General features: G+C 42.5%; 1 protein-coding gene and 1 long non-coding RNA gene across 3 annotated transcripts; one reads left to right on the top strand and one right to left on the bottom strand.

Annotated features, from left to right (window-relative positions):
- Nucleotides 1-17,373: 17,373 nt before the first annotated feature.
- Nucleotides 17,374-52,254, bottom strand: LOC146765348 (uncharacterized). Its single transcript, XR_014950040.1, has 2 exons — nt 22,711-52,254; nt 17,374-21,406 (listed from the first exon to the last, which is right to left on the bottom strand). It is a non-coding gene; the product is annotated as an uncharacterized LOC146765348 (long non-coding RNA).
- A 102-nt stretch (nt 52,255-52,356) lies between these two features.
- On the top strand, nt 52,357-56,221 carry LOC144247761 (endogenous retrovirus group K member 6 Gag polyprotein-like). Of its 2 annotated transcripts, none has more exons than XM_085560443.1 (2): nt 52,357-52,884; nt 54,555-56,221. In XM_085560443.1, exons 1-2 carry the CDS (start codon nt 52,790-52,792, stop codon nt 56,194-56,196), a joined length of 1,737 nt encoding a protein of 578 aa, XP_085416569.1. In that variant the 5' UTR covers nt 52,357-52,789; the 3' UTR covers nt 56,197-56,221. The 2 variants fall into 2 exon arrangements, with proteins under 2 accessions (XP_085416569.1, XP_085416570.1); XM_085560444.1 differs by having other exon boundaries at nt 52,358-52,884; nt 54,576-56,221.
- Nucleotides 56,222-72,089: the final 15,868 nt, after the last annotated feature.

Below are 72,089 nucleotides of genomic sequence, written 5' to 3'. Positions count from 1 at the left end.
CTGATTGACCGATAGGGGTTAGCTCCGGGGTTTTTTGTACCAGCAGAGCCCAATTTTGTCACTCCATTCACAGTTCTCCTTTTTATCCTGGCTCCAGTACCCAGTAGGGCTTTCGGGCTGCCAGACCTTGATGTGGCTGGTGGAATTTATAGATAGGGTGAAAACACATGGAGTGTATCCTACAATTTCTGAATATAACCCTCCCTCTCTGCTAAGGCAGAATTTTCCAATTACTCGTTGGTCTAGTATCCACCCCTCCGGTCTCTGAATTATTTTGGGGGTCCCACCCGTTTCCCATTTTAGTAGTTGCTCAGGAGTCAAACCCTCACCCCTCCAAGGCCATTTTTCTGCGGATTTTAGCCCCCCACAGATCCAGCAATTAGACAACCTCAGCTCTGTGGAAATTTCTTGCATCAGTTCCACAAAGAGATTCTGATCTGAGGCAGGCAATCCCCATTTTGCATATTGTTTTTCTAATTGATCATACAATTGCTTAGGGATTTTAGCCTTTCTTGTTCTATTCTCTTTTTCCTCATCTCAGCTTCTTGTCTTTTTACCTCTTGCATTACCTGTTTTATTTTATTTTCTGGGTCTACCCCTTCTTTATCCTTGGTGAAACAAAACGTTTTGTCATACTGCAGACAGACTCTGTCATCCTGGTCCCCTAAGAGGTCCAGAATGATTGGCTCAGTTTCTAGAGGTATCTTATTTTCATATTTCAGGTTACTCCCCACCCAGTAGGTTTTTCCCCCCCATTACACACATACTAATTTTATTCAGATTGTAATACACTGGGTTAGCTGGGAAATAAGCAACAAAGATAGACTCTTGCCTTCCCCCAACCCATACAGTACGGTTACATTCGTTACAAACCGGAATTGAGATTTCCCCTGTGCTCCTTCATTGCAGTTGATGAGCTGACTGTCCGTTTTCACGGTATGTTTTTGATTTCCCCTTTAATTTGTATATCCCCTGTTGAGTGTTTGTTTTAAGACATGGCTTATTAGGCTTACCCCTGCTGCAGTTCCATGAGGTGAGGGGTAACTTCTCTGGGTATCTGCCCCCAAGTTCCCCCTTGAGGCATGTGGCTAGGCTCAGGCTCACCAGGATTACTCCCACTGCTAGGATCCCTCTGCCATTCCCAGTGCCCATGGGGTGCCTCCAGTGGTGGGGCAAACCATCTTCTTGGCAGCAGGAATCTTCGTCTGTGGTTTCATGCTCAGGCTGAGCTGCATACCTGTTTAAAAATGCCTCCCTGGTGTAGTTCAGCAGAGCCTGCACGTTGTTCAACCTATGACACTCAACAATAATAATTTTAGTTTTGCAAGTAATTTCTCCCTTAATCCATTCTAATATTGGAGAACACCAGATTATTGAATCTAATTGAAACAATCTCAGCCTTGTGGCTATTACCAGAAAACGGTTAGTCAGGTCTAACTCCTGCTCAAAGCACTCCCAGACAACCCACTTAGTTTAAGCAGTCTAAACTTTACAACAGTATTCATAAGGGAAACATACAAAAGGATAATAGTTACACTCTGGCACAGAAAGTTTGATTGAGATGTTTTCAGTCATTTACTTTGCCGGTGCAGGGTTATCTTCATATCTCTGGGGCGGGAGGTGATTTTCCACTCTGGTGCCTGATCCTGGAGTTCGACTTTCTTTATCCTTGATGCATGTGTCCACCCCTTTTCTGCAGTTCGTATAGCAGTATCTGTGGTCAAAAGAACAATGAAGGGTCCCTCCCAATGAGGCATTAATGGGGATTCCCTCCATGCTTTTACAAGCACTTTGTCACCAGGTTGTATTTTATGTATCCAGAAGCCAAGAGGATTGTGCTGCATGATCAGCCCCTGCTTTCGCAATTCTTCAAGATTCTTATTTAATGCTATTAGGTATGGTTGTATTTGTCTATCATCTAATCTCGGATGCCCTACAGGAACACCATGGGTATAAGGCATCCCATATAACATTTCAAAAGGTGAAAGTCCCATTTTGGAGTGAGGCATAGTCCTTATATTTAATAAGGCCAATTGGAGGCATTTTGTCCATGACATTCTTGTTTCTAACATCAATTTGGCTAATTGGGCTTTTAATGTTTGATTCATCCTCTCAACTTGCCCTGAGCTCTGGGGGTGACACGGGCTGTGGTATTCCCACCGAATGCCTAAAGCATCTGCCAATTGCTTAATAAATTTTGATGTTTCCTGGTCCGAATCAATACAGCTTACTGATCCATATTGTGGTATAATTTCTTCCAATAAAATTCTTGACACTGTTTGGGCTGTAGCCTGAGAGCTTGGGAAAGCCTCTACCCAGTGGGTAAGCTTGTCCACTATGACTAATAGGAATTTGTATCTCCTGACCTTAGGTAGATCGGTGAAATCTACCTGGACCCTTTCAAAAGGCCAGTAAGCTACTGGGCGACTCCCTATTGTTAACCTTTTGGAGTTCGCTCAATTTATTTTTTTACAAATTATACACCCCTGTACCTCCTGTTTAGTTAATTCTTATATAACTCTGCAGCAAAAGAATCTCAGGAATTGTTCTGCCAGAGCTCGGGCCCCCCAGTGTGTTTGTTGATGTAATCTTTTTAAAATTTTCCTGGTGTATTCCTTTGATAACAATTCCCTCCCATCTGGTAACTTACCTTCTTCCAACCCTCCCCCGATCTCTTGATAAGCCTTTATCTCTTTTTCAGAGGGGTGGTGGGGGAATTTCTGAGCTTCTCCTTTCTCAATCTCTGGGGTATTTACCTTTAACAAAGCAGAGCTTTTTGCCTCTTTGTCAGCTAAATTGTTTCCTCGAGTCCTGAATTGCATTCCAGTTTGGTGTCCTTTTACATGGACCACAGCAATAGCTTCTGGTCCTCTAATGGGTTTTAGGATTTGTCTAATTATTTCTTAATGAATTAGCCCTTTTCCCCCTGTGTTTAGCAGACCCCTTTCTTCCCAGATTTTTCCAAAGGTGTGCACTACTTCAAATGCATATATAGAGTCAGTGAAAATTGTCCCCTTTTGCCCTTCAAGTCCCAGCAGAGCCCTGTATACTGCATACAGCTCACAGGCCTGAGCTGACCACCCTGCACTCAGGGGCCCAGATTCTACCACCCCTCCCATCTTCCCGTCTATGACTGCATATCCCGACTTTCTTTTACCTTCCACTACTTTTGCAGAACCATTCACAAACCATTTTTCCCCTTCCTCGAGTTCTTCCTCTTCCAAATCTGGTCGTGTTTTGGTCTGTAATTCTACTATCTCAGCACAGTTATGGCGGGGGTCCCCTGGGACTGCCCCATACAGGAATTGGGCAGGATTTTGTGCCGGGGTAGTCTTTAACTCCAGGTCCTGGGAATGGATTGGAATGGCTTCATATTTCAAGAAGCCTGGCGTCTGTCAGCCACTTGTCAGCTTTTTGCTGCAAGATGCTTCTTACATTATGGGGGGAGTAGATGGTTAATGAAGCCTCGAACGTTACCTTTTTGGCTTCTTCTACTAATATTGCCACTGCCACAATTGCTTGTAAGAAGGTGGGCCACCCCCTGCTGACAGGGTCCAGAAGCTTGGATAGATAACCAACTGATTTCTTGGCCCCTGCCCAGTCCTGGGTCAGAACCCCGTGGGCAGTGTGGTTACTAACATCTACAAAGAGCTGAAAGGGCCTTTTTATGTCAGGGAGACTTAGTACTGGAGCTGCTATGAGGGTTTCTTTTAATCCTCTGTAACACTCTTAATCTTTTTCAGTCCACTTAAGTCTGTCTGTGGTAAGTTGGTCATATAAAAAGCTTACCTTTTCACTGTATCCTTCGATCCATTGTCTGCAAAAGCCCAAAAGTCCCAGCAATTGCCTGATTTATCTTTTTTTCTTAGGAGATGGTAATGCAGTTATTCCTGCCACCCAGTCTGGATCTAGTTTCTTTTTCCCTTTTGTCAGCCAGTGCCCCAAATATTTTACTTCAGGTTCAGTGAATTGTAATTTAGACTTTGAAACTTTCAACCCTTGTCCTTCCAGGAAGTTTAATAAAGCTATGGTTCCAGTCCTGACTTCTTCCTCCTTAGAGCCAGCTACCAATAAGTCATCTACATATTGTAATAGTTTGGTCCCAGGGACTGGCACAAATTCGCTGAGCACCCTTTCAAGGGCCTGACTGGAAAGATTTAATGAGTCTACAAACCCTTGAGGGAGGGAAGTCCATCTTAGTTGTTGTTTTCTGTGGGTGTCAAGATCCTCCCACTGGAAGGCAAAATAATCTCGGCTTTCCTCAGCTAGAGGGCAAGTCCAGAAGGCATCTTTTAGGTCGATCACACTATACCATTTATCATCCGGGGACACATCATTCAGCAAAGTATATGGATTAGAGACCATGGGAAATAGGGTTTTTGTTCTTTGATTTACTTCTCTTAAGTCTTGTACTAGCTGATAATTACCATCTGATTTTTGAACTGCCAAGATAGGTGTATTATGTCTTGACATGCAAGGCTCTAAGGTGCCCCCTTTTATTAAATCTTCAATTATTGGTTTTAATCCTTTCTTCCCTCTAGAGGGATGGGATATTGCTTTACCCTTATGGGGTCTTCTGGTCTCTCAATTTCAATGTGGATTGGTTCCATGTCTAATTTTCCAGCTTCCCTGGGAGTGTGCCAGACCCTGGGATCAATTTTGTTTTCATCCTCAGTAGTTAGGTTGTATAAACTTACCATGAGTTGTGAGTCCTTTGCAATTATACTCATTCCTAATGTTACCATTAAATCCCTCCCCAGTAAATTGTATTCTGTTTCTTCCACTAATAAAATATCCCCAACACAGATTTTATCGTCAGATTCTATTTCTACATTTTTTAGGACACAGACCTGAAAAGGTTCTCCCTTAGCCCCAATCACAGTCATAAAATCTTTACCTTTGATACACCCAAGAGATAGTTGTTTGACTGTGTTTTTTTCTGCTCCAGAATCAACTAAAAAGACTAGTTCCTGTTTTTGGGGTCCAACCTTTAATTTTATCATGGGCTCTCTAGATGTCCTTGACCCCAGATTGTAAAGCCCCTGACACCTCTGTTCTTCTTGAAAGACCATTTCATCCTTTATTTGTTTCTTACAATCTCTCTTGAGGTGTCCTTTCTTTTTACAGTAAAAACATTCAGGGGCACTTACCCATTTCTTTGTCTTTTGTGTGTGCACCAGCTTTCCCTGGGGCTTCCGGGCTGGAGCTGATGTCCCAGCCGTTCGTGCTTATGCTTCCCTTACTGCTGCCACCAACACCCTGGCTTGTGTCTTTTGTTTTTCCTCATCCCTCCTCATATATACCTTTTGTGCTTCACTCAATAGTTCCTGTAAACTTCTTTCATGCCAATTATCTATTTTCTCTAACTTCCTTTGAATGTCCTCCCATGATTTAGCCACGAATTGTGTTTTCAAAAGGACCGCCCCCACGGGGGATTCAGGGTCCGTACCAGATTACATTTGAAGGCTTTTCCTGAGTCTCTCCAACCACTCAGTGGGAGTTTCATCCTTCCCCTGGAATTCCCCCAGTGCCTTGCTAATGTTTTGTCCCTTGGGGACCGCTCTCCGAATACCTTGTATTACCATGTTCCTTAATCCGATCATTTTTGCTCGGTCTGCCTCTGCCTGAGCGTTCCATGATGGTCTTTGTTCTGGCCACTTTTCCACCCCACTCCCACCCTGGGGGTTTCTGGATTCCCAATTCTTTATGGCAACCTGCCTTATCATATCTCATTCTTCAGCATTAAACAAAGATCTTAATATAGCCAAGATATCATCATATGAATATATACTATTTCCCAAAAATTCATCCAACCTCTCCGCCACACCCAAAGGGTCATCCATTAATTTCCCCATTTCCTTTTTGAAAGCCCTTACATCCCCAGTGTTGATGGGAACATTTACAAACCCGATTATTCCAGGAGCTGTGGGGACTTTCCTTAAAGAGTATAGATTAGGTCTGTCCCTTTCATCATCGCTATCTCCCGTGTTTTCTCTCCTCGTTTTCCGCCGGGTTCTACTGACAGGAGGAGATGTGTTTTCCCCGGTGTGGTGTGCGTGTGTGTGTGTGTGTCCCCATGCTGTGTGGAAGGGAGGCTTGGGGGCTGAGAAGGTCCCGGAGCGCCTGCATCGGGGACTTGTACATTAGGTGGCAGTGCAGGCTGAGCCGGGGGCACTGATGGGGGGGCTGCCAGGACGTGTGCTTGAGCTGGGGGAACCTAGTATGGGGGGGCAGGTTTTCTAGGGGTTCCCAGGTTTTTCCGAGCTTACCCTGTTGCCAGAGGTCTTAATAGGGAACAGCCGTGCACTGGCATATTCCCATAGCCTGGCATAGTCCAATTCCTCATCGTCCCACTCCTCTTCCTCGTACAAGTGATCCGAAAGTGCTTGGCAGAGCTTATTTTCGAAGGTACCAAAAACGGGCCAGTATTGGTATTTTCCAATTTCCATATTTCCCCATACTTCTACACAATAGTGTATTATTTTTTCTTTGGACCTTTTCTGTCTCACAGAACAGTCCTCCCAGTGTTCTAACATCCAACCCAGGGGACTTTCCCTCAGAATCTCAGGGAATTCCTCTGTTTCCCCCCTTCTTGTTTTTGAATGCTTACCTTTTCTTGCTGTCAGGTGTTCACCCTTTCCTGGCTTAGGATTTTTCCCTTTTGGTCCCCCCCACACCTTACTGGTTTTTTGTCCCATATTAAAGGTTTTCCTTACTGTATTCTAAGTCAGTGTCTGCCAGCCATTCCAAGAAGTCAGCAACCTGTGTGCTAAAATGTGTATTTCGGTCCCATCCCGGACCAAGCCTTACCAAGTGTTTAAACCAGTCTGTTCCCGACTGAACCTTGCCAACCTAGTTACCTCACGGTGAACCGGTCCGTGGGTTTTCAGATGGAAGAACAGTGAGCTCTCTTGTACCTGTTTGTCAGGTTCCCCGAGCCCAGAGCCAGTGAGGTTTACCAGTTTCTCGAATCCATGAGAACGTACCTTCCCTCCCCCGACCCGTCCGTGGGTGGATCCCCGTTAACTCCCTGAGTTTCAGGTCATATGCGTGTTGTGAGTATACTAGAATCCTTTCGCTTTCCCCGTAGCCAACCACCTCCCTCTCGGGCTAGTGGAATTGCGGTTCGTAGGGGTCCACTCTCACGCCGTGACTATGTCACGTCTCACACACACACCCACTCACGCCCCACTCAACCACGTGATAATTAGGGCTCCTTTTCCTGCATGGGTTCTTCATGCACATTGATTTTATGAGTGAAAGTGTGCTGCTGCAGCCTCGGAGATTTAGCTCCGAGTTCCGAGAGCTCTGGGCCCGTTTATATCTTTTCCTTAACGTGGCTTTTCAGCTATTTTTGGAATCTGGTTGGTTCCGTGGAGTTCCTCAGTCCTGTCCAGCTGCTGAAATCAGCAGGGCATCACCTGGATCGAGGATAGGGAACTCCCCGGATACCCCCAAACCAGATCACGTAAGGGGTCACCAAGATTGTTATAAATGAGAATTTATTCAGCCAGATTAAAAATAAGGAAAAAAAAAGTTTATTAGCGGTCAAATTCTATCTAGCCAGCCACGGAAAAAGACAGAGCCGAACCCGGGAATCAGCCCTGGGTGTGCAACAAGGAGTCAGCCTCAGGAGAGGTTTCCCCTATGCCCACACACCTCCATCCTGGCACAAGCAGTTTATATAGGGAAAATTCCACCTGAGGCCAAGATTTTAGCAATCTTCTATTCAGATTCCATAGGTTAATAAGAATTTCTTTTTTGGTGATGAGGAGAAATAATTCAATGTCCGGAGTAGGTGAATTCCTGATGAGATTTTACGGGAAGGGTGCATTCACATGTATCTGTTTGGGGATTTCCATGATATCCATCTTGGGCCATTTACACAATGATCAGCACCTGATGATCAACACCTGAAGTCCTGATGGCCAATACCTGGAGTCTGGATATAGCCCATCTCCTGGCTGAGCCACATCCTTTTACTTGCAAATCAGTTTCCAATATACACCCAGTCTCGCCTGCAAGGGGGTGGGGAGGAACTAATACAACGGGCATAATCTAACAAGTTTCCAATATTACATATTTCATACAAGGAATGGCGCGAATTATATTTACTACACATAACAGAAAGAAAGAAAGAAAGAAAGAAAGAAAGAAAGAAAGAAAGAGGAAGGATGGAGGATGGAAGGAAGGAAAGAAGGAGGAAGGAAGGAAGGAAGGAAGGAAGGAAGGAAGGAAGGAAGGAAGGGAGGATATTTTGAAGTCAGCTGCCTGCTAAGGGCAAGGGGACAATGGGCATATAATCTGGCCATTTTTCCTGGGAAAGAAAACTCACCAATGCAGATTCTAGATGTCAGTTTGTAGGGCTCCCATGGGACTGTCAGGGCAGAACAAGTGTGAGGTGGGGACAGGTTCGGTCTGGTATTCATCCTTCGATATTTGGATTTGTTGAAGTCAGCTGCCTGCTCAGGGCCAGGAGACCCTGGGCACATACTCCGTCCCTTTCCCATGGGAAAGAAAACTCACCAGTCCGGGATCCTTATGTCAGTTTCCATGGCTCCATTGGGACTGTCAGGGCAGCACAAGTTTGAGGTTGGGACAGATGGTGTCTGAGCCATATCCTTCAATGTTTGTATTTGTTGCAGTCAGCTGCCTGCCTGGAGCCACAGGATCCTGTGTGCGAATTGCATCCCTTTTACCTGGTAAAGAAAACTCACCTATCCTGGTTCCTGATGTCAGTCTGTAGGGCTCCCTTGGGTCTATCAGGGCACCACAGGTTTGAGGTGGGGGCAGATGGGGTCTGGGACACATCCTTTGATGTTTGGATTTTTAGCAGTCAGCCAAATGCTCAGGGCCAGGAAACCCTGGGCACATACTCTGGCCCTTTCCCCTGGGAAATAAAATATGCCAGTTCAGGTTCCTGATGTCAGATTGTAGGGCTCCCTTGGGACTGTCTGAGCCGCACAAGTTTGAGGTTGGGGCAGCTGGGGTCAGGGACACATCCTTCGATGTTTAGATTTTTTGAAGGTGAGCACCAGCAGAGGGCAAGGGGGCACTGGGAACACACTTTGGCCCTGTTCTCTGGGAAAGAAGAGTCGCCGGTCCAGGTTCCTGATGTCAGTTTGTAGGGCTCCCTTAAGTCTATCAGAGCAGCACAAATTTGAGGTGGGGGCAGCTGGGGTCTGGGACACATCCTTTGATGTTTGGATTTTTAGCAGTCAGCCAAATGCTCAGGGCCAGGAAACCCTGGGCACATACTCTGGCCCTTTCCCCTGGGAAATAAAATATGCCAGTTCAGGTTCCTGATGTCAGATTGTAGGGCTCCCTTGGGACTGTCTGAGCCGCACAAGTTTGAGGTTGGGGCAGCTGGGGTCAGGGACACATCCTTCGATGTTTAGATTTTTTGAAGGTGAGCACCAGCAGAGGGCAAGGGGGCACTGGGAACACACTTTGGCCCTGTTCTCTGGGAAAGAAGAGTCGCCGGTCCAGGTTCCTGATGTCAGTTTGTAGGGCTCCCTTAAGTCTATCAGAGCAGCACAAATTTGAGGTGGGGGCAGCTGGGGTCTGGGATACATCCTTTGATGTTTCGATATCTTGCAGTCAGGGCCCAGCCCAGGGCCAGGGACCCTAGGCACATACTTTGGCAATTTCCCCTGGGAAAGAAATTTCACCAGTCCAGATTCCTGATGTCAATTTTTAGGGCACCCTTGGGTCGATCAAGGCAGCCCACGTTTGAGGTGGGGGAAGATGGGGTCTGGGATCCATCCTTCAATGTTTGGTATTTTTGCAGTCAGGTATGTGCTCAGAGCCTGTGGCTCCATAGCACGTAATTTGGCCCTTTTCCCTGGGAAAGAAAACTCTGCAGTCCAGGTTCCTGATGTCAGTTTGTAGGGCTCCCTTGGGTCTATAAGGTCAGCACAAGTTTGAGGAGGGGACAACTTCAGTCTCAGATACATCCTTCGATGTATGTATTTTTTGAAGTCAGGTGCCAGCCCAGGGTCAGGGGCCCCTAGGAACATACTCTAGCCCTTTTCCCTGGGAAAGAAAACTCACCAGTCCAGGTTCCTGATGTCAATTTGCAGGGCTCCCTTGGGTCTATCGGGGCAACACAAGTTTGAAGTGGAGACAAGTTCAGTCTCGGTTACATCCTTCGATGTGTTGACTTTTTGCAGTGAGGATCCCATCCCAGGGCCAGGGGCACCTGGGCACATACTCTGGCCCTTTTCCCTGGGAAAGAAAACTCACCAGTCCAGGTTCCTGATGTCAGTTTTAGGGCTCCCTTGGGTCTATCAGGGCAGCACAAGTTTGAGGTGGGGACAACTTCTGTCTGGGCTCCATCCTTCGATATAAGGATTTTTTGCAGTCAGGTCCCTGTGCTTAAACCTGAGAGTGTTTGGCACTGGACCAGGCAGGCTCCCCGGGGAAATGGTCATGGCACCAAACCTGACAGAGCGCAAGAAATGTTTAAGCAATGCTCTCAGGCACATAGTGTGACTTTTGGGGTGTCCTGTGCAGGACCAAGGGCTAGACTTTGATGATCCTTGTGGGTCCTTTCCAACTCAGAATATTCTAGGAATCTATTATTCTATTGGAAACAGCAATATGTATTACCATTGGCAACTGGAAAGGTCAGAGCACAGGATACAAATTTTGAACTATTTTAAGTAATATTCTGGAAGGCACAAAGCTATAGCTGAAAAGAGGAGCTCCTAATTCACTTTTTATATCCACATATTCACAGAAGGAGATACAGTGGAGATTTATGTATCGGAATTGCTAAATGAAGTAAAAATCTAATATCTCTGAATGACCTGATGCCATTCATTAAACTGGGAACATTGAAGACCTCTCTGTATGTAATCCTATTATATTTATCTGCCAAGAAGCTTGGCTAATACATTCATCAGTTTTATAATGGAAATTCAGTTTGTGTATAGTAAAGAACTTGCATTTTCTTCTTAGCAAGTTTTTAATATTTACAATGAAAAGGTACACATCTGGTCTAGAAGCTGGGCAGTAAGTATTCTTGAGGAGGTAGAGGAGTATAAGAAAAAAATTGGAAAGAAGAGAGACTTCTGTTCCACTGGCATCTCTTCTTGGGATCTGTCCAGCAAACACATATTTAAGCACTTCTATAAATCGACCGTCTCAGAAGAAATATCAACACCAATTGCATTTCAGCCTCTTTTACAACCTGATAATTGTATGTGCTTTTTTAGGAACTTGTGAAGCTCTATTTCAAAGAGTAGTCACTTTTTGAAAGCCTAATGCCTTTTCCAATTTGCTCTGGCTAAATGTGATAGTAGTGTTGCATGTGAGCAGCAAATGGGCATACACAGATTTCATATTGTGTGTGCAGCTTGTTCAAGAACATCAGCCTGCAATTCTTCCTGCAATGTTGCAAAAGTCCTGTCTTACACCAAAGAATATGGAAGGTACTTTTGCTATGAAGTTTCTGAACTCTCTAGGTTTAGTTGCACAGTGAGGCCACACATTTAAGAGAAAACTGACCATGAGAATCTTCCTTTGTCCTTTGCAAACATACCTCCTTCCTGTAAGGTGTTTGCCCCAAGCCAGGTAAGGGAGTTCCTGTGATTTGATGTACAAGTTTACCATATTGCTGAAGAGCTCCACTGGCTGTCTGAGGAGTCAGCCTACTAAATTTACTGATCTGCAGTACACACACAGGTCAGAGAGATGCTCTAAGACAGCAGAGGCCACACCTTGTGGCCCCCAGTGATGTCCACTAAGCACATGTTCTGTTCACCGAATAGACTGCAAAAATACACAGCACTCATCATCAGAACTCTGTTCTCTTCTTCAAGCAAAACAAAATTGGCATCCTAGCCTAGGTTTGGTCAGGTTGTATGGATGATTTCAGGCTTCTTTCAGCTTCTTTCTCTTGATTTCTTGTTGTCCTGGGGTGACAGAGCAGGTTCAGTAATGGAGTGAAGCATTAAAAAAAAAAAAATCACAGTCCAGAGCTTTCCTTTGTTTACACTAGCTAATTTAAGAATTTTTTAAATTTGAGTCTGCACCAGCTGTTCTCAGAACAGTACAGAGATCTATACTAGAGTGAGAATCACTGGTAACTGCTCTCTTGTTAATGTCTTCTGTATATATAATCTGAGGAACTGTGCTATCAATGGCATAACTTTCATATAGAGTCTCTTTACACCAGCTGTGCAGAACACACCTAAATGTTTGTTTGGTTTGTTTGTTTGTTTGTTTGTTATTACATGCAATTTCAAAGACACAGAAGTCGAGGTGGATTTTAAAATGGCTCGGGATATTCCTTACAAATATATATTTATATTAAAAAAAATCATCTAATTAAGGCCATCCAGATTAATCAGACTGTCCTATATGGTAGAATAAGAGAATAATTTTGAAATAGCATTTTAATGTTGTTTTAACTCTAAGTTTCAACTTATCTGGAAATTTAACTTAATTATTCAAAAATTTAAATCTTGCAACAAAGCTGGCAAGGATTCAGGTCTTGGGTTTGGGGTTTTTTTCAGATTCTTTGTTATGTGTTTCCTCTAAACCGTAAAAACTATCTACTTCGCATTTGTGTTTCATATTTGCAAATTTTAATATTCTCTCAAAACCCAAGAAAAATGGAAACTTTAAGCAGCATATCCAGGAGAAACATCTTGGTATGTTAGAAATGAGTTAATTTTGCAAAGATACAATATTCTGCAAAACTAAATGCAAATTGCATTTAATCTAGTTCATAGTTTTTAAAACAGTGAAACTAAGAGTATCAATTTTAGGATAATAAGGCATGATTTTATTTTCAAAATAAAATGTTAGTATTCTTATAGCTCAGTAAAAATAAAAACGCTTAATTTTGTGTTGCGTGAAGAGGCTTCTTGCAAAACATCACAGTAAGGGTGGATATTTAGTTTTTGTGATCTGAGACCATTTATTCATTTTGAGCAATTATTTTCAACACTGATTTTTCTTCTCATCTGGAGATTGTGGTAGTTTACACTGTCTGTGTTTCCTTTTCACCTTTCACAGACTCCAGAGAAGCAGCTCAATGGCTCTGTATTTGAAGTCAGAAGATAAACAGATACTAAGAGTAACATTACATTACTCAGTTTAACATGTCCAGTATTGACAGAAAAAGTTATACAATATGCCTGTAGACAATCTTACCTAATGGCAGGGGAAGTATTAGAAGTGACACAATGGTATCGTGACCATGCAATTTAATGTATTCTGGTTTTTTTATCTGTACCTCTGACTGAGAGGTCAGTATATCCTAAACATTAAAGTAACAGAGAAAATAAAGCAAAAAATTTAGTAGCTAGTGTTGAGTAAAAGCCATGGATGTATTAAGATGTTACCTTTACCAGTTACCTTTTATCATCTAGGTTAACTCACTGCTTCCTTAATTTCACCAATACATCCTGACAGTATTCAGAGAAAGGCTCCCAGAGGAATTGACCCAGAGCACTGACACTGAATTGCTCTTGGAAGAGCTTCACTGTCTGTTCTCGTCAGAGGGAGGACCTAGGGAGGTCTTTGGTCTGCTACTTCATGTGCATGGAACCGGGTGACTTTATATCCCCTTTTTCAGGGGGTCTAAGTAACTGAAAAATCACTTAAATTAATATAAAATTTTTGTCTCCATATCAATTTATGCATTTTCAATTGTATGTGTGCTTCCAATATTATATATTTGAATTTAATATGTCTTACATTACATACTTCTGGATGCAACGGCTCTCCTGTCTCTTTGTGTAATTAACGTACAACACACTTCATGATACATCAGCGACCTGGAGTAGAGCTCTCAATCTGTGCAACAATAAGGCTGCCAGTGGACTAGGAACTAAAAAGATATGAGATTCCTTTCCATCACTGTTGCTGGAGGACAGCAGCAGTGTTGCTCGCCTCTCACTGCTCAGATGGCTTTCTGGTCTGTGGAATTAGGATCATGAGTGCCATGACCTCAGTGAAAAGTATCAATGGAAAATTGAGAAAATAAGTTTTTACTACAAGGTTTAACATTGCTGGCTGTTTGTGTAGGTGTTCTCTCATCAGTCAGATCTAGGATAACTTCTCAGCTGTATGCTCTGTGTACCTACTCTGGCTGCATCCTGACTCTCAGAGATACACACTGTCACAACTCCTTGTATAGAATGCAGGTTCAGGGGGATCAGAGCCAGGTCACCAGGCTGAGCAGTCAAGGTGCCAGGACTGTGAAGAGTCCCATGGAACACACCTGATACAGGTAATTGACTGCTGTGAGCATTCATGCCAGCCGCACACACACAAATACACATACTGAGTGTATACACGTATTAACACCCTGCTTTTCTTAGTAGTTGGGTTCACATGTCAAAATACCTGCATTGTCTCTGCTGCCTTTTTTAAGGGATGAGAAGAAGGGATGCAGTTGTAGTTGTCTTTTTCATTGACAGCTGTAGTAGCACTTTGTTACTGTTGAAGTATCCCTGTGGCACAGAGAATGTGTCTGGGGAATATCTGACCTTCTATCTTTAGGATGCCAGTGTCTGAATGCATCTTAAATCCTGCAGACATGAATGGTGTATGGATATGGCACACCACTGTGAGCAGCCCTTTGCCTGCTGGGCTGTGCACACAAAATGCCTGTATGCCCTGTGCACTGTGCTTTTGGTAGAGGTCACAGAGTAGAAGTTCTCATAACTTCTGGGGCCTGATTCATGCAGATTGTGGCTTCTGAAGAGCAGTGCTCTTTAAAGGGCACTAAAATAACAAACACTTTGCATGATGAAAAATAATGTTGATGTACTGAAGGTAAATGTCATTCATATTTTGACTGTCCCTGGTCCTCCCAGTCTCCTACAAGGACCACATCTAACTTCCAAAACCTGAAAAACTTTGCAAATTATCCCCTTATCATAGACCTTTTCTTTCAGTTGTACCAAACGATGATACTTTTCTTGTGTTCTTTTGCTTTAATTGCATTGACCCAAGGTGTAAGGCAGGCAATCACAGAATCACAGAATCACAGAATCACAGAATAATGAGGTTGGAAGAGACGTCTAAAATCATCAAGTCCAACCTGTGCCCTAACACCACAATTAGACTATAGCACCAAGTACCAAATCCAGTCTTTTTCTAAATATATCCAGAGATGGTGATTCCACCACCTCCCTAAGAAGACAATTCCAGTATTTTATTATTCTTTCAGTGAAATTTTTTTCCTAATATCCAACCTAAGTCTTCCCTGATGTAGCTTGAGACTGTGTCCTCTTGTTCTGCCAGTTGCTGCCCAGTGGAAGAGATCAACCCCCACCTGTCTGCAGCCTCCCTTCAGGAAGTTGTAGAGGGCGATGAGGTCACCTCTAAGAAGCCTCCTCTTCTCCAGGCTAAACAACCCACACTCCCTCAAACATTCCTCGTAGGGCTTGTGTTCCAAGCCCCTCACCAGCCTTGTTGTCCTCCTCTGGACGCTCTCAAGTATCTCTATGTCCTTCCTGAACTGAATGGCCCAGAACTGGACACAGCACTCAAGATGTGGTCTCACCAGCACAAAGTATAGGGGAAGAATAACCTCCCTACTCCTGCTGGTCACACAATTCCTAATGCAGGCCAGGATGCCATTGGCCTTCTTGGCCACGAGGGCACACTGATGGCTCATATCCAACCGGCTGTCGACCAACACCCTCAGGTCCCTTTCTGTCTGGACACTGTCCAGCCATACTGTCCCAAACCTGTCACACTGTAGGGGATTTTTGTGTCCAAAATGCAGAACTCGGCACTTGGACTTATTAAACTTCATGCTGTTTGACTCTGCCCATCTGTCCAATCGATCCAAATCCCTTTGCAGAGCCCTTCTTCCCTCCAGCAGATCAACACAAGCTCCCAGCTTAGTGTCACCTGCAAATTTACTCATGAAGGACTCAATGCCCTCATCCATGTCATCTATAAAAATATGAAAGAGAGATGGTCCCAGCACAGAGCCCTGAGGGACACTACTAGTGACTGGCCCCAGCTGGATGCAGTACTGTTCACCACCACTCTCTGGGCCCAGCCATCCAGCCAGTTCCTAGCCCAGCGAAGGGTGCTCCCATCCAAGCCATGGGCTGCCAGCTTTTCCAGGAGTATGCTATGGGGAACAGTATCAAAGGCCTTGCTGAAGTCTAAATAGACAACATCCACAGCCCTTCCTGCATCTACCAGACGAGTCACCTGGTCATAGAAGGAGACCAGGTTGGTCAGACATGACCTACCCTTTGTAAACCCATGCTGACTGGGTCTGATAGCCTGGCCATCTTGTAAGTGCTGTGTGATAGCACTAAGTATGAACTGTTCCATTATCTTACCTGGTACTGAGGTCAGGCTAACTGGCCTGTAATTACTAGGATCCTCCTTCCTACCTTTTTTGCAAATGGGTGTCACATTGGCCAGTTTCCAATTGTCCGGGACCTCACCAGTGAGCCACGACTCCTGATAAATGATGGAGAGCAGCTTCGCAAGCACATCTGCCAGCTCCCTCATCACCCTAGGGTGGATCCCATCTGGTCCCATTGATTTATAAATATCCAAGTGGCACCTGCAATAAACCAGTCTGAACCGATGTCAGGTTTCAGATCCACTGTCTCACCAGAATTAGACATGGGAGCTCCCCAGTGCCCTGTGAAATATTTAATAGGCTCAGAAATCTCTAAGAATTAAAAGAATGCCATTTTAAAAAAATAATTTTCTTTTTTAAAAAAGCAATTTCTCTTTTTTTTTTGAAGTTTCTAAACTTTATTAACTGCAACTTCTATCTGTGTTTGATGTTCACAGTATCTCTAGGTAGGAGAATAAGAAAATTCTAAATCCTCAGCTTACTTGCAGTATATTTTTCATTAAAATGCAAAATAATCTTTGTTCAAGCATACAGAATGCTTGGTATTTGGCCTGGTAAGTTATAGATTTTAGGTCACATAACTGTACCTCAAGATAGCTCACATAATTCATGTATGGTTGACAACTTCTGAAGACAGTAGGAAGAATAAAGGCTTTTTTTCTTGGTGTGTGAGTGGAAAAAGTTGGAGAAATATTATTTAGATTCCATTTGGAGAGGTCAGAATAGAAACAACAAACAGGTATTTTTGGACAACTCCAGATATTTAATTTACTCTGAAACAAAGCATTTTAATCCACCCTTTTGTCATCATTGCTTTTAAAAGAAGCTTTTTGTGCTTCCTTATTTATAAGGTATGCTAATGAAAAAGGACCAGAAGTAAAAATGTCAAAGCAGATGTCATGGTTTGACACTGGCACAATGCCAGTGCCCCCATGAAAATGCAATCTCTCAATTGAATGCTGTGAAACGAAATAGAGAACAGAACAAAGCAGGCACAAGCTTAATAACAAGGAAAAAAAACTTTATTAAGCTACTACTATAAAAGTAAAAAAGAAAGAAAAAAACCCCCACACAAAGATTAAAATGAAAACTCTGCAAAGCATTCCTCCTTCCACTACCTAACTCCAACAAACCACAGCGAGACACAATCTGGACCCCAATCAGGTTTCCACCCTCCAGACAATCGATACTCAGTCCATCGAGGAAGAGAGGAGCCTCTCTTGTGCCACAGACCCCCCAAGAAACACAGATACCACATCATGTGTTTCCATGTCACACATGGCACCGCCTGGAGAAAAAGTTTTCCATGGTGACCCTTTTCCTTTCCCATGCACAGTGCTGTCACTACCAATGCATGGATAGACAGACTGCTTTTAGGATTTTTCCTTTCAAGGATGCCCTGCCAAGAGGGGAAAAAACAGCAGTTCAGTTTTTCATTTTTGGGACTACAGTCCCCCCCATTTTCCCCTGGGCCGAGGGTCTAAGAACAGAGATCTTCTCTTCTTCTTCTCTGAAGACAGGGGGTACCACCACAAACCTCCCTAACTTTTCTCTGTTCGCTCTACTTCTGTCTTTTCTCAGCTGAAGCAGGTCTCTTTGGCCCACCAGCATCCTCTTAAAATACAGTCTCTCTTGGAGGAGAAGATTGGTTTAGTCTGTGACTACCAAGAAAAAGTCTAGCCAAAAGCTACTCCATCATCTCCTCCCACCTACAATTTCTCTTTCTGACATCCTAAGGTTTAAGCTGTCTCTCTTCCTCTCTTTCAAGTCAAGGAGGAGAAAAATTTCACAAAGCTTTCATTTCTCAAGGAAGGGTTAAAAGTCCCAACTCCCAAGGATGGCTCACTGCCCAGGCTCTGGTTTCCACAGGCAGCTGGGCAGCTTGAGGCCCCCCCTGCTCTTCTCCTTCCCTGCAGCGTACTGCTGACAAAACTGCCTCTGTCTCTTTCTCTTGAGAGAGAGACTCTGACAGGGTGCGGGGGGAATGGAGACATCTCAGTTTTCTCCACCCTTCCATCTGCAGGGGGCCAGCCTGGTCCCAGTCCCTGCACCCTTGGGCCTACCTCCCAAGGCCACATGGCTTTTCCCCTCCCCCATCCAGCTCGTCGCCGGGCAGGGGAGTCTGCACTGCATGCTGACTGAAACTAAAGAGATCGAGTTCTCCTGAGAATTTTGCTTTTAACCCCTCTGTGTTCTCAGAGGCGTGTCCACCTTCAATTGGTCAATATCCAAACTGACCTCTTCCTTCTAAGAAAATTTCTTTTTCCGTGTCAAACCACGACAGCAGACTACTCTGGCACATTTGTCTCCGTAGACAAATGTTTCATACAAGGAGAATGAGGAAAATTGCCTTTTAGCCTTCAAAATTCTTTCAGTTGATCTTGGAACAAATTTTTGTCTATTTCATTGCCTCCAGAGCTCCATTTCTTTTACCACATCTACTGCTCACTTTAAAAAAAAAAAAAAAAGGAAAAAGAAGAGGAAAATAAGTGCCTAACTCTATTCAAAATAAATGCTTATACAGGTACTATGTGCTCTGGCCTGCAGCAGTTGATAATTGCTCCCTCTTGGTCTAGACCCCAGTTACCTTTGAGCAAAGCTGCAGCACTCCTGCATACAGGAGCCTGCTCCATGACCCAAAGGATCCAAGCAGCTTCTCTGAAACTTCTCAAGTCTTAGTGCAGGGGCAGGCAGCTCCTGCCTTCCACACAGGCTCCACAGAGGAGCTTAACCAGAGCTCTGCATCACAGCTGAGAGCCTCAGCAGCTCTGATCCAACAACTGCCCATCCACCAAAGTCAATGACCTTGAATTGCATGCAGGGAATGGAAGCACAGGAGGACAATAATGGACTCCACAAGAAGGCAGCCTTGGACTTAAGGCAATAGTGAATGTTTTGCATAAGAAATACAGCAGCACTTATGGGAAAGTCTGTTCCACAGGAAAATTCTATGGTGCCTGGCCGAGCTCTCTGGGACCACTGCCTGTGTGAAGGAGGACAGACCACAGTCTATACAACTGGCTACTCGAGCTGAAACAAGTGAATCTGCAGTTGTCATTGAATGCTGTACCATGAATGTTTCTTCAGTTCTTAACTTTCAGGTGCAGCATGTCAAATTGCATAACGTTCTTCAGCTACCCTTCTGTGGGAAATAGGAGGTGTTTCCTAGACTTGGAATATCCATTCTCTCTCATTTGAAGAGTTTGCTCCATGTGTGTGGGAAGCAGAAAGGGGATAGGAAAGACAGGGTTTTCCAGAATATCTACTACTTTCCTGAGCCCTTATTAAGCATATGCACAAGATGTATCTCCTTCATTTCTTGCCCTAATATATGAGTTTTGTGCTTCATTTACAGACCATTAAAAAAACCCCATAGAGAATCAAAAAAGCAAACATGCAATTTGACTGAAAGAACTGGGAAACAATAATCCTTTTTCTCAACTCTGATGATCTTAATTTTACTCACCTAAAAAAATTAGAAAACATGTTTTCAAGTGGAATTATTTGAAATCAGATTAAATGCAGGATGTGTCATTTGTCTGAGATGTAGAAACTTCTGGATTTATTTAGGAAAACCTTGCTTTAAACGGAGCTCCTCAGAAGAAAGCAATTAAATGTCATTTGGAAAAAAATGCATATTGTGGCATAAGTGATGAAATATGATTCCAAAATGTATAGCTTTCTCTCCTGGTTTTATTTTTTCTGGTTGGACCTTCTCCACAGACCTGAACAGCAACAGCTAATCATACTGAAATGTGGGAGAGTTTTTAGTGGTTTTGGGTGTGGGAAAATACCTAACAAAAGGACAACTTCTTGTTGCTCAGATCAGACTTACAAAGTTCTGATCTGACTGAAATTCCCAAAGGTGAAAAACAAGTGCATTCAAAGCCCATAAAAATCAATAACAGTCTTTCTTTTTACTTCACTGACCTTTATAAATTACTTTGAGGTTGAAATCCTGCCCTCACTAACTTCAGTCATTCTTGGATGAGGTCCACATAAAAGTGTTTACTACCTCCAGAGCATTTCATCCAAAGTGAGGAGCTTCCCTGCGCTTGTGTCTTGGTTCGACAAGACAGGAGTCTGTAAAAGAGGGCAAAGCCTCCTGTGCAATGGAGAACGGCAAACCCCCCTCCCTCTGAATTACCAGGATCTTTAAATTAAAAGGCTCTCAGGCAAAGATATGGGAGTGGGAGTAACAATTCTTTACTAGGAGAAAACTAGACAACAATTTAAAAAAAAAAAGGCAAATGCAATCAGTACAAACAAAACCAGTGAAAGAAAAAGTCCAGAACCTGAGGGATACCAGTATCAGTTCTGCTGGGACAATTGCTTCCCTTGCAATAGTTGATGAGTTGCAGCTGCAGTGGTGATCTTTAGAAGGGTACAGTTTTCCTCTGAAGATCTGGTGGCAGTGGGGCCGGTCTTCCTCTGCGCCGGGGTTGCCTCCGAGCTCCGCCGCCGTCGGCTCAGCGCGCGCCGGCTGCTTCGCTGCGGGTGCCGCCGAAGAGAGAGCGAGAGAGAGAGCTGCTTCTCTCGGAGTCCCGCCCAGAGAGCTGCCTCCTCTCCCCAAAAAACTACCCCTTTAAACAACAATAGAGTGCCTGGCTTCCCCCCTCTGGGTGGGACCCCTCACGGTGTTACATTTACCAGCCCTTCATTGAATCAATCAATGGTGTATAAACAAACCATTGCCTCTACAGGGCAAAACCATTGTCTCTGAGAGAGATAACAAAAACCTGTCCAACCGGTTTTTTCTTCAACAGATGGCAAATGGAATACAAGCTTATCTTACAACCCAGGACAGCTTGCTACATACCGACTCCACTGGCAATGTGGAATCAGAATTCAGACAGCATTAGATCAAATGTATTTACTTCAAGCAGTTCTGCTGAATTCCTGCATCTCTCTTATCAAGATCTTGCAGATACCGAGGGTTTTTTCTCTGTGCTTGATTCTGCCTAAGGAATTTCTACTACCTTCTCCAAGGGCTCTGTGCAGCTACAATGATCCACATCCACAATCTCTGCTCCTCACAGTCAGCGTTTCCAACTGCAGATTGGAAAGATTTCATGACATTTTAAAAGGTTTAAGCTGCCTTGTGACCTGCTTTTTCTCCTTTAGGACTGGGAGTGAAAACCTGGATACTTCTCATAATAGACAATTATTATTTAAAAAACCCGAGACTTAAGGCTACATTTTCTCCCTTAGGTTTAAGTAAAGTTCTGTCCAGAAACAACTGCAGAGGCAACATAAAAAAACCCCTCTATGTACACTTTGGTTAGGTTGTTTCTAATGACATTCTCTACAGAGAATGTCATTAGTCTGGTTTCAATACTGAAGCTTCAGAAAAGTATTAAGGGACTGAATATGAAAGCAGAAATGCGTCAGCCTCAGCCCTGCACTCTCTTGATCCCCACGGGCTGGGACAGCGGTTCATGTGCTTCAAGTGGTTGTGGTTAAAAACACTTTTATGTCTATCTAAAGTTACCACCAATAACACAGAGCCCTTTGCCAGCACAGTCGCAGGGTATGAGTTCTTGGTAGCCATAATAACAGGACTGTTTCTCTTCCTGTGTGTATGATAATTTTAACCTTAATTGTAGCTGTTCCTTTATTAATATAAATAACTCAGGGATATAACAAGTTTTAAATTCCAGCTGTTCAAACAGTCTTTTTATTTTCTTTGTGCACATGGTTTGGTGGGTAATTTATTGTATCCATTTTATTTTATTTTTCCTTTTTTTTTTTTTTTTTTTCCCTATGGAATGTACAATATATTTTCCAGGTATACTTGAGAACTATGCATGGAACCACTGCTGGTTCAACACGGGGCCATAACGAAGAATGAACTTTGCCTTTCTTTAATAGCACATGACTTACAATACTCACTGATTTCTGATTCGGATAATAATTCACAAGGTGATTGAGACTGCCACTGTGCAGCTTAATATTCCACCTTTGCTCTTCCCTTTACCTGCTAGCTCCTTTTCCCTGAACTTTGCTTAAATACTTATTAGTATCCACTGTGCCTTCTCCCAGAGGGATACTACTCTTTGTCCTTGAGATCCAGACTCCTTTTAACAGCCTCCTTTGAGATGGGAAGCTTTGCTTCCTGTCACCCTGATTCTTAAGACTTCCTAAAGCCTTCTGAGTTGACATTCCTTTGGAGAACTTTCCCACACAATTTCTGTAAACAACATATTGTTTACATTCTTTTATGAGGGTGGAGAACACTTGATGTACTGGTGGTTTGTCCAATGTCTTTGGAGAGGTGGCCCATTCACTCTCCAATCCAATGTCACCCTTGGGAAGGTATAAAAGACAAAGTCAGATAATAAACGTCCCTTTTTTACCTTGCAAGCAGCAGGTGGTCCGCGTTGTGCTTTCACGTGTCCCACAGTGACAGCTTCCTACATCAGACATCTTACAGGAGATACACAGGTGTAGATTCAAGGCCAATTCTTCCCCACGCTCCTCCAGTGAAGCCAGAGAAGGGCTTTCCCACCTCCAGCCCCTAAAGGAGGAGGCAAGAGGGCAGGGAGGTTCTGGCCTCAAACTCTCCTCCCACACTCTGTCAGTCCTGAGGAGATGCAGAGAAAGGGAGGCAACTTGCAGCAGCAGAGAGTCAGCACTGCTGGCTGGTATACAGGCATGATTCAGAACACACCTTACAAAAATATTCTCAGGAGCTGCTTATGATCTTAAACTGTTCATATACATTATTAAGTCAGACTGGAAGGGCAGTAGAAACACTGAATCTAAGTAGGGTCTGTACAAAGGTCTTTTGCAGTTTTGTGTTCTTGTTGTCACACCATCTCACACATGAAGCTAAGATGGTGATTTTCCTGCATTCAGTAATTCAAACCACGTAATGAAGCATAGTTTCACTTGTAGAAAGATAAGAGATAAAGGTATTAAAGGAAATAATATTTTATATCTGCTAGAGAAATTGGAGACACAAATGTGAATGCCCTGATTTTCATAAGCATTTAAAGTTGGCAGTGCATTTGTCTGGTCTTAAAGCAGATATAGACCCCTTTTAAACCCTGCTTTGGTAAGGGAATAGTGTAAAATGTCCCTGTAAATCAAACTAAGGACACGGTCTTCTGCCCATTTATCTTCTGACCACAGACACTGTAAAACTCTAATGTGGTCAAGAAAGGCTGCAGCTTTTCTGCATGGTGACATGTTTAAATAAATCTGGAAGAAAGCATGCAAGGTGTGCTTCTGCTTACATGCGTATGCCAGTTGCCTAATTCTGATGTGTAAATGCTTCCTATAGCCTAAAAATGGCAAAGCTTTTATACTTCACCTCACATCACCCTGGAATTCTGAATCCGATTTGTGATAGGAGCCAATGAATTCTGCTTCAGAACTTGTTTTCTTCCAAAAATGAAAAGAAAATCTCTGTGAAAGAGTGGTTGTTCACAGGACTACTGCCTCCTCCTGATTTTCTCTGCATGGTATTCTCCTTCGCACAAACTAATTGTCAGCACTTTGGAACGTGATATACAGCTTCCAGCATATTATAAGATGCTCACTGGGGAAAACATACCATTATTATGAAAGACAGTGTGCTGTCTCACAGGAGACACTTGGCAGGAGGAGTAAGGAAATAAAGTCAGCTTGAAACTATAGCTGAATTTGCAGACTGTTACAAAGCCTGCAAAACAGGAGAAATCCCAGCATGTTTCAGTTATATTGGCTCTCCTATATCATGAATCCCATGACTTAGGAAGGTCTGTTCCACAGTTCACGAGATGTAAAAGTGGGAGAGACTAGATTAAAGTTGAGGAAGAAAAAGCAGCAAAGACAATAGAAGCAGATTTCCTAGATTTTGATGAGGAATATCTAATAAGAATTCTAAAAGCTGGCCTGTCTTCAGAAACGTTTGCTTGAAGTTCCAAATCCCAATAATGCTTCATGAAAAATATTTTAAGCCTTCTATTTAAAGGCAAGTGTGTGTATGTGCGTGTGCATGTGTGAGTGTGTTGTGGGGTCTACATTGTAGCTCTTCAACTTTGAAAATAAGTTCTTTTTTCTGCTTATGAAGATCTATGTATGGTATGGTATGGTATGTATGGTAGTGATGCTGAAGTTATGAGCAATGTAATTGCCTTTAACCTAAAAGAGAACTAAAATGTCCAGATACCAAGATAGGCAGAGGGCTTGTGTGGAAAAAAATTTAGAATGTTGCTCTGAATAGTGACTAAAAAAGGATTCCTTTTCCACTTACACAGTAAATAAACTAGAATGAAAATAACTACTGTCCACAGGTATGACAAAAATAGCTCATTCGTGTGACAACCATGAACAGATGTATGAGGAAATCTTCCCAGGGTTTACAAAGCACTGCTTGGGGGCACCAGAAAGCACTGTAGCCTGGAATGATTGCTGATGTTCTACTGAATACCACACACATTACCAACCACCAGAGAAGTCAGAGATACAGGGACTTTGTCTGAATCCCTTCCTCTCACCGCTTTGTACATATCAGCACACATCCAGTCCCATGCAGAATTTCCAAACTGAAATCATTCATTGTGCTTCCTCTGAAATGTGCAAGCCATCTGCCACAACTCTGTTTTGGTTTGAGCCATTTCTTTGTGAATAGGTGCTTATCAAGTTTCTCTTGTTATTTGTACTTTGAGGTAGGCAATGGGGGAGTCCAAGACCACCAACATGCTCTTTCTCTGACCAGATGCATACAGAATTATTTTCTATAAAGAATGGAAGAAGTTTCTGAAAAATGTATTCCTATTTATACTTCTATTGGATTTTTTATTAGTTCTGGCTTGCGTGTTTATTTTTAGTATGTTGAAAAATGAGAATAGAGAAGTATTAGATTATGACAAAGCTGCTGATAGCATCAAAGAAAATAATCTGGTTTGCAAAAATGATAAAGAAAGTGTCTATGATTCACTGTAAATGTATGCCAGTGTATTCAGCAGGTGTTAGGACATATGTAAAGTACTAATAAGCAGTATCTGTTTTCCCCTGTGGACAGATGAAATGGTCATTGTTAATATATGGGAGGCAAAAGGACAGTTTTGTTTTGCTTTCTTTTGCTTTTGGTTTGGTTTGGTTTTGAAGATAACTCGGCTGAAGAAGTGGCCTTTTTATTCCTTTGACCTACATGATCTTAAAACTTAGTTTGCTCCCCCGTAAAGAATTCCATAGCCCAAATGGATCCCCAAAACACTCTCCCCAAACACTATCTAAAACAAAATCACTAATAAGTGATGAAACAGTCTGTGTGTTGGTAATGAGATCATCCTTAAAATTTGATTACCTGAGAACTGTTAGGGTTATTTCTAATGGGTTTTATCCATATCTAATGCATAATGGAGGCCAGTATTCATGTTAGTTCAGGCTTACATAATAATTAATAAGGATTTTGATGGGTGATAAATCCAGGCCAGCTAACTCTTGTGACATGCAATCTTTCAGACTACTGAAATACTCATGTGATGGCTGATGGCAGATGCACTGCTGGAAAAGAGGAAATTCCCTGGCCAAGGAAATGAGATGCAACTGTCCCCTGCCCCCAGGAGGGGCAGTCAACAAATTATTGGCAGAATAGGATAGAAAAGGATACATTCATAGACCATGGGTTCATTCTGAACAAAAAATATGATCCAAAGCAGACAGGAGTTTAAATTAGTTGTTTAAATTAATTGAGGCAAAGGGCATTGTTATTCCTGCTGTTCGTGATCAGCTGTCCAATCCCATTTTGGGATTTTTCAACAAATTTGCTAACTCGTTGGCATCTAAATTTTCTTCAGGGACCTACATTTTCAGCACTTAAAAAATGGTCCTTTCTGCAGCCTGAAGGAAGCTGCAGGAAGTAGAACATAGGCTGAATGTTTTAGCAGCAGAGGGATGTGAGAAGTGTGGGATCTCTTGCCAGATCTTCTTGGCTTTTCTGCACTAAATTTGACTGATTTTTCTATGTTTTAGCCTCTAACACTCTTCTTTGGGGGCTGTGTGTAGCAAATATGTGAGTTGCTGAAGATTCAAACAGTCACAGCAAAAATCTCATGGCTTATTAATCAGGCACATCATGTTTTCAAGACTCAAGTTATTAACCAGCACTTTTCTTAGCTGCAGCCATGCATCTCTTGGGCCTAATGTCCAGAGACAGCAAACATTCTCACATTCTCAGAAAATAAATGTTTCTATTATTTTCAGTGTGGGTAGAAATGGTGAATAGTCTTCATTAAACTTAATTATCCTAGTCTTCTTTATGGCATGTCGCTATAGGGAAAGATCTATTCATCCAAAATAATAATAGTGATTTTTATTCCTTTTCAACACTTTTTCCCCCATAGTCTTTCAGAGACTGATAAACTAGATGTAATGAGTGACCACAACTGAAATGCAGCCAATTTTGAGGTGAAATACAGCAGCTATAAAATGACAAACAATAACATTTCAAAATAGGTTAGGAGAGAACAGAAGGAGTAACAATATATGCAAGAGAAAATTCAGAGGGAATGCAAAAATACAAAACAAGAATTTGGTCAGTACATACTGCATTGAAAACTAACACTAAAAATAAGTATTTCAGAGGAGGGTTAGTAGCTGAATGCTCTTATGAATCTACATGCAGCTTGTTGCCAAGCATGCTGATTGTGTGATAAAAGCAATTGAAATGTTTGACCATTTTTGTTTCACACTACAAATATTAGTAGGAAATATAACTATTGTTACTAGTGAGAGCTATTCTAGTCAAAATAATTAGCTATCCAGGAAGAGAAATAGATGTGGGGAGGATCCACTGTGTTTAAGCCAAGGATCTCTCTGTGTTCTGGCACTTCTACTCCATCTCACCTTATCCACAGAGGGATGTGTCACTTATTGACACCAGGGCATAAAGTATTTTGATGGCTTTGTGTATTATCCCTCAGGATTCTACAAGGAAAATGAGATATCCGATCACCCATAGTTTAATTTGTGGGTATCATTGGAAGAGGTCCTGGAGCTAAGGTGTCTCTCAGTAAATTCTTCCTTGTCTATATTTTCTTATATCCACTTGGGATTTTCCTGCAATTCCTCTTGAGCAGCATCAAGAAGTCTCTATCCAGCCTATGAAAACTCCCATTTGCTCAACTGCCTCATAGAAGCGCATTGGTTTCAATTTCTTACAGCAAGGTAATATTGGGCTTTGGACAACGTAGACCCAGTTGTGTTACTAACCTTTTCTTGGCAATTTTTCTTTATTCACTTTTTGCATTTTTGAGGTAACACACAGCAGCCCCTGGTACAGTGGCCCATGGAGACAGTCCCTGTACAAACATCCAGCTTACAGGCCCTTTTGGCCAGTTGGTCAATTCCAATGGACACAATAAATGTCCCACGCTGGTCAAGGAAGATGGTAATGGCAGCTAAATGATGACATGAACAGCAAAGTCTAGACGTTGCGTTGAGATAAGACACCCCAGGGCTGCACACCCATCTCAGCCTAGGTCTGGTTCAGCATTAGAAACAGATCAATATACCAAGCACTTTTCACTGAGATGCTCAGGGCACTAAGCCAAAATGAAGTCACAGCCTCAGGAAGATCTGCTTCCCAGTAATGTCCAGTTCCCACCTGCCTCTTTTTTGAGGGGGATCCTGGTAGGCACCCTGTTATAGGGGGAATATCACCAATTCTTACAGCAAGTTTCTCTCCTTCTCCTGTCTCCTGGGCTGGCATTGTCTCTGAAAGCTGGAGGAAGGGCTCAAGACCTGGCCAGGGGACAGAGAGGAAGAAGGGAGCAGCTCTACTGTTTATGCAGAATTTAATTTTGCTACATCCAACCTGCAGACAGAAAAAAGATTTTTACCTTTCTTTGTCTCCTCCATCATTAGTACAACAGAATTGGATTTTTTCATATGTTGCTAGGAAGTCTGGAACTATCAGTAGCACTGAGCTTTATGACTTTTTAAGTCTCTGATGTTGTTTACTTCTCAGGAAAAAAAAGCTGACTTAGTTTGTAGCCTGCAATTCAGATGAATATTCCCTGATATTAAAATTATTTTGCTGTTAGTCCAGCTAAAATGTGAGGAAGCAGTTCAACCTTTTTGATAGGCATTATAACCTCCTAATCCAAATGCTTCAGGCTGAATTGTTCAGCAGATGAACATGCACTTCCTAGAAAATGCATGTTGCGCAATCTGAGTAGTAGGTGTGGGTGTGATGGGAAATATGCTGCATTGGCATCCAGCTAGCACAAAGTCCAGTTTCATTCTCTGCTGCATTGACATTCTTCAGCTTCTTTTCCACATTTTTTATGTTTGTTCAGACAATGTGAATCTTGAAATGATGGAATGGTGCCTGCAACCTCCTGAGTAAACTGGTGCCATTGGCAGTTCAGCCAAATGCTTTGCTGTAGCATAAGACTCCACCAGAAATCCAAAGAACTCAAATGTCCGTGCACTCCAGCCCAAGCAGACAATGTGTAAATGTTTAGTCTGAGGTATTTTATTATCTTGTTTCTCATTTATCTGAGAATGAACATTTAACCTGTTCTGGATTTTTAACCATTTTTGTTGCAATGGCTGAAAAATATAATGAAATCAATTTTCTGAACCTGTGTCCTCCTAGTCTCAGTGAAAGAACAAAACATTTGAAATTCTCTGTGTTGAAGTAGTGAAAAATTATTGCTGTGGGCTTTCTGGTGAAACCCATAACTTGTGTAAAAAAGCTTTTAAAATTATTCAGGCAGAATATTTTCAGAAAGGGATTTTTTTTAAACTAATGAGAACTTTATTCAGTATGGACAAGAGAAAACATTCTTCCATGAAATGCTGGAGAGATTTCAATGTATTGGGCAGCTGGGAAACATGATGATGATGATTTAGCTTACATATTCACTCTTGAGTAGCTGAAAGGTTTGAGTAGTGGAATTAATTCCACTTGGAAAGAAGCTCCCAGACTTCAGCATAAGATATGTCTTTCTGGCCAAATGTTTCCTGACTTTCCTGGCAGGAAGTTTTTCTTACAATGTGATGGCTTGAAAGGACGATCTCATTGTTAATTCTTGCAGAGATGTGTGGGTGCTTTTTTTTAGTTTTACTAGGTGACATAATGATGTCTATCTTAAAATAAATGCTTTTTGAAAACTTCATTTTCACAGACATTTCAGATGAAGTCCAGCTGAATCACTGGCCCAGCAGCCACCCCAAATAATTGAGGCCATTAATTTCAGAAGAATGACATCAATGTTCAGTTTGTCCAGAAAGCAGAAGACTAGATTAGTCACCCAAGCTAAGATGCTGAGTTTCTACTTAGCAGATTCAATTCACTTAAGGTAATTTAACTCAATGCCAGAGTAATTGGAGTACCCAGATCCATACCAAGGGTGCAGTTAACAAACCTTCATTCATCCTAGTGCTAGTAAAAAGAGAGGATTTTCAGCAGCCTATGTAGTTCTGATGTTTACCAAATTGTTTATTCACTAGTGAAGTTGGGACTGGAGACCTGTAATTTGAATCACTAATAGCCTTCCTCCTGGTCTTCATCTGTGCAAGTCCATTTTGCTGTAAGACTTTACAAATATTTTAGCAGCTGCAGTTAAGCCTGTATTTAACAGGTTGGGCAGAACTGCAACAATAAGTTGTAGCAATGAAGCCTTAAAACCAGCATGAAAGTATTTTAAAGCTTCAACCAAAGCAGGATTAAGAACATGAGATTTTTACTTTTATGATTACAAATAAGAAGGCTCTTCCTTGTTGCTCAAAACCTTTAACCCTCTAAACCTCTTTTCTGTACAAAGCTATCTCCATTATTTGTATTAGCAGATACACAGGGGTGGCTTTAGGACAAGGGCTGCTTTTAGACAAGGTAGGAAACTTCACAGGCCAAATACGTCTCTTTTGGGTTGAAAGTTATTTTCCTCTGTTGCCATGTCACATGATGGAGGATTGTCCACATTTCAAATGGGTGCTAAATCCTTTCTTGTTACCTTCCCCAAGTAAATCCATGGGGCTCACTTTTACTCTCAAAATCACTTAAATGTTCTTATTTAGGTATTGCTTTGAAGGTATATTCAAAGTAGTGTGTTGTTCATGTGTCCTTAAAAGAGAAAGAAAACTTTTTAACAAATCTGAGATTTGTTGGTTTTTTTAAATGAGAATTTTCTTTTTTTCCCCTCACACAAAACTGAGAAAATATTGCAAAATTGGCTTTATGATTTTTCATGCAAAATTTTAGCTGGCTGCTTAACAAAAAGATAATTAAGACAGTTCTCTGCTTTGTTCTACCCAACATATGGACAAACTCCCTAAAACTAAGGCTTTTTTTTTCCTACCTTTAGAATCATTTCATAGCTTAAAAAATGTAATTTCCCCCCCTCACCCCCTCACTTGTAATGTTTTTCCTTGTGGTCTGAGAGTTAGGGTATATGGCTGTAGATCTGGAAACTTTTTCTACTTATCCCCAAGATCTTAGTACAAATGATACTAACAGGCAACCAACCAAGGAAATGATGATGCTTGGACTGTGTCTTGGAAATGGATGTTTTGAGTGATGCATGGTTATAATTTTGCGGATTGCATTCAGATGTCAGAACTGGCAGTTGCTTCCCCAAACAGCAGGTGTTCAAGCTGACAGACACAGTGGTAACAATAACCAGCATAAAATGTTATGGTGAATTCTATATAGCACAATATCTGTGTTTGATTGCATGCAGAGCCATTAGGCAGTGACAGATTATTAAATCCCCAGACTGATACGAACAAAATCTGAATTCAGTCACTGAATGTGGGGAAAGTCAGTGAGAGATGAGCATGAGCACTCCTTTATTCCTTATTAAAATGACAAAGATGTTTTCAGTACCATCTCCATACATTTACCCCGTGTCTCTTCCCTGTGAGCACCCCTGTAAATATCCCTGAGACACTTATCTGGCCAAGCTCCTTGGGCTGTCTCCCTGCAAACGAAAGTGGAGAAAATTATCAGTAACATATGAGTGAAGCCCCTGAAAAATTCTGAGGCACAGACATGAATAGTGGAGGCAAATGTAGAATTTGATATATTCTTAACCAGAGTAAGCTTACATCAATGTGTCCAAAACCTATTGTATTATAGCTCATATAGAAATGTCATAAGGTAGTTTAGAAAGAACAAACACAGTATTTCAGTACAGTTGAAAAAAAAAAAAAAGAAAGAAAGAAACAAAAAAAGAAAGAATCTGGTTTTAGGATGCCTGTTTTTAGGCTGGAGAAAAGACTCGCAACTTCTTCTAAACCGCTGGATGATCCTTCTGACAGACCTGTGCTCCTAGTCTGACACATACATATTCTCTTAAAATATATATTGTTGATATTTGAACAACATGGAGCTGTAAAGGTGGGAGACCCAAAGAAAATGTGCTTGCTATCCAAAATGCCTGTTGTTCTCTCACTTCAAATATTGACATTTGTCTGGTGATTCTTGTTTAGGTTGTCCATGGACCAATTTAACCAAGACCAGTGTGCCAAGAAATAGGACTTGTCTCAATAGGGAATTTCATAATTATTACCACTGTTCACTGCCTGCTTTCAGTCTCATTATATTTTTTTGTAAATCAACTTGACTTACAAATTGATTAGGTTTACTACCTGTATGTCACCATGCCACACTGTGCTACCCTCTTAGTAATCTTAAATACACCATTTTTTTTCTTAATTTATTTTCAGTTAATGTTTAGACATGCATTACTTGGTCAGTGTTATTCAAGGATCTGTTTACTGGTATTTTACTTGGGGTTTTAATTTACTACTATGAGCTTGGGGTCAGAGAAAGCCACTAAAAGAAATTTTTCATAAATTATTACAGAACTACAGGCAGACAGAAAGAAATTTTCATTCTAGAAAAGTGTTTCTAGAATGGCTGAGAGATTTCTGAAGAATTCAAATTCTTGTAAAGACTTCCTAATCTTAAAATATGCCTTAATCTGTCCTTATTGTTTTCTAACTTTCATTTTATATATCTTATAGTTACGGTGTCATTTTAAGGGACAATTTAATGGCACAAGAGAAGAGACATAGCAAGTGAAAATCTGATTTGATTCCAGAAAAAGAAATTCACAGCAAAGGAGATCAAACACTGAAGCAGGAGGCTCAAGGAAATATTACCATTTTAATTTTTGGAAATATTCTAGATTTGGCTGTGTACTACCCTGAGCAACCTGTTCTAGCTTCAAAGAAGGATCTGCGTTTAGCAGGGACTTGTATTAGATGGCCTTCAGAGGTTCTTTTCAACTTAAATAATTCTCAGATTCTCAGAAAATTCTGCTCTTTTGTCAATATTTTGTGAAGAAAGTTCTAGCATACTAATAATAAAATCTAAAATTTTAAAGGATAGCAATAAAATTTTAATAGCAAATATTCTCTCTGAATAACACAATGACAGAAGATATTTCATTGAGTTGTCATAGACTGAATTCATTAGAATTAGTATCAGGGAGGTCCCCATTGTCTTTTCCTAGCTAATTGGTGTAACTCCTTTTTCTTTTCAATTAAAATAAAGCATCAGCCTCTACCTCCCACTTCTTTTTTTTTGCTGTCACTTTGCCAATTAAGATATTACAGATGAATGTTCTAATGAATGGTTCATTCCACCTCCCAGCAGTAGAATAATCTTCCCTTCTGCATGCTGATGGTACTTCTCCTTGTCTCATTTTAAATCTCCCAGGGTTTCCACTAATGAATTTGCCCATCTACTTATTAAACAACAAACAGAGCTCGGTTTAATGAAGTTTTCCCTAATACCAACCTTTTTCTTGTCTTTTTTTTTTTCCTGGTGATTCTATTCTATCTTGCGTATTATATTAATATTACCCATCTTACTCTTTGTGTTTAAACATTTCTCATTCTTTTACCAGTTTATATGTTATCACCTTCATTTTCCTCTGGGTATTGCTCTTCCCAGCCATTTTTTGCTTCTCTGAAGTCTTGCCATCTTTTTGATCACTGGGCATGTGGAACTAAGAATTGCCTTCAAAGCCCACATGTATGGGAGCCAATAAGAATTTGGGCTATTTTTCCCTTGCTCTGTGATGAGGTACCTCTGCAAAAACAGGACAGAAGTGCATTTAACTTTCTTGTCCTGAATTTATATTACAGTACAGCTGTAGAAATTTATCATCCACTGTTCCCATCAGGGTTCTTTCAGGATTAGTGCCTCTCTGGGAAACAGCCCCACTGAGTAAGTGAACTCTGGGGTCTAAGAAATGATCCTTTAAGACAGGTTTTTGAAATCACTGGGTTCATATCTCTTATTGGAAAAACAGAGGATAAATGTAGTGAAACGCTCTGTGTGCAATGAAGCCAGCATAATCCTTTCAGCATGTTTAAAACACTAAGAGATGCTACCTACATGCTATGCAACTGTATGAAAGCAACGACCATGCAGAGATTTTCACGCAGCTCTTAACTCACATTGTGTGTTGTAAAGGTCATCTGATGGACATGGGACCAAACAAGAAATACTTCAAGCATGTGAATGAAGCAAACAAGTAGAGAAAGGGAGAAGAGAATCAAACTCAGTGTGGGGAGGAGAAAGAGGAGGGAGATGACAAGGAAACGGTAATTCCCCAATGTAAATGTAGGGTATTTACCCTGTATAGCTCTCCTACTCAGAGTCCACATGATAAACTGAGAGTTATCCAAAGTCTCATTTCTTTCCTCCTGCTAATCTCCACTCCATCTGACTCCAGACCAGAGGAAGCCTGCTGAGAGTGCATCTCTGTGTCTGTGCACAAAAGGACCACTTGTACCTGCTTACCTTTTGGGTATGTTCTTCATTCAACACCACCAGGAATATGTTTCTGATTAGCTAGAAAAAGAACATGTTCTATTTCACATTGAACCTCCCTTCAGGGAAAAGCAAACAAACATGTTTAAATCAGGAAGAAAAAGTTCGCCAATTCAAAGTAGTCTGATGTGTCTCTAAGCTCCAAACAGAAGCATGGGAGGTTTGCCCATCATTATGAATATATGAGTCTGAATCACCAGAGAGGGAGGTCAGCATGCCAGCAGAGCCGTCCCTTCACTATGTCAAGAAAAATCAAGGGCCCTGTGTTAACTGGGAATTCATCAGTCTCTGGCAGTAATTTCCATCCACATCTCTGTTGTCTGCAGGCAGGCAGGCATGCAGGCAGATTTGCAAACAGATGAGCATTTCCCAGGGGATGTCACCACACAGTCACACCTGCGAGACACTGAACTCAGTGTCCATCAGTCAGAGCCGCTTCTATACCTCCTCCTGTTTATCACAAAACTCGTCTGTAGAACCTACTAGATAAAACAGCCTTTGACAAGCCTCTAAATAATAGCTATGCTACAGTAACAAACCAGTCGTGTCTGTTAAAAGCTTGGGAAAAGTTGTACTCAGTTCAAAACAGCATTTTTATTTCCAGCTTTTTAACAGAGACCAGATTCTAAATGATATCTTTTTGCTAGTCTTTCTGGAAGTCAACCTTTCTGACTGTTTTTCTTTGGCCTTTGCTATTCCAGCAAGGAATGATCTTAATAATTTTATAGAGTTGGTTGGTTTTTTTCATCTCACAGTTATTAGAAAAGCAATGCTCATGACTTGGTCAGTGTTTCAAATATATTACCGTTTTCATCTCCAAAGTTGAAGAAATAATGATTTTATTTTTTTTATTTATACATATATTAGGAACAACACAAATTTTCGGTTTAGCCTGCCTGTGGGCTCTGTCCTGCCTTATTTGCACTGGCTTCTCTGCTTGTTCTTTGTGCTGACTGATAGCAAAATGGCTTCCTCTCAGTGGACAAAAGGTTTATGGGGTTATTTGTTCTCTCTGGCAAGTGTTCACAAAATAAAAACCCACAAAAATAAAGGCTAAACCATAGGGATGACCATATGTCATAGGGATGTATCAGAAATCTAAACCTCTGCTGATGCTGAATCTCTCAGTTTGAGAGGAAGGATAATATCATTAGATACCATAAATTAACCTGATTTTCAGGAAATACAACTTCTGAAAAGGGGTTCCCTTTAAAAGAACATCAAAGTAGACAATTCCATTCCAACCTGTTTTTTGGACAACCTTTTTTTTTTATCTCTTTCTTTTCTCTATACCTGTTTGATTTTGCCATTTTGTTCTAACAACTTTTCTTAGCTGTGTAATTTCTGTAATTCCTAAGAGCTAAACATCAAGTGAAAAGTTGTTGCTGTTTTAAAAAGATCCTAAAAAGACACTTCCCTCCTTTCCATCTAATATCTCTGTGAGGCAGGCATAAGCATCCTGTAGTAATTTACATCTATTCTATTTGTGAAATTATAATATGAAAATACTCATTCAATTCTTATTGAGTAGTTATTTTTGTTTCCTTGAGTTTTTTTTTTTTTTTTGTTTGTTTGTTTGGTTTTTTTTGGTTTGGTTTGGTTTGGTTTTTTTTTTGGTTGTTTTTTTTTTTGTTGTTGTTTTTGTTTTTTGTTTTGGTTTTTTTTTTTTTGCAAAATGCAAGTTATTTGGAGTCAAAAATATTACTATGTCAGGATTTTCCTGTAGGATGTGTGCTGGTTTATTTTTTATTCATTTTGTCCTTTGTATTTATGGTTGGGTTTTTTTAAAAGAAATATTTGAAAGTAGTGCTTTCAGTAACCACAACAATGTCTGTTTCTAGTGAGACTGTTTGGTAATATCTAAGACTTGGTAGCCACCTTCATGTTTTTTCAAGGCATGACAAAATTCAAGTGAAAGACTCTTCCAGTTGCCTACAGTGCTTCTCCAAGCAGTACCAAGAGATATGCAGGGACTATTCTGCAGTCCTAAGAACAGCTAATGCTGCATAGGCCATAACTCTTTTAAAGAAAAGGTGTCTGAGGGATCAGAGGGAGAGGAGGAAAGAGGCTGAGGAATGTGGTCAGGCCTAAAGCATAGAGATTGTTCAAAACTGACCATACAGAAGCTATTAAGATGCTAATTCACTGAACTTCAACAATCTCAGCATAATTCTTTACAGCGGCCCCTTTTCTCCTCTGTCTCTGAACTGAAATCCCAATTAGAGCTTTTTCTGGATAAAAACCAGTATGATCAGTATTAGAGATTCAATTTTCTATTATTGACATAAGGACATATGTTGGGAAGGATGGATAAATATAATTATTCATAATAATACAGCCAGGATGAAAACAATCCTCCATACTGGCTGGACAATACCCTTACCTACAGATAAGTCCAAAAGTCAAATGGACTGTTCCAGCTCAATCCCTAAAATGTATGGTTCATCCTACACCTGTAACCCTCCCCTGAAACATCAAGTGTCTGTGACCCCATTGGCCCAAGTCTTGCTCCAGCCCACCTTGAAGCCCCCTGATAAGGGGTCTCTGAGGGGCCAGATGCCCTCTTGGATCTTCCCCTCTCTTGGAACTTCCCCCATCTTGGAACTTCCCCTCTCCTCTCTTGGAACTTCCCCCCTCTTGGAACTTCCCCTCTCTTGGAACTTCCCCCCCTCTTGGATCTTCCCCCTTCTTAGGACCTCCACCGTCTCCTAGAGCATCCTCTTGTCTTTCCCCTCCCCCATCCCCTTAAGCCTTGCCACGTGCTGCGTCTGGCAGCTCCAAGCAAGACCTTTCTCCATCCCTAATAAATCTTATATCCTAAGAGCAGCCTTCAGAGATCACTCGTCTCCATTCATCTAAACCGTCCAGGAGCACAGCGCTCCCTACAGACATACATAAGTAATATAAGGGACATAAATGTAAGCAGTGTAAAGGGTTTTAAAATGACATTCATCTGGACTTTTTGAAGCTAAGAAGTCCTACCTTGCTCTTCATAATTCCTTAGTGCACCCATCAATGCATATAACCATGGAATGGGAATTTCACAGACAGATATTGAACTTAAAACTATATTGATCATTCGTGACATTAACAATTTAGTGCTTGCTGCAGCACCTGGCTCTTTGCTGTGTCGAACATGGACCATTACAATTGCCTCAAATACTTAAACAGAGGTCAGGCCCTAAAATAAAACAGAAACCAAACTGTGCTGTCTCAGTCAGCCTCTTTTCTGTCCTTAGAAATGAGCTTGGTCTTTCTCAAATTGCATTATCTAACTTCTCCATGTTGAAGACTTTTCCAGTGTGAACTCAATTAGTTTAAAATTGTGTCTTTTGCCTGGAAATGACCTTTTATGTACAGTCTAGCTGTAGCGCAGGGACAAAACTCTGTCTTTCTGGAACAGCAAATATGATCTTCTTTTATCACACAACCTCCTATTGTTTCAGCAACAGGAGGGTGGAGAGGGAATAGAAAGAAAAGTATTTGTTCAGGCTTTTGCATTGTGTTATCAATATGGCATGGGACCTGGAACTTTTTAATTCCTGAGAGGTTTGCCAAAAGTATCCTTAAAGAAAACAGTGAAAGAACTAATAAAGTTATATAATTCTGGAAAGAAAGAGGCTCTGTAATATGGCATCCCTGTAGACCTGGAGATACTATTATTTACAGTAATAAAATCTAGTTCTTATTTGGCAATTTTTTCAGTTGGTCTCAGAGTGTTCCACAGATGAAGTCTTCATCTCCATTTTGCAGATGGAATAACTGAGATACTGATTGTAAACTGCCAGCAAAGGATTGCCTCAAATTCTATCAGCAGAGCTGGGACCAGGATTTGAGACTTTGTGGGCTCAAGCCTTTGCACAGAGCAGAAAGCCAGGCTGGCCCTGCAAGGGCGCTGACACCATTGTCTGAGAGTGCCAAACAACCTGGGCAATTTCTTTGGGGTGCATTCTGGGGAAGCACTCTGGTCTCCCTCCAGTCAGCCACAGTTCTGCTACTGTAGTCAGAGGGAGCAAAGTTCTAGATTATGAATTTTTAAAGAAACGCTGACCTTAGTACATCATCTTTGTAGCAGCATCTATTATTAGGGAACCTGTGTTACTCGCCATGAGCAAGTCCCACACGGTTACATCTCTGCAGCTGAAAACCTCTTGTAAACTCCAGTTTGTGATGAAGTAGGTGTTCTGCAGACTGTTAGGCTCTCCACACTTAGAGATAATATACCAAACCTGTTATACCAGCATTATGGCTTACTTACAGAGCCATAATCTTCTTGTGTAAATAGTCAGTCAAGACTTGTCTCTTTAGTTGTTAACCTGCTTCCAAGAAGGCAGATGGTTAATTTCAGAGTGCCTTGGGTTTTTTCTCCTGGCTGCAAAGTAGACAGAATCTTCACTAATATGGAAAGCCTGGAGGCTCAGTGAAGTATCAACAGAAGGTTTCAAAATGCTTAAGAGAGAAAGACCTGTGAAGGCCTTAAACAACTCTTACTGACGGTGCACAAAACATCCTTTTTTCACTTCTAAAAAGAAGTTGACCCCAATGCATCCTTTAAAGATAGGGATAAGTGAGGCATTCAAGGCAAAATAATTGTTACTATAACAAACTGTGTCATTTTTATTCACTGTAATTTGAACAGCTGCAGCCTTTTTTCTGTCTTGAAGGAGGTAATTTTTAATTTACCTCTATCTTGATATTTTGCATTTTGGGACTAATTATCTATGGAAAAGTAAATGGCAGTATCATATCAAAGTGAGTTGAACTCTAGCTGATCCAGGATCTTACAACCAAAAAGTTACTAGAAAGAGATGTCTGGATAAGAACATCAGAAGAGGGCAACTTCCGATTAATACATGTCATCATCTATCTGCAATTCCAAGACTATCTGAAGCAGAGATGATACTGTGTTTAAGTTCTGTCAGGAAAAAGAGAATATAAGGAGTCGCTGAACCTCTGTCTAGTGCAAATACATTAGAGGTGCATTCATTTCCTTGGATGCAATATTGCTTTATTGTTTAATTCATTCTGCAGTTCATTCTACAGTTCATATAATTTTGTGAGTTACTTTGCAAAGTGCCTGTTGCTGTCATGCTGGCATGGTAGCGTGGAGGAAGGTTTTAGAAAGGCCTTGGGAATGGTAAACTGAGGAAAAGGATACATTCATGTATGCCCCATTGTATTAGAAAGGCCTTGGGAATGGTAAACTGAGGTAAAAGATACATTTATGTATGCTCCACTGTTTCGGGAAAGTCCCGCTTCAGCATTCCTCTGTAGACCCCCTTCTCCCCACCCCTGAGCAGTTCCCATTGGACCTGGCCCCTGGGGTGGTTCTGATGTGCCTTAGCTGAACACTGTCTCTATTGTTTAAGACCTTATCTCTTAATTTTGCTGTATAAAACTGTATCTGGGCAATAGCCCAGGGCCTTTGGTCCCTGCAACGCTTCAGGCAGTACAATCTATCTGGACAAGCATACCATTGGTCTCTCTTGGTTTCGTTATCTCGAATCCTAGCGGCGACTGAGGCAGCGCCGCAGCTCGGACCGTGCTAACCCACACGCTGCCTGGTGAGCCCAGGGCAGCGGGACCGCGGAAAACCCCGGCCCCGAGAGGGGACAGCTAGCCGGAGGGTCCCGGGGGGCCGGGGAGGGGCGGGGGACAGCGGCGAGAAACCCCCGAGAGCAAAGTGGCGGTCGAAAGAGAAGCAACAGTGCCTATTCCTGCTAGTTGGCCAGAGTAGAGAATAGCATGTATGCTCTGGTGTCACCTAACTCAGAAGTATTTTCCCTTTTGCCACATCTACCTATTAGCCATGCTTCCAAAAGACACCAGGATCAAATGCTGTATGCTCAATGTTTAAGTCATTATCTAAAAATGATTGAAAACAACAAATACGAACAAGAAACAAATCCAAATGGAAAACAAACATTTTCCTTTATTGTAAGTTCTTAGCTGAACACAGATTTTTTTCAGGAGGACACTTGAATATTTTGCCAATTATGTCCTATAATTTGTAATACTATAGGACTCCTCATTCTTCTTCTTCTTCATGAAAAGACCTGCAACAGCTTCTCTGAGATGCTGAACAGCTAATCCACTAAAATTGGGACAGCATGTTAAGGTTAATGATGTGCTATATAAAAGTCTAATGGTAGTGGGTCTCATATCCAAAAAAATCTCTTCAGACTAGTAGCATTCCTTGGAAGAAAATCCTCATTCAGCTTACATCCACAGGAGTGGTATGTATTACAGGCTTAATGTTGAGAGAATAGTGGAATTCTAGTTACAGTAGAGAAGTTATGTCTCTGATTATCAGCACGTAAATTTATTGTGATTTTGGATAATAAATCCTGCTGATACTCCACCATGGTTTAAGTTTCTTTTACACGCTCCATTGGGCTGATTTGTCAGTGTGCCTCACTGCTTACATAGTACCAGCAATTAGAATTACACAAATGCTAAAATGAACAGTCATGAGTAATGAAAGTCTAAGCAGACAGACATGTGACAAGTCATTGGACCAAAGACTTGGCATCAGGAATATGTGAAGAAATAATAACTTTAAAGAATATTTTCCAAAGTCATGTAAGTGTGCATTTTGCAGAGACTCAGAAAGCAATAATTGCTAGGAATGATACAAAAGGGTCTTCTCTAAGATCCATTTGTCTACTATAGAAGATGTTACTTGCCCTGCCACAGGAGCCATTCCAGCCTGCCTGGCTGTGTGGCTCCATATGGAGAACTTAGAGACTTCTTGCTGCTAGAGCTCAGGAAGACTAATGCCCTCCTGGCAACTGAAAATACTCTTTACTTGTGAAACTTAGAAAGTCAGACAATTTCATTGGCCAGTTTTTTTCCTTTTGTTTCTTTTTAATATGACAGTGCTTACTGAATCAGTGGGGCAACTTGTGGTTATTACTTATAAAGAGCAAGAGGAACCCCAGAAAGTAATTGCTGTGCCACTACAGCATTGCTGCTACATATTGCTTTGTGCTCCAGGCATGGGACAAAAATCCAACCTCACCAAGGCGCATTAAAACTGATCAATGAAACCCATTTTGCTAAAATTTTTCCCGTGAAAGTGTATGTCAACAAGGTGCAATTCTGTTTATTAGCACCTGAACAGTAGAAGTTTATGCAAGCCTTGGGAGGTTGAGCATTTTTGAGGATTCCAGTCGTACATGGAATGGAATCACGCAATTTAAGTTTCACTGAACCGGGTGCATATTCAGCTGTTGTGACTAATTCAGCTGAAATATGTTTGTTCTCTCCTTTGCTTTTCTCTCTCCCCTTACCACAGAGAAGCTGATTAATGCAAAAGGCACTGCAGGACTGAAGCCAGCTGGACTAGAACTTTTGAAATGGTTCTTCCCCCCATACCAAGACAACTTTGTTTCCTCTACCTTTTCAGCACTCATGTAATTTATAAAGCTTAGTCTAAAATTATGTAAGTGCTGAAAAAATAAGAACAAACATGTAAACCAAACAAAGATTACCAACAGCTGCGTCCACACAGAGAAACATATAAGGTGAGTGTCAACAGTATTTTTTGGGCACGTTTTCTCAAAATGTCCTAAAATTCTATAAAATAAAAGAATTAATGTACTATCAATTGCATTTTTGTTTTTAAACATTCACAGAAACATATATTTAATATAGAACTTAAACTGATACTCATTTTGTTCCAGTGCACGACAGGTTTCTGCTATTTTTATTGTCTAGCTTTATCTTTCTTATCCTCTTCAGCAGTACCTCACTTTCTAGATGTTCCTTGCCAACTCCATAAGCAATGAGTGACAGATTAAGTAGAGATAGGCTAGTAGTCTCAGAAAAGAAACATCTGGATAAACTAAATTTAGCTCTGAGAATGAAGGAAGTAGGTAAATAAGAAAGGAACAATTCCAAGTGAAGAGTGAAACGTACGTGCCAGACTACAAAGGAAGACTGGGAATTTTTTCCTTCAGACACTCTGTAACACAAACTTCAAGCAACACGAGTGGGAGATTCCCAGTTTGCTTAAACTGTAATAGTTTCAGAGCCCAATATCCTGGGCAGAATATCACAGCAGTGTAAAAAGGTGCTTTTCACAAGCAGAGGAATTATCCCTCTCACATGGAACTTAACAGTCTGAAAAAACAAAGGATGAGGCAGAGAAATCCATGATATCCAATAAAGGAACTGGGGCACATACAGGTACCTGACTTTTAGGCTGGCTGGCTAACAATGACTTCTTGTTTCTAGCTGCATAAATGCACTATGCTTTAGCTTCCTAACATGGTTCAGTAATTTTTTTTTTTTTTTTTTTTGCTTGCATCATCCGTTCTCCATTCAGAGTCATCACTCTGCTACTTCCTTATGGTTATCCTGTCTTGCCCAGAAGAATACTGAGATAGTAAGTCTTAGAAAGCAAGAGATCTTCCAGAAACTAAGGTGGTCCTGTACAGGGAGTATAGGCCACAGTGAAGAGGTGAAGGGGAAGAAGTGAACTTGACAGAGAGATGCTCAGCACAGGAAACCAAGGATGATACAATCAGACAGAAGCATGGGAACATGCAGAGTATGAAAGTCAAATTACTTTGATTTTTTTTTTTTTTTTCATTCATGTAAACAATTAGCCTATCAGTATAAGGTTCCCTCTGGTATCTTCCATCATATAAACAGGCTGTCTCACAGTCTGGGAATGATGTGGGAATCATCTGAAAAGCAGATCATTTGAAATAATTGTGCCAACCCTGGACTGTGAAGCAGTAAGAAAATTTAGATTTGGGAGGAGGGGAAGGTCTTGAGCTAGTCACACTATAAAAATATATTAAACAATGGCCCAAAAATGCCTAGGAATTGGAGAATTTGTCAGAAGATAAGATGTAAGACAAGCCATCTGATGTGAGAAGCAAATCAACATGTTTCTAAGATCTGGGAAGATACAATAAGTAAAGTATGTTGCTATCTTAACCACGGCAGGATTTTCAGTTCCCAGCTACCTTCATCCATAAGGAGCCCACTAGAAACAAAAGAAATTCACTCATCAGATACTTTTGGCAGCTGGACAGAGGTTATTCCGTCAAAAGGTCACGTGCCGTACAAAGCCATCAATGACCTCTGCAGGACAAGGATTTTGTTGTGGTGGCTTTCCTATTGATTGCTCTAAAAAAGTACAATTTTGAGTGCAACTTTTAGAGAGTAATACATACATGGACACAGGGAAGACTGCAGGAAGAGGTCTTGGACTGAGGTCGCATAATTCAGGATTTGGTTTAAGACTGGTTACATGTTTCCATGTTCATTATTAGAAGGAAGTGCTACTTCTGGGCACACTAGGTTTTATACAAACACAGAGAAGAAAAATTTCCTTCTCCAAAAAGCACTACAGCTTTGGGGTTTGTCCAGTTATAATACAGAACTTGTTTTAACACATTTGAAGTCAGACAAGCTGAAGTCTGTTCCTCACAGGCTTAGCAGCTAGTGTTTGCTAAATCAATCTTGGACAGAGAATAAAGTAAATTTCCCCTACCTCCCTCCCTTCTTACATAGTGATGTGGCAGAAAGATGCTTCACACCATCATTAAAAGCCAGGCATGTAAAACTATCTGCCTATCCATGTACAGAACAGCACACTCTGATTTCTCTCCTCATTTAATCTCCCCTGAATCCCCAGCATTATACTTCTGCATTGTCATTTTTTTTCTGTTATTTTATAACAAATATTTTTACAATTCTGATCTTCAGCAATATAGTATTGATTTGAATACTGAATCCAGATATGGGTGATTTGAACTAATTTTTCTTACACGTGAAGAAAATTAAAAATGTTTAAACTGACAATAAACTGACAATAGACCAAGAGAGCCTGTAGTGTTTTACTGAACCACTTCATCTAGATTATGTTAAAACTTCTGGATTCATTCTCATATGAATTTGGCTTTCCAAAGAACATCTACTTAGCTGCACTGCTCTTATCCAGAGGCTTTAACTCATGTAGTACTTGGTCCTTTTCAGAACCAATGAAGCTGAAGTTTCTTTAGTTTCCATGATACTATCAACCAAAAATCTCAGAAATTGCTAAGGGCACCAGTTACCATCTTTTGTTTATCAGAACAGAGACTGTTCATGTGAGCTGGCAGAGAGGAAAGAATTTTTTCTATCCTGTAATGCAGCCTAGTGTGTTGGGGTTGATGTGAGATATATTTAGGCCCCTTTTATTAATGGACCACCATCTGCACTTGGGAATAATTTAGCAAAGGGATTTGCTTTAATTGTTTCTATAAAATGGAGTGTTTCAAAAACCAAATGTTTGAGGGATGAACAGTGATAACAATATTCAGCACAGACATGGCAGAAAATCTAAGTCAGATATGTGGCAATGGGATGTTGTGCACACCAGGCAAAAATACCTTTACTTTTCAGATGAAAAGAGGCCTCACTGCTTCCATGTGTGCTTTTTCAGTAAAACAAGTTTGTATTACTGATGTAATATGAAAATGTCAAGTTACTGCCTGTAAAATGTCAAACGTAATGCCTGTTTGAGTGGACAGCATAAAATCCATATGTTTTAATCTCAGGCTGCACATGATTTTGTTGCCAAATTTGTAAAACACATTGTTGATGGTATTTTGTCAGCTGTGAATCCTGTAGACACAGAATTACATCTTAGCACCACTGAAGTTGGAATTTGTCCTCATTTCCAGATGATCAGGCCTAGTAGGTAAACTACACTTGCGTTACACCACATTCCAAGTAAAGCCAACGAGGTTGCATCAGGGCAGCTGAGAAATGAACATTCATGTATCATTCCAACATGAGCTGTCTCCCAGCATTGTTTTCAACTGCTGCTGCCTCTAAGCCACCAGATCTTTCTGCCTGAGAATGTTTGAATCCTTTGTATTCCTCACCACCTAAATTGTATCCAATAGTCAACATATTTTCCCTCAGATCTTTAATATTGATTAGGTAACTGATTTTAAATTTTAGAACTATGAAAGTTTGGACACATCTGAAGACATTGAATAAAGTCTGTTTTCTCTTCCACAGTCTGCGAACAGCTGGAATCCTCAGCCTGAAAAGACTTTTGTTTCCCAGGTTTCCATTACACATTTTTGTAACACACATGCAAGCTATCTGGGTCTATGAAGGAGGGGTAATTCTTATTTTTGTGAAAGATGTTTACCATTTTTCCATTCTGCACTATTTAGACCTTTCCTTGTCCAATGTTAGAGGGATGCCGCGGGAGACAAGACTCATGCTATCATGATCATCAAGTCTCAGTTTATTGTGACAGATTACACAGTTTATATATGTTTGTTAATTAGCTCATACATATTGCAAAAGCCGAGCTCATGATTGGTTGCTATGTGACTTGTACTATTATCTTAAAAGTATCTTTGTGAATGATACTTGCCTGTCCAGCTGGCCTTGCAGTTTGAACAGCTTAGCACTTCTTTGTTCTCTATCTATTTCTACATACCAAGCAGTTTCAATATCCTGCTTTCTGCACACCATCTACTCTTCAGGGTCATGCGAACTTGGCAGCAGTCACGTAGCCCTCCCTAGTTGGATTAATTTTACAGTATCATGTCCCCTGTTGTACAACCATTCCTCTGTCAAGCTCTCTTCAGTCCAATAAATGCTAAGTTGTTAAAAATGTCCTATTTTCCCTCTACAGCTATATTTTTAGTGCAGATACAGAGCCAAAGTTTGATTTTGCACCAAATTTAGTCCATCACACACAATTAACATCAGTAAGTTTTCTCTAGAATTGTATTGAGGTATGACACAAACTTTTTGCTAATCTCTTCCTCAGAAGCTGTAGAACAGATAGGGCATGTATTAACCATGGTACCCACTAAAAATACCAAGAACACTGGTGAAGAGCTGTATGTTCCTTGTTTCCCCTCCTCGTATTTGCTCATGTAAAGTATATTAGGTGGAGATTTATAGATGTTACTCTGCTGTCTTTTATTGAGCATAATTCTTGTCCTGATATATGACTTCACAGATGTTCTGCTAATTTTCCATAATTAGGCCTATCAAAAACTGGTTTTAATGGTATGCTGGGTGTGTTGTTTGTGTGCAAAATTATTCTATAATTTACAGTTATGTATATAACATTTGGTTTGAGTATTGACCAGGAGTCTAATCCAAAGTCTTTGGAATAATAACAATGGCTGATCAATGTCTATCATATTTTGTCTGAGCTAACAGAATTCTTTTCAATACATAGCGTTTGGTTGAGGAATCATTGAATACACATAGAAATGTCTATGAGATTGAGTGATCCCCACTTCCTAGAGTCACATGGCAATATTTTCAAATCTAGTGCTGAATTCAAAAGATTGAATTGTAATGTGTAGACATTCTTGGTCCTTGCAATTGCACACTCACAGAAATAGAAAGGGACTGTAGAAGGTTGCTTAGCCTACCCATTATCATGTACAGGATGAACTACACTGTACTGTAATTCTTCTAGCTGTAGCTGATGGAAAAAAAATCCAGCTTGATACTAGACATGTGCCATAGAAACTCTGCTGCTTTTACTTGCCATTTATCCCAGGCTGAAATGACTTGATGCTTTGAAATGTTTTCTGATGTTTTTCCTGAATCTCTGTATTTTTTTCCGGCTGCAGTGCACTGGAGAACATGTGGAGAAAAACATGCACATCCCTTTGCAAAAAGCTTCTTGCTTTTTGAAGAGTGTGCCTTCAAAACATTTATTGAGAGACTCACAAAGGGTTTGCAATAATCAAGGCATTTTGACTGAAATGCTGACAAACCTGGATTCAAAGAACTGCCTTTTAGTGATTGTCTCTGATGATACTTGAAAAGACCTGGAACAAATAGAAGTAAAACTTGTTTGTGCCATGCTTTTAGTCAGTCCTCTACACAATGTGGAAAAGTTAACAATTCCAGATTGACTACAAGGAGGTTTTATTAAGGATAGACAGAATCATGTGAACAGCAATGTGCACAACTTGTACTGAAAACTGCTTTAGAATCATGCACCTGATTACCAGAGAGTGAGCTCAGAAGCAGTCCTACAACTAGGAATATTGATTAAGAAGGTATGACAAATTTTTTTAATGTTACCACCAAAAGAAAAATGAGAGTAGTACACTAATAGCAAACTAGATAAAAGACAAGTTTTTTCAATTTTAAATCTATTTCCACTGAGAAAGTAAAGGTAAAGGACAGGGTACATAGATAATTTTTTTAATCAGTGTTGAACCAATTTTTGTAGAAACACAGGTTTCCAATAAACCCTCACCTTTCAATCTGTGGACACACTCCGTCAATGGAATTAACTGCTCACAAAATACATTCAAGCACAGATTCAAAAATCAAATCTGTTTCATTATTATTAACATCACTTTGTCCTGCCCTTTCAAGCATATGAGACCCCTCTTTTTAAAATGACCTTTTCAAAAAGACTCCTGTGTAAGCTATTCAAATAAATTTAATTTCCTAAAACTTCCTCCTGTTATTTCTAGGTATTTTGTCCTCTCTACCTCTCTACATTACAATATTTTTCTTGGTAATAAACAGAAATGGACATTTCTGGATTTTATTTCATTCTAGTCAAGACAAGAAGAGCACAGAAGCTCCAATAAATTATAACTCTGAATAATATTAGTTATAAAGGAATGGCAAAGCTTCTTGGTGACACATTTGTGAGCCAGAGCCAGAGAACCAGAGATTAATGTCTAGTAAAACATGTCAGATTCAATTATTGCTGCCAATGTCTGGTGAAAAAAAAAAAACCAAAACACCCTGCTCAATACATTATTTACCTCATACAACCCAGTTGGCCCTCAGGGAAATGTTGCCTAATCATCATAAAGATAGTGCAGGTAAATTGTAAGGAAGGCATGTAGTACTTCCCATACATCCCATTTCTTGTATACTGTTGTTCTCTGGATTTTAAAACTGGGCATTCATCCATTACAGTATTGTCAGGGGATTATAGGAACCCCAGTCTGCTGAAAATAGTGAAATGTTTGGGATTTGAATCATCGCTGTCAGTGGGTGCTCACCCAGTGGATTCAAGACAGCTTCTGCACTTTCTTCACTGACACTATCTCTTTGACCTCATTTTCATAAGGGAGTGAAATCACAAAGTCTTTGTGTTTCTGTGAAAAGAGTAACTTCCTTTCCCTTTGGCTTCCCCCAATGGCATCAGAGCCATATATTGAATTGTACAATTCAATGCATTTTAAGGGACAGAACACATGATATCTGTCAAATACATCAAACAGAGCTTGCCAGGTTTCAGCTCGTGTTCCATTAAATTTGGGACAGTGTGTACAGGATTTTGGTGGCCTATTGGAGCTGTTATTGCTCAGCCCAGGAGTATCCATGGATAGGCACTCACCATTACAGACTGTGACAGAACAGTGTGAGAAGGTAAGGTAAGTAAGGTGTTTATCCAATTAGAAGCAAATTGGCAGTAATAGGAGCTCATATCCCAGAACTGTGACACCAGCTCCAAAGTGACATCTCTACATGTATGCCAAATAAATCAGAGATGTTACTTTAAAAATGTGATTGCTCTCAGGCTATATTAGGAGTTAGTCCCTTTACAGTAAGCTCAGCATGCAAAAACTTTGACAACCTGGCAAAAACATGCTACCCAAAAAAGTCTGAAAACAGTAAATCTCATCTTCACTACCTACTCCCAAATGGATGTCCATTAGCCTGTGACAGGTTGATCTTAGTCAGGTCAGTCAAATGACTGTTTCTAAAACTCAGGTACCAGCACATCTGTCTTGCCCTCCTTGACAAAAGAAGGAAGATAAAGTGCAAAGAAAAATTCCTGGTTAAGGACAAAAGAAGCAGGTTGAAATTTATGCCACTTACCATAGAAATCTCAAATAATGTGAATACCACCTGAATGCCCTGAATAGCTTTTCATTAATATGACAAGACAGCTCTACAAAGCCAAAAGATAAAATCAAAGCAAGAAAGGACTGTCCAAAGTGAAGTAGTACTAAAACTTGATCAATTAACATTGACTGGCAAAATATTAATTAAGAACCAGTTGCTCAGTGATTGCATTGGTCAGCAATTTATCATTCAGCAGGTTATTTCTCAGTGCTCTGCTTGAGTATCAGCAGTTTCTGTGGTTATCAGGGAGACCAGTCCCCATTAGGCCTGCCCAGGATGTTTAGTCCAGCTGATTGGAGACTTAAAAAAACCCAAACCAACCAAACAGAAAAACCCCCACATTGTTTTTTGTGCTGCTTGCAGTGTTCATTCCTGACAAGATTTGTGACTGGCTGTGTGACTCCCAGATAGCAAAGACACCAAGTTTTCAGTATATAAAATGTGATGAATAAGCTGTCCCCTGGGGTTTGGCAGGACTTAGTAACTGCCTGAGATCTTCTCTAACTTTCTCCACTTAGCCTAAACTCTCTGATGTGGGATGCCTGAAAGTTACACAACTTGTAGAAATAGATAGAGAAGAACAAAGAAGTGCTAAGCTGTTCAAACTGCAAGGCCAGCTGGACAGGCAAGTATCATTCACAAAGATACTTTTAAGATAATAGTACAAGTCACATAGCAACCAATCATGAGCTTGGCTTTTGCAATATGTATGAGCTAATTAACGAACGTATATAAACTGTGTAATCTGTTACAATAAACTGAGACTTGATGATCATGATAGCATGAGTCTTGTCTCCCGCGGCATCCCTCCAACAACAAATTACTGCTTTATACACACAAGTCTGGAATAAAAAGGCCAATAAACTGAACAGTATCATTGGTAAATGACCCATCAGTGGCATTCACTCAAAAACTTGGAGATAGCAAGTTTAGATTTCATTCATTAAGATTTGCATGCAACTGATTTTCCCAGCTGCTATTTAAGGAACATTATAGAGCAATAGTGACAACTTGGGGTTTTTTTCAGTTTGAGTTCCGTGCTCTGAGTGCATATTTTATGACGTATGTGTTTGGCTAATCGTTGCAATTTCATCTCAGCAGCCTCTTTGATGACATACACTTTTGAAACAGATGCTCGTGCTGATGGAGTGACATGTTCCACAGTTAAGTGGGTCCACCAAGACATAGCCCCGACTGCCTTCTGCTGGGGTCACCAAACTACTTCAGTGGGTTTATTTTAGCTCTCTGAAATACATCCCTTCTGATGGTGTTAGCTCTTAGCAACATTTTTTTGCTTCCTAAAGACATTTTCTGATTTCACCATGTTACAGATTGCAGTGTTCTAGCAATTCAATCCTGACTAGTTTTCATTTTTTCAGAGTCATTGTAATGAACCATATCCATGGGTTATATGTTGGTTCATCTGCCAAAAACCATTACACAACAACAAGAGAATATTGTTCATTAAATTTCTACAAGCCAGAGTGATGTCCTAGTTTGCAGCCATCTCATGAAGAGATGCACACATCTCCAATCAGCACTTGAATAAGTTTGCAAGATAAGAGCAGTCCAGCTGCCTACTCAAAGTCTCCAGGGACTGCTGTTCCACTCAGTTTATCCATGCCATGTTCTTATGTTTCTCTCTTTGTCATTTGATCTCACAGTATTTCAGATCCCTCTGTGTCTAATGAAAATACTACAGCTTCTCATCTCCTACAGTCTGTTGTTTTAAGGTATAGCTTTTCAAGGACTTCTGTCTATAAAATGGTCTTTCTATGTTTGTGTACCTCCTACTTTAAAGCAAATTTGCTCCTAAGCAGTCAAAATTCTCATTCAGAATCATCACTGGTCTATCTTTAAGGACACAAGGAAACCTTCTATTTGCCCTCTAGGTGTTTGTCTACTCCTCTTCAAGTTCAACTCCTCAAGTTCAGGTTGTTATGTGTGAGAAGAAGATAAGAGCAGATCCATGTAAGTCTGAGGTCCTTGTCATTGTCCCCTTTGTCACAGTGTACAAGTACTTCATAGTCCCTAGAACAGCTCCCCTTCCTTCACTGATGTGTGATCTCTGCTCACAGGTAACAATCCCCACCTTTCCTAAAGCGGGTACTAGCAGTATATCTCGAGGAGCACTGTGAAACAGTTTCCCTGTTTTCCAGCAGCAAAAAAGAGAAGAGTGCAGACCAAGTATATAATGTCCTTTCTTAGTTCTGAAGTGGGATTTAAATAGAGTTTAGATGCCAAGTCCAGGTGTGGAAAACTGACTCTGTTAAGCACTCACATCCTCTAGCCTTGACAAGAAGGGATCTCCTGGGCACCAAACCCAAGTTTCTGCATATGCTCAGAAGAGCTTCTGATTTGGCAAGATTCATCAACTCCTAGATCTGCTGTTCAAGAGTTTAATCTGAGGTCTCTGGTAATTCCCATGACAGCCTTCTACTACAGTTTGAGTACAATTTGCAAACTGGCATTGGTAGGATTTTGTATTGGAGATCAAAACAATTGGTAGTGTTAATAATGTTTCTGTAGGAACATTAGGAAATTTCTAACATTTCCTCCTCAGTGTGTAATCTAGTTTATGTGAAATTCTTGAAAAAATTATGTACCTCTTTTGTTCAGATGATACTTGATGTTCAGATATAATTGGCTAAAGCAAAGCATCTGGATATCCTGAGGGTGTTTCCATTCTATTCTCACTAGATAGGCATTACTTCCTGTAGGGCAAAAATGCTCCAAAATAATTTGTCCTTATGCAAGTCAACAAGTATTTACTGAACCAGAAACAACCCATCCGCACAAGAGAAGACATAGCTAGAAGAGATTTGGAAGAGAAGGAGCATACAGCTATAGAAATTGTGGGAACTCAAAATGTTTCTCAAACATTTTTAGAGGTTCCAGGCCGTGGTCAGACGCAGTCTGGACCTCAGCAGGCAGCTGGATTTAGCTGTGATTTCGAGTTTGAACCATGGAATGAATTACCAACTTTGAAGGTGGAACAAGCAGTCACAAAGTGCTAGATAGTATAGTAAATGTAGTCACAAAGTAGAGGGAAATATCTTTTGGTAGTGTACAGGGGGGTTTTAGTGCATGTACAGGGGGGTTTTTACTTTGTACATGGGAGTCAGAAGTTCTAAGATGGAGGAAAGTGGGCTGAACCCATCCTTCTTCTTTCTTCTTCCTTACCTCCATGTTCTTGGTGATGTTGGCACTCACAGATTGGTTTAGAATAGAAAAACACTTGGTAACGTAGGTAATAGGTATTGGGGAATAATTGTAAACATGTTATACGTAATATATCTTATAAAAGATAGCAGCAGCCCTGGGCGGGGAGAGAGGAGAAGAAGACACCGGACAGTCAGGGTGTCAGGAGTGTGTGCCTCTCTGCCTGGGCCGCTGACCAAAGGGCCACAGCCCGAGAACTTAATCTGTTAGATAACTAGCAATAAAACATCTTGAGACCGAACAAGAAGAGACTGCGGAGTTTTCCTTTGGGAACATGGGTTGGAGGAGAAGCTCTACCACCACACGAGAACCCCAGCCAAACCCGGGGTTCTCACAACTGGCGTCCCTGTGGGTGGGCACCAGCAAGAAGACCAAAAAGAAACATCAAACAACCTCCAACCTGCATCAGTGGAGAAAAAAAAAAAAAAAAAAAAGAGAGAAGAGCAGAGCACACACTCGCCGCAAATTCCAAGACGAGAGGAGAGGGAGCAGACAGCTCGAGATAAGAACCTGACCTTCACCGAAACAACTCGTCTCGGGGACTTTCCAGGGAGGAGATGACCCAGAAGCGCGCCTGGGATCTCTCACCTGTGACCTGCTGGACGGTGATCAGTGCCATCTCCGGACTGACCTCGAGCCGACACAGCTTTTGGTGAGAACGGTCAAAATTAAGAACATGGGGGGGGAATTCTCCCAAGAGGAAAAAGAAATAGTATCTGCTTTCCAGGGCATCATCTCTGCCCATCCGGTAGAGATTGCTCAAAAGGAGTTGAAAGATTTATTATTATGGGTGCGGTGTAACTTCCCACACTCAGATCCACATTTATTGTATGAGCCAAATTTTTGGCAGGAAATTAACAAGCAATTATATTATCAGGCTATAAAAAATAATAAGCTTGCCGCAAAACTTTTATCTTCAGCAAGAACAGTTTTAGAGTCACTCTCACAACGTGGCAGCTCAAGCCAGGCAGCTACGGCTCCTGGTGACAAACAGGAGGGGGGACAGTCCGGCCAGCAGCTTGGGACAGATCCTCTCACCACAGACACAGGACAGGCAGGATTGCTTTCTGTGGAAAATCAGGGAGATGATACCCCATCGCGTCCCGTGTCCCCGGGTTCTCACTGTTCCTCAGTTTCCCAAGAGTCCCTAAGCTCCTCCGACGCAGAAATTCCCCAGACGGAGGCGGGCGAGCCAGGCACAGCCGCGACCCTCAGTGGGAGGAAGGCATTGCCCAAGTCCAAACCCACGCTGGGGGGGGCAGCGGCGGCGGCAGCAGCTCCGGTGGGGGAAGGTGCGAACGTGAGTGCAGAGCAGGGGGAGGAGGGAGAGGAAAGCGCCTCCACATCTGCGCAGGCTGGGAGTTCAAAACAGCCCGCGCAGAAGGCGAGGCCGGGGAGAGCGGCGGAGGCGGGACGGATCGGGGCGAAAGCGGGGGGTGCGAGTGCGACGGTGGTACGCTCGGAGCGCCCGGTGACGCGTTCAATGTCGAGAATCCATGAGGCCGCAGAAGCGGCCGCCCAAAGGGCGTGGGAACTTAGCTCCCTGACCGCGGCAGCCAGGGCTGCTGAGGAAGCGGCAGAGGGACAGCGGGAGGCGTTCCTCGCTGCAGCTCAGGCGGCAGGCACGTGTGTGAAGGTCGAGCAAAACCCGACAGCCACGGGTGGAGGGGATTTCTCACCTTTCGAACGCGCGGGACGGGCACACAGGGGGCGGAGCCGGCGCGCGCAGGCTGTGGGTGCTGGCATGGAGCCAGGAGACGGGCAAAGTGAGACGGAAACATCAGGGTTGGAATGGGAACAGGAAGGTGATTGCGTCAGCCTTGGGGGGGACGGCAGTGGCTCTGATTCGGAGGCGGTGCGGGGCGGAGCGAGGCCAAAGCATAGCCAGGGTCGGAGCAGGAGCGTTCACTCCCCTGAGATGACGCAGGCAGGGATCGTTCCCATGGCAACAGACGGCCCAAGCCCACGGCCAATCCCTGTCTGCTTCTGACACGACCGAATTAGAACAGTTGTTACAACAAGAGTCAGTTTCATCAACTGCAGGGATTGCAAACGTGAATCAGTTGTTAGGAGAAATGCTCAAAGGTTTATCGGGAATTAGTGCGGGATTTGCAAATGTAAATCAGTTGACAGAAGAGGTGTTAAAATGTTTGTCAGAAGTGCAGATTGAAGAGCAGAGTGCGGTTCCGACCTCAGCTGGTCAGGCGGCAGCGCCATCTAGCGGCGGAACCACAACATTGCAACAGGCTTCGCAGAACTTGTCCGGTCGAGGCACTGCGCCACCCAGTGGTGCGACTGTAACATTGCAGGACTTTTTTCCAGTTTCTTATTTAAAAAATCCAGGGTGAAAAAAGTCACATCTGCACGGCAGCAGGAACCTCCACTAACACCGGAACAGTGCGGGACTCAGGACACTTCTGCTGAGGCGCAGCAACGGGAGGAAACGATACGCATCACCGCTTCGGAGGGTGTCCCAGCTTGGACAATTCCAAAATCAAGGTCTGCCAAACTTTCGGGGCAGGGAGAGTCAATTTTAATATCAAAGGGGGTTGTTGAATTTCTTTTACGATATTTAAGCACAGCCTTGGAGTCACAGCCAGAACTGTTGGTTCATCTTCCAAAAATTTTCCAAATAATGCAAGGCAGTCATGTGTTCTCCTCCACAGCAGATGCTTCACTTTTCTCCAGGGTCTTCCAGCCTTCATCTTCGCAGATGCTGCAGACGCCATTGGTATCGGTGAGTGCTGCTGCACCAGAACTGCAGCCACAACAGATGACTCCACTCTACAGGCAAGTACCCACTGAATTTACAGCTTTGCAGAGCGCAAAAGTGGACTGGCAGGACATTCGAGCAGAGTTGGAGAAAGAGAAAGGTTTATTGCAGGGCTCGGGAAATATAATGATGCCAGTGAACTATGACGCTCAGGGCCAAAACCCGAGATGGGAACGCCTGGACCGTGGAGCAATCAAAGATTTAGCTAAGGCCATTCGGGACAATGGGTTGTCATCACCATATTTCAAGCAAATGTCAAAAAGTATTTTTGGAATGTATGATTTAACACCGTATGATCTTAAATATCTTGCGACATCAGTTCTTACAGACACCCAAGCTCTCGTGTGGCAGAAGGCATGGAGGAGATCCCTGGAGGAGCTGAGAGCCAGATACCAGGGCGGGCCGAATGCGAACCTCACCATGGCGCAGCTTGCTGGTGATCCTCCTGAGGACGATCCAACTCAACAGGCGGTGAGGCTCCCGCGTCACGTGCTCAGTGACATCAAAGAGGCAGCATGGAGGGCGATTCTTCAAATTGCTCCAGCGGGGGTCCAGGACACAATCTACACCGAGATCAAACAAGGTCCTGCAGAGCCGTTTTCTTCATTCGTGGATCGTCTTTCTCAGGCGGTGGAGCGGCAGGTGAGCGAGGAGGGAGCAAAACCACACCTGATCAAAAGCCTCGCGTTCTCCAATGCCAATCCGGAGTGCAGACGGATCATCAGCATGATGCCGCACCAGGCCACTTTGGCAGACATGATCGAGGCGTGCAGCAAGGTGGGGACACCACAACATGTTGCTTCCATCATGGAGGAACACTTGGGGGATCAAATTGAAAAACGTGTTAGGGAAGCTCTTGCAAATTATACAAAGAGCAACCCTAATGCAGAGAGACGGTGCTTTGGGTGTGGGGCACAAGGACATATTAAAAGGAACTGCCCACAACTTTCAAAGCCCAACAAGCCACCAGACCTTTGCCCTCGGTGCAGGAGAGGGAAACATCTCGCAAGTGAGTGTCACTCACAGACAGATGTGGATGGGAAACTTCTTCCTATTCCGGGAAACGGGAAAAAGAGCAGAAATGGCAGGTTCTTCAATCTAGGAGGCATGGGCTTTGTTTCAGGACCTGAAAATGAGGGGTCAGAAAATAAATTGAGGCATTATATTCCCATTTCCTATCAGGTGCAATAAATAAATTAATTAATTAATAATGACATTCAGTTTGCCCTGTATTTGTTAAGAATGGTGATTAATGAACTAAATCTATAGATTAAAGACTATGGCAGTTTGAAATACACTCCATTAATTTAGAGAATGGGTGGAAAATATTCTTAGTCCCAGCACCTGCTGTTGAATTCCCCTGCTTTTCTGTGATTTTACTATAACACTTTCCAATTTTACAAAAGTGAAGCAGACAGACAGAAGATATTGTCAAAAGCCCAAGGCAAATAAATTGGAAAAATAGTAAGAAAATTTTATATGAATTTCTGTAATAGCAAAGGAAATATTAAGGCAATGTTATTAAATTAAGAGACAACTATGAAAAGAAAAGTAAAAAGTGGAACAGCCTCCCTTTTAAACAAATATCCAAAATGCCCACTGAATCCTAAGTGGTGAAGTCTTTCGTGTTGCTTCCACAGAAAATATGGAATATGAATCAATCTTAATTTATGGAGTAGATTAATTACATATTTTTAATGTGAATCAGATCTCTTGGTTTCTGCACTTCTAAAAGTCACCTTTACTGGCTCCATATGAGAGCTCAGTGCCAAGACCACCCAGCGACTTTACTTTGAAGGATGCAGGAAACTGTAGAGTCTTAAATTCTCGTGCAAATGCTGATTCTCAATTTCCTAACTTAAAGAATAGGAAGATGGAAACTCATAGCACATTGCAATAAAAACACCCTTTGCACCTAGAAGAGAAAAAGTCACTTGTGAGGTTCCCTTCTGTATTTCCCTGTTTCTCTAGGATGTCTCAAAAAGTGAACAAAATATAAAGACAATTATCACAAATCCAGCTCAGGGCATTATGTAGGTACCTGAGAAGCTGTATCATTAAATCCCTTCTGCTGTTTAGGAAGGGAAAGACCTAAAATGGGAAAGAAGGCCAGTACCATGTTAAGCTACTTAAGAGGTCAAAAAAAATCTGACTGCAGCCAGCAATGTTTGGATTTTTCCTTTGGCTCAGAGAACAAGCTGTACATCATCCAGTAAATGTGTACTCTACAAGGGGTCAGAGGAAAAAACATCTGCCCATACTGGGCAGCTGCTTCAGTCCACTCTTCTTGCCAAATTCCTAAAAGTGCCCAGAAGCATCTAGGCTGATGGATCAGGTCTCCTGCCTCTTCCTGGGCTGGTGGGTTCATGTCTACCCCAGACCCTTGTGCATTAAATGGGATATGTAATATGTAGAGAGAAGGGGCAAAGCACTCATGAACCATTTGTTTGTCCTTCTCCTGACAAGGCCACAACTCTTTTTTATCCCGTTTAGAAGGGTATTGTGGAAACTGTGGAGAGAGAGAGAGAGAGAGAGAGAGAGAGAGAGCGAGCGCGCTCCTCACCCCTTTCCTGGCTGCCTCAAGTACACACACTTGAAAATCCAATATGTTCCAACCTTACCCTGAAGAGAATTTGTCTACTTGCAAGGAAGGAGATAAAAGTCTCAGCTCAATGGAGAACATGAAACTAGCTTTTTCAATAGAAAAGCCAGCAGATCAGGAAGTGGTGAAACATCCCTGGATAGCATGGCAGCATAGGAAATGTACGTGGCAATGGGAGGGGTAGTTGCATTAACTCTTCCTGACCCATGTTTTTCCCATGAATGTATATTAAAATATGTACATAGATTTGTGTCTGTATATTTATTGGTCAACAAAGCCACAAAAAATTACAGTATTTGTCAGTAACAACACAGATGGACTTTCAAATAATCAGCTCTTCTAAGAATCATATTGTAAGTGTGGGAAAACCTTTTTCACTTTCATCTACCTGTCATTCTACTGCATCTGGGGCTCATTCCTGGCAGGGTAATACAAACAAATATAAAAAGGAATCCTGTGATGTATTAAGCATGCTGAACTTTACAATCATCTGTATTCATAACATTCTTGGTGTTTCACTATGGTGTAGTGAAGTATAGAAGTAATTATAGAAGTAATCTGCAAAAGGGATGGGGCTGATTTCTCTATTTTTATTTCTTTTGAATGTGCTATCTACTAACCTGACTTTACTAAAAGAATTTAGATTGGAGTGGGCCTAGGTATCTGGCTAATACACTGGCTTCCTGCCTTCATCTTAAGCTTTTTTCTTTCTGGTAGGCATAGAAAAACTCAGTAGTCTGGTTAAAAATGAAGACGTCGTGACACCTAGTGGTGAATTAAACACCAATAATTTCTCTTTCCCTTAAGATCTGCGAGTGTTTTAGGCATGTTGTCCTTGGTCAGACTGCAACAAGAGAGAGGTGGGTATTACCCTCATGGCTCCGGACACCCAAGCAACTCCTCATTTCTATGCAGTCCCTGGCAATGTGTGTGTGTGTGTGTGTGTGTGTGTGTGTGTGTCTCTGTGTGTGTGTGTGTGTGTGTGTCTCTGTGTGTGTGTGTTTGTGTGTCTTGTTGCATCAGATCCTGTGTGTCTCCACAGAAGGTGGCATTGTCAAAGCCCTTGTGCAGCCCCTTATTGAACGCGATATTAGGATATATTTAATAGTCATTTATACTGAGATCACTTCAAGTGTCTTGACTTTGGAGACAAAGGGAGCATGGCAGAATCCTGGCATAAGACCAGCTGGAAATTTCAGATCCATTTTCTTGTCAAGTACTTATTCATCAAGGCTGTTTTCAGATGGTGACTCAAAAATTGATTGTATGGCATGCTACAAATTCATGGTAGGCTGCTTAAAGTGACTCAGTTACTGGCAAATTCTTTGGCTTTTGAAGATTTCTCAGAGTCTGCCTTGGTCAGCAGCAGTCAAAAAGTACATACTGGCTGTTACCAGCTGGCTGATACCATAACAAGAAGTCACACTGAAAAGCAGTAAACCGGTCTAGATATGTGCAAAAAAAATTATAGATTCTTTCCAAACAGTGGCAAGCCTTGGAGATTTTTTAATTTATTTTTTTAGGGAAGCGGAACAATGCGCAGTTGTGCTCGCAGTAACTAGGCTGCAATCACCAAGTGGCCAGTTTTCTTGGCTTGTTTAGCTAACTGGCTGGGGAGTGACCATTTTTTATCACAAGAATGAGCTTCAATGCAAAAAAATTTCAAGTGAAAACATCACTGTAGGTTGTTCGGGAATCTGAGTGCATGCTTCTTTGCATCTGTAAGGGCAGTGAGCAGTGCAGCCTCACAACTTCATGTCCATATTTGTGCATGCTATATCAAGCACACTTTCCACTGCCTTCAATGAGACAAACTCCTTCCTCCTCCTCTGTCATGCAGAAGAGATGCATGACAAAATTGCATGTTGTAACTGAGAAATGGAAACGAAATTATTTGAATATACAAGGTTTGCTTCATCTAAAGATTTATTTTACCACACGTATTAGAACCTGACTTCCTCACTTTGCTGTCTTGGGTATAATTAACACTTATACCACCAGAGTGTCTGGATATAAGGCAAGTGAATATAAAAACATCCGTTCTGTCCAAAATGTTCCAGTTTCTATCCCTTGAATCATCAGTATGTGACTTGTTCTGTGCCAATATTAATAACCATTGCTCATGTCTTTCAAAAAACTCAAACTATTTAAAAATTAATTCTGTTTACAGTGCCTTCTAGAGGAAGTATTTTGTAGAAGTGAATAACTCAAACTGACTAGTGGCTACCCACAAAATATGACTATCCAGCAACAAAATGAATCATTTAGAACTTAGTTGGCAAGGGATGGACATCTTGTTGAACAAAATGTAAAGTGGAGATCAGATACAGCAACAAGCACCCCTGGGTTCTTTTTCCACTATACCATACATTTCCTATGCTGCTCTGACAAAAGCAGGTTTAGCCTTTGTCATCCCAATTCCCACTGTTGGCTTTTTTTGCACAGAGCTGCAACCTGTGGGAGTGACATTCAGCTGTCACTCCTTGAAACTCCCATAGCCATGAGCTGGAGGCCATGGATTATATTTTGACTTTGGTTTACCCTCTAAAAAAGGGAGATGGCCACCAACTGGTGTGTGACAAGGTTGTTTGAAGTTGCTGGTGTGGGCCAAAGGCTAGTATTTCTTCAGTTTTCATTGAAGAGAAACAATACATAATAGAAAGGCAACACTAATGCTGGCAGCTCTGTAACCTGAAATAGGTAATGCAGTCATGGACAGAACCAGTGCAGGCAGAGTTTTTGACGTGCTGAATTGAAAATGTGACTTTGGTCCATAGATCCAGCAACAATGATGTATTTGGTCATTCTTATGCCAGGTAGGACAATCTGCTGCAGTCTGTGTTATGTGGGTACATATCCTAGAACCTCTTCTGTGGGAACCCCAGGTTTGGTCTGGGGTCTCGTGTGCTGGTAAAGTCTCTCCTCCAACCCGTGCTTCCAAAGAAAAGCCCCGCAGCCTCTTGTTGTTCGGCCTCAAGGCAGTTTCTTGTGAGTTATCTAAAAGATTGTCTTCTCAGGTTGCGGCTGTTTGGTCAGCAGCCCAGGCAGAGAGACACACACACCCTGACATCCTCTCTGTCTGCTGTCTTCTTCTTCTCTCCCCCAGCCCAGGGCTGCTGCTATCTTTTATATGATACATTATGTATTACATGTTTATACTTTTCCCCCAATACCTACTACCTATATTACAAAGTGCTTTTCTACTCTAAACCAATCTGTGAGTGCCAACATCACCAAGAACATGGAGGCAAGGAAGAAGAAGGAAGAAGAACAGGATCAGCCCACTTTCCTCCATCTTAGAACTTCTTGGAACTTAGAACCATGTGCAAAATAAAAACCCCCTTGTACAGGTGCTAAAACCCCCCTGTACAATACTAAAAAAATTTTCCCTCTGTTTTGTAACTACTTTTACTGTACTATCTAACCCTTTGTGACTGCTTGTTCCACCTTCAAAGTTGGTAACTCATTCCATGGCTCAAACTCAAAATCACAGCTGTTTCCAGCTGCCTGCCAAGGTCTAAAATACTCCTGACCAAGGCCTGAAACCTCTAAAAATGTCTGAGAGACATTTTGAGTTCCAGCACTCTTATAGCTCTTGCTTTTGCATTTTCATGATTCTCCTTCTGACAGATAGGACACAGAACTGTAAGGTAGAAAGCAGCTGCCAGAGACACACTGAGGAGTAAATTTGTAGGTGATATTCACTCGCATAGGAGTTGGAATGCTCAGCTGTCTGTATTGAGTGCAGCTGAGACGTGGACAATGAATCCCCAGTGTATCACACTCACTTGCATGGCTAAGTCTGTAATTGCAGAATTACAGAATGGTTAGGATGAAAAGAAATCTCTAGAGTTTATGTAATCTAACCCCCCTGGTCAAAGCAGGCTCAACTGTAACAGGTTGCTCAGGACAATACTCAACTGGGTTTGAATATCTTCAAGGACAGAGACTCACAACCTCACAGGGCAACCTATGAAAATCCTGAATCATCCTTCAGTTAAAAAAAAAATAGCTTTCTGGTGTTCAAACAAAATCTCTTGCATTTCAGTTTGTGCTCATTGCCTCTTGTCCTTCCACTGGATACCACTGAGAAGAGTCTGGCTCTATTTTCTTTACACCCACTATATCAGGTCTCCATCCATGCTATTAAGAATTCCCTCTACTCCTACTCTTACCAAAGTCAAACAATCCCAGCCCTCAGCCTTTCCTACTATGTCAGATGCTCCAATCCATTTGTGATTTTTGTGCTGCTTCCCTGGACTGGCTGAGGTATACTCACATGCTCACATCCCTCCTGTAGTGAGGAGCCCAGCACTGGGCCCAGCACTCCAGGTGGCCTCACCAGGCTGAGTGAGGAACCACCTTCTTTAAGTTACTGGCCATGCCCTTCCCTTACACAGCAGCAGCAGCCACCTTTGCTGCAAAAGCACATCTCTATATGTTCAACTTGTTGTCTACCAGGATATCCATCTGATGTCCAGTTCCATATTAATGGCTAGTTTCAACTTCCTTTAGCTTCATTGATTTAATGGCTTGAGTTTCTCTTTAATACAAAGGTAAACATGCCTGGTCTGTTGTACATCATGGACTGTTTCTACATCAGTTCTATTTAATTATTCAGTAACACTGGGAGCTCTACTAAGGCCTCCAGGCTGTAGACCAATTCAGCAGAATGGAGTCAACCGCCTAGAACCAGCAGCACATAACTGTGATTTCTGGTGAACCAGGGTAATACCAAACCTCTTGCTGTGCCATAAGCTCCGCTGGTATCCTAACACTATAGAATAGCTTGAATTGAAGGAGGAGCTGCTTTTGCTAGTAATCTCATTGTTGTCCTTGTGGATAAAAGAATTCTGTGATCTCTACGTACATACTTGGGGCACCTCTCAGGCCTACACGTCTTTACCCTACAGCAGGAAAGAAAATTCATCCCTTCCATAGTAATTGAGTGAAATTCTTCTACAAAGAGCCCAACTGCATTCTCCAAAAGGCAATAAAAATGGACAGAGTTAACACTCCAAAAGCAGGAAATACCCTTAACCAACACTCTATGTCATCACATAACCTAGATTTCAGTTGAGAATTTGGGTGTTGTTTTAGATAACAAAATACAACATGTGTTCACCATTAATCTTCTTGAACATTTGTTTGGCCAGAAACTATTTCTGATCAACTCGCTTATGTAAACAGGTCTGTGCTTCAGACTGAAGTGGTAAAATGTTATTCCAAGGGCTTGCATTGCAGGGAATCTCTCCTTAACTCTAATGAGATTCACTTAATGACAGCCTCAGTGTCTGTACTTCAAAGACTTTTATGTTCAGTTTACATTTCAGAATTTAATAAAAAATCTTCCCTCAAAGGAGAAAAGCACAACCTCTAAATATCTACCATTTGTCCCTACTCTATTTGCAGTTTCAATATCCAATGTTTTGCATCTGGCTTGTGAAGAAACAAAAAGCTGTTTCTTCTTTCATGACCAAATGGCAGATGCATTCTTTGCAGTGGAACACCCTGGAGAGGCATCCATTTATCATGTCATTTTTTTACAATATACAATATAGGACCATATAAAAACTTAAAGAAAAAATGAGGAAAATAAGCTTGGTTTATTTAAGGAAAATAAATGGTACGTCTCAGTTGTGTCAGCTAGTTCCAGGCACAACTGATGTATTTAATTTACGTTTGAAAATGTAGGCACATAAACGATCAACATTTTGAATTGCAGAATACTGGTACAGGAAATTAAAACATGCAATTTCCTACAAGCTCTTGCTCTCCACAGTTGGTCTCTTCATGTCTTTTTGTTTCAGACCAAAACAAGAACATGCAAACAGCTTCAGTCTGGCCAGGCCAAAGGCAGTATGTGAATGGGGAGCAAGGCTCTCCTGGAGTTACGATCACTGCAGCTTGTTACTGATTGTGAACCTTGCCCAAACTTTTCTCTCTTCCAAGAGCCATATACTTACTCATGTCTGGGGAAGTTAGCTCTTCACAATCAAAAAGAGTTAATGCTTTGATTGCTTGAAGGTTAATCCAAGGCTTTAAACTGTCTGATAGGAATCCATGTCCAGATAGAAGGAGCCCCAAGTTTTCAATAAAGATAGCCATTAGAAATATTGATCATTGAGTCAAAGCATTGAAGAGGATTAGTCTCAACTGCACCAATGCCGGAAGACAGTATCTTAATTGCATTATGAATTTTGGACACTGTCCTGAAATGCTTCTGGTAAAGATAAAGAACTCTTGAGATATGGTTTTGTTTTGCTCTTTAATCTGTAATTTAGTTTACCCAGGATGAAAGTTTTAGGGATTTCTTACAAAGTTTTGCATTCAGTAGCTGGGAAAATGGTACAGAAAAAAGTGTGCTCAGAGACATGCAGAGTAATAAGGAAAGTACAAAAGCTAGAAAAGACAGAGTCAGGGGAATAAAAGACAACTAAACTGGCTCTTAATATTTCAAATCCCTGAAGGGAAGAGAATAGAGTTACTTTTGTAGCTGCAAAGATAATTTGGTAGCTTTAGAAAGCTATCATCTGGTAAAAATGACATAGCTTCTTCTCTCTGCTTTTGGCAGAAATTGTACCCTTCAGAAAATGTGCTTCCATTCCACTGCATTTTAATGCTTTTAAATGCATTTAAAAGCTATATCTGCCATTCTGAAAAGCTTGCCATTAAAGAATCAGAAATCCTGACAAATTAAATGAGCTGAAATCAGACCCCCCCCTTCCAATTCCAAAATCATTAATGCACCCCCTTTTTCTTTTGGACTCAGTCCTATTATACTGAACTGAACAGTTGTAAGTCTCCAATACACTGATTTTTTTTCTGCCAAGTATTGCTCTGAAGCCCCTCCATCTATGCAGTTTGGCCTGCCACAATGCTCTCATGACAAAGGTTCCTTCAGAGATTTTATCTTATTATAGCTACAAGTGATTGAGATCCATCGTGTCAGAATCTGTGGTATTGATGAATCCGAGATTGTAGAAAGTCTCTGTCTTTCTGCCCCGTTGCCAAAGAAGAAGCAATCATTTGTCTTGCTGTTTTCAAGATTGTTTATTCTTGCTTATCTCTAACATGTTCTGCTGCCCTGCCGCAGGTCTGTCCTGCAGGGCAGCGTGTGGAGCTCTGCCCTCAGTGGGATGTTACAAACATTATATACCAGAAACTACCTGCGTTATATTTACAATAACGTGCCAATATCTGTCACCTACGTTGAACAGTGTGTCCCCAGCCTAAACCAATAGAAAAATGCCAACACTACAGTGAAACATGGAGGGCATGAAGAAGAAGAAAAAGGACAAGACACACCCAATTTCCTCCATCTTGTCCCCTTTGACCCCTAATCTAGAATCCTAAAATTTTACTTTTGCACCCATGCCACACTTAATTATTACTTATATCAAACACTCAGAGCTTGTAATTCATCCTGTAAGATTGAAAACTCTTTTCCATGGACAGAGATCACAGACAGTGTCTCTGGGGGCTCTGTACAGAGGGATTCCTGACCCCCTGCCAGGGTCCCAGACCTTCCAGGGCAGCCAGAGGGAAGCTCTGCATTCCCACACATAGAAGTCTAGATGGGTTGTCTGGAGTTGTTATAAATTACAAAAAAAAACATCTTCGCCTATTCTATAAACTTGTTTTGAAAGCAAAATGAAATTAGAAGCAGATAGGTTGACTTGTATAAAACAGATAGGTTAAATCAATTGTGATAGTGAATCCTGAGAGCTATTTTGTCATGCAACGATTACAACAATGAGAAAAACAGGAGGAAATATTTGTAGATGAAGTCACTAAAATGTACCATAAGTAATGTTCCTGGAATGTGTTTGTCAGATTTCATGTTGTTTTTCTGAGGGTCACTGAACAGAGACAGAGGAAAACTGACTGGGGAGAGCTCTTATCATCACAGATGTCATCCTAGAGTGTCTCAGAGGGATCCATCATTACATTAACACTCTTATAATAGAAGCCTGCTCTGGTGCTAAACCTGGATTTTGGCTGCTTTTATTAGGTGAGAAAAACTCCCTGGAGGCCTCATTTTCTGAGTCACAGCTTTGCAACACTATCTGAATAGCTCTGGGGATGACAATGTTAAAGGTGCAGCAAGTAAGGTCTCGAGCAATTCTTTTTCAGACTCTGGACAGCTTCAAGGCTCCCTCTTGCAATTTGAAAACTCAGTCTTGCAGGATTCATTCTTTTTAGACTTCAAATGTATGTAGAAGTTTAAGAACGTAGACAGAGCCAAAGATCTCTGAGTCTGCAGTCAAGATAATTTTCATTTGATACTGTCAAAATATAGTGTTTAGATTCTCAGATTTTTTATATTTTCTCTTGCAAAACCAACTTCAGATTTCCTGTCCTTCCTTCTGAGGGGTATTGCTTCCTTTTTCCTGTCCACTCCATCACTCTTCAGTTTCCATCCTAAAGGAAACCATGACTGTGGAGAGCTCCACAGTTCAGCAACATGGAATCCCAGAATAATAGAATGTTATGTGTTGGAAGGGACCTTAAAGATCATCCAGTCCCAACCCTCAACATGGGAGGAGTGGAATCATCACAAGAGGACCAGTAAACTGATGCAGAAATGCTCTGAAAGAATCTGGATTCTTTGGAGATACTATTTTAGCCGCGAAAAGCCTTCTCTGTAATGGGAGAAGAAGTAAGCTGGGCAATGACCAGTTTAAATGCTTTTGGGTTTCTCTTACACATGACACAATTTCTTTGTATTCTGCTCTGTCATGGATAAAACCACCATGATCTTCATACCAAGATTACATCTGGAGGATTGTGGAAATCTTCTGGTTGCTCTGTGTTTCAATAGCCAAATACTTACAACAGATTTTTTTTTTTTTTAATTTCTGTTATCTTCTCTGTAATTTATGAGGGAACCAAAAGAGTTACAAAATTTCAGGAGGGGATTGGATGGAGTATTTACCTAAAGTAGTATGAACGTGTATGTTGTGTGAAAAACTGAGATGATGTGAAATATAGACTGAGCAAACTGGGCCTGAAACTGTTTACAAACAGCTGCATTCTCAGCTTTGAAGTTATCAGTTCTCAAAGTGATCTAGATATGAGATGCACAGTGGGAGAAACTAATTTATTTTCTCCTCTGTAATGGGGGTGATCTGAATTTATTTCACATTTATTCTGCACACAGTACTGGTAGAAAAACATAAGCCCATTGGATGCTGTATCTGAATCCACTGCCCATTTCTGAGTATCTTTTGAGTGTTCAAAGCTGCAATCTGACTACTCATCCAACTGTTGCAAGCAGGCCAGTCTCTCCAGTGGGCCACTCTGTGATCAAACCCAAAATCCTGACTCCATCTTTTCCTGTTTTGAGGACATTTCCCTGTTAATATATGAATTTTACTTCATGAGCTTGCCATGTCTGTCTACTGCTGATAGCAGATACCTTTCTATTTTCCAGGAGCCTTATCTGTGCTCAGAGGGAGCAGCCAGACTGCGAACGAATTTCCCAGAAGGGCCTGCATCAGCACGAATTCAAAACTCAGGAAAATTGTCCTGGAACACCTTCCATAGAGCATGCCAGCTGTGAATTGATGGGTTAGGGAGCTGCAGCCACCATCCTCTAGCAGCCCGTAGGCTGTGCACACAAGTCCGGTGCTCTGCGGCTTTGTTCCTCGCCCTCGTACAAGCTACCGCTCTGTCCGGCTCCCGGAGCAGGAGAAGCGGCTGCTTCGCGCACACAACAGCCGTACGCTCCGAAGCGCTGCTTCAGCCGAAAGACGCCGGCGACCGGCGCTTGGCTTCGGACAGCTCCGGAGAGCCGGAGTGTGCGTCTGCATTAGACTGCATGATAACGAAAAGCTTGGGCAGTGTGTCTCGCAGGGAGATAGCTTAGGAGCGCAGCGCACTTATGCCTCCCTTGTCCAGAAACACGATTTTACTGCACACTCCAAAAACACTGCTCTTTCCAGGGCAATATATAAGCTGCTTTCTGACGGCCGTGATCTTTAGATTACTCTTGCCCAGCTCGTTGTTTTAACGTGCACATGCCGTCCAGGCATTCAGTGCACAGTGAAAGCAATCGCAAAAGTCCAGCAGCTGCTGACTCCCAAACACAAGGCGCTGGCTATGTTCTTGCTTCTCGACAACTCAACGCAGCCCTTCATTTCTGCAGTTGCCATCGAGTTCTCTGCATGTCGGAGACTCAGAGGACGAGCAAGAGTTTCCCAGGAGGGGCTGCAGCAGGACGAATTCAAAACTCAGGAAAATTGTCCTGGAACACCTTCCATAAGGATGCTAGAATGGAATTGAAGAGGCAGGCGAGCGGCCACCAGGGTCCTCTAGCAGTCCTTAGGGTGCGCGCAGAAGCCCGGTGCTCTGCGGCTTCGTTCTTCGCCCTCGTACAAGCTACCGCTCTGTCCGGCTCGCGGAGCAGGAGAAGCGGCTGCTTCGCGCACACAACAGCCGTACGCTCCGAAGCGCTGCTTCAGCCGAAAGACGCCGGCGACCGGCGCTTGGCTTCGGACAGCTCCGGAGAGCCGGAGTGTGCGTCTGCACTAGACTGCATGATAGCGAAAAGCTTTGGCAGTGTCTCTTGCAGGGAGATAGCTAAGGAGCGCAGCGCACTTATGCCTCCCTTGTCCAGAAACACGATTTTACTGCACACTCCATAAACACTGCTCTTTCCAGGGCAATATATAAGCTGCTTTCTGACGGCCGTGATCTTTCGATTACTCTTGCCCAGCTCGTTGTTTTAACGTGCACATGCCGTCCTGGCATTCAGTCCACCGTGAAGTCAACTGCAAAACTCCAGCAGCTGCTGACTCCCAAACACAAGGCGCTGGCTATGTTCTTGCTTCTCGACAACTCAACGCAGCCCTTCATTTCTGCAGTTGCCATCGAGTTCTCTGCATGTCGGAGACTCAGAGGACGAGCACGAGTTTTCCAGGAGGGGCTGCATCAGGACGAATTCAAAACTCAGGAAAATTGTCCTGGAACACCTTCCATAAGGATGCTAGAATGGAATTGAAGAGGCAGGCGAGCGGCCACCAGGGTCCTCTAGCAGTCCTTAGGGTGCGCGCAGAAGCCCGGTGCTCTGCGGCTTCGTTCTTCGCCCTCGTACAAGCTACCGCTCTGTCCGGCTCCCGGAGCAGGAGAAGCGGCTGCTTCGCGCACACAACAGCCGTACGCTCCGAAGTGCTGCTTCAGCCGAAAGACGCTGGCGACCGGCGCTTGGCTTCGGACAGCTCCGGAGAGCCGGAGTGTGCGTCTGCACTAGACTGCATGATAGCGAAAAGCTTTGGCAGTGTGTCTCGCAAGGAGATAGCTTAGGAGCGCAGCGCACTTATGCCTCCCTTGTCCAGAAACACGATTTTACTGCACACTCCAAAAACACTGCTCTTTCCAGGGCAAGATGCCAGATGCTCTCTGTTGCCCGTGCTTCCTTCCTGCTCTTGCCCAGCTCGTTGTTTTAACGTGCACATGCCGTCCAGGCATTCAGTGCACAGTGAAGTCAACTGCAAAACTCCAAGTGCTGCTGACTCCCAAACACAAGGCGCTGGCTATGTTCTTGCTTCTCAACAACTCAACGCAGCCCTTCATTTCTGCAGTTGCCATCGAGGTCTTTGCACTAGGAGACTCAGAGGACGAGCACGAATTTCCCAGGAGGGGCTGCAGCAGGACGAATTCAAAACTCAGGAAAATTGTCCTGGAACACCTTCCATGAGGATGCTAGAATGGAATTGAAGAGGCAGGCGAGCGGCCACCAGGGTCCTCTAGCAGTCCTTAGGGTGCGCGCAGAAGCCCGGTGCTCTGCGGCTTCGTTCTTCGCCCTCCTACAAGCTACCGCTCTGTCCGGCTCCCGGAGCAGGAGAAGCGGCTGCTTCGCGCACACAACAGCCGTACGCTCCGAAGCGCTGCTTCAGCCGAAAGACGCCGGCGACCGGCGCTTGGCTTCGGACAGCTCCGGAGAGCAGGAGTGTGCGTCTGCACCAGACTGCATGATAGCGAAAAGCTTTGGCAGTGTGTCTCGCAGGGAGATAGCTAAGGAGCGCAGCGCACTTATGCCTCCCTTGTCCAGAAACACGATTTTACTGCACACTCCTAAAACACTGCTCTTTCCAGGGCAATATATAAGCTGCTTTCTGAGGGCCGTGATCTTTAGATTACTCTTGCCCAGCTCGTTGTTTTAACGTGAACATGCCGTCCTGGCATTCAGTGCACAGTGAAAGCAATCGCAAAAGTCCAGCAGCTGCTGACTCCCAAACACAAGGCGCTGGCTATGTTCTTGCTTCTCGACAACTCAACGCAGCCCTTCATTTCTGCAGTTGCCATCGAGGTCTCTGCATGTCGGAGACTCAGAGGACGAGCACGAGTTTCCCAGGAGGGGCTGCATCAGGACGAATTCAAAACTCAGGAAAATTGTCCTGGAACACCTTCCATAAGGATGCTAGAATGGAATTGAAGAGGCAGGCGAGCGGCCACCAGGGTCCTCTAGCAGTCCTTAGGGTGCGCGCAGAAGCCCGGTGCTCTGCGGCTTCGTTCTTCGCCCTCCTACAAGCTACCGCTCTGTCCGGCTCCCGGAGCAGGAGAAGCGGCTGCTTCGCGCACACAACAGCCGTACGCTCCGAAGCGCCGCTTCAGCCGAAAGACGCCGGCGACCGGCGCTTGGCTTCGGACAGCTCCGGAGAGCCGGAGTGTGCGTCTGCACTAGACTGCATGATAGCGAAAAGCTTTGGCAGTGTGTCTCGCAAGGAGATAGCTTAGGAGCGCAGCGCACTTATGCCTCCCTTGTCCAGAAACACGATTTTACTGCACACTCCAAAAACACTGCTCTTTCCAGGGCAAGATGCCAGATGATCTCTGTTGCCCGTGCTTCCTTCCTGCTCTTGCCCAGCTCGTTGTTTTAACGTGCACATTCCGTCCAGGCATTCAGTGCACAGTGAAGTCAACTGCAAAACTCCAAGTGCTGCTGACTCCCAAACACAAGGCGCTGGCTATGTTCTTGCTTCTCGACAACTCAACGCAGCCCTTCATTTCTGCAGTTGCCATCGAGGTCTCTGCATGTGGGAGCCTCAGAGGACGAGCAGGAGTTTCCCAGGAGGGGCTGCATCAGGACGAATTCAAAACTCAGGAAAATTGTCCTGGAACACCTTCCATAAGGATGCTAGAATGGAATTGAAGAGGCAGGCGAGCGGCCACCAGGGTCCTCTAGCAGTCCTTAGGGTGCGCGCAGAAGCCCGGTGCTCTGCGGCTTCGTTCTTCGCCCTCGTACAAGCTACCGCTCTGTCCGGCTCCCGGAGCAGGAGAATCGGCTGCTTCGCGCACACAACAGCCGTACGCTCCGAAGAGCTGCTTCAGCCGAAAGACGCCGGCCACCGGCGCTTGGCTTCGGACAGCTCCGGAGAGCCGGAGTGTGCGTCTGCACTAGACTGCATGATAGCGAAAAGCTTTGGCAGTGTGTCTCGCAGGGAGATAGCTTAGGAGCGCAGCGCACTTATGCCTCCCTTGTCCAGAAACACGATTTTACTGCACTCTCCAAAAACACTGCCCTTTCCAGGGCAATATATAAGCTGCTTTCTGACGGCCGTGATCTTTCGATTACTCTTGCCCAGCTCGTTGTTTTAACGTGCCCATGCCGTCCTGGCATTCAGTGCACCGTGAAGTCAACTGCAAAACTCCAGCAGCTGCTGACTCCCAAACACAAGGCGCTGGCTATGTTCTTGCTTCTCGACAACTCAACGCAGCCCTTCATTTCTGCAGTTGCCATCGAGGTCTCTGCATGTGGGAGCCTCAGAGGACGAGCAGGAGTTTCCCAGGAGGGGCTGCAGCAGGACGAATTCAAAACTCAGGAAAATTGTCCTGGAACACCTTCCATAAGGATGCTAGAATGGAATTGAAGAGGCAGGCGAGCGGCCGCCACGGTCCTCTAGCAGTCCTTAGGGTGCGCGCAGAAGCCCGGTGCTCTGCGGCTGCGTTCTTCGCCCTCGTACAAGCTACCGCTCTGTCCGGCTCCCGGAGCAGGAGAAGCGGCTGCTTCGCGCACACAACAGCCGTACGCTCCGAAGAGCTACTTCAGCCGAAAGACGCCGGCGACCGGCGCTTGGCTTCGGACAGCTCCGGAGAGCCGGAGTGTGCGTCTGCACTAGACTGCATGATAGCGAAAAGCTTTGGCAGTGTGTCTCGCAGGGAGATAGCTTAGGAGCGCAGCGCACTTACGCCTCCCTTGTCCAGAAACACGATTTTACTGCACACTCCTAAAACACTGCTCTTTCCAGGGCAATATATAAGCTGCTTTCTGACGGCCGTGATCTTTCGATTACTCTTGCCCAGCTCGTTGTTGTAACGTGCACATGCCGTCCTGGCATTCAGTGCACAGTGAAAGCAATCGCAAAACTCCAGCAGCTGCTGACTCCCAAACACAAGGCGCTGGCTATGTTCTTGCTTCTCGACAACTCAACGCAGCCCTTCATTTCTGCAGTTGCCATCGAGTTCTCTGCATGTCGGA

The sequence above is a fragment of the Lonchura striata genome, chromosome 25, assembly GCF_050655825.1.
Source record: "Lonchura striata isolate lonStrDom1 chromosome 25, ASM5065582v1, whole genome shotgun sequence".
Lineage (NCBI taxonomy): Eukaryota > Metazoa > Chordata > Aves > Passeriformes > Estrildidae > Lonchura > Lonchura striata.
The sequence above is the reverse complement of the archived record's forward strand: the minus strand, read 5'-3'. Positions and strand labels throughout refer to the sequence as shown.

Bases quoted from the DNA above. Each gene is read 5' to 3' on its own strand.
- LOC144247761 (XM_085560443.1), top strand. From the start codon at position 52,790: ATGACCCAGAAGCGCGCCTGGGATCTCTCACCTGTGACCTGCTGGACG. The intron at 52,885-54,554 runs GTGAGAACGGTC...ACTTTTTTCCAG, and splicing joins TCGAGCCGACACAGCTTTTG to TTTCTTATTTAAAAAATCCA.